The sequence below is a fragment of the Coffea eugenioides genome, chromosome 8, assembly GCF_003713205.1.
Source record: "Coffea eugenioides isolate CCC68of chromosome 8, Ceug_1.0, whole genome shotgun sequence".
In the NCBI taxonomy this organism is placed as follows: Eukaryota; Viridiplantae; Streptophyta; class Magnoliopsida; order Gentianales; family Rubiaceae; genus Coffea; species Coffea eugenioides.
This window is the reverse complement of record NC_040042.1, coordinates 5,772,368-5,839,767: the sequence shown is the minus strand read 5'-3', so window position 1 is coordinate 5,839,767 and position 67,400 is coordinate 5,772,368. Positions and strand designations below refer to the sequence as shown.

General features: G+C 37.4%; 4 protein-coding genes across 4 annotated transcripts; 2 read left to right on the top strand and 2 right to left on the bottom strand.

Annotated features, from left to right (window-relative positions):
• Window positions 1-27,665: 27,665 nt before the first annotated feature.
• Window positions 27,666-28,723, top strand: LOC113780058. Its single transcript, XM_027325879.1, has 2 exons — window positions 27,666-28,049; window positions 28,157-28,723. The coding sequence occupies exons 1-2, from the start codon at window positions 27,666-27,668 to the stop codon at window positions 28,721-28,723; spliced, it is 951 nt and encodes a 316-aa protein (XP_027181680.1).
• Window positions 28,724-30,676: 1,953 nt separating this feature from the next.
• Window positions 30,677-33,334, top strand: LOC113780057 (putative late blight resistance protein homolog R1B-17). The gene has a single exon (XM_027325878.1). The coding sequence runs from the start codon at window positions 30,677-30,679 to the stop codon at window positions 33,332-33,334; it is 2,658 nt and encodes an 885-aa protein (XP_027181679.1).
• A 7,465-nt stretch (window positions 33,335-40,799) lies between these two features.
• Window positions 40,800-43,082, bottom strand: LOC113780056. Its single transcript, XM_027325877.1, has 4 exons — window positions 42,867-43,082; window positions 41,438-42,752; window positions 41,235-41,323; window positions 40,800-41,021 (listed from the first exon to the last, which is right to left on the bottom strand). Exons 1-4 carry the CDS (start codon window positions 43,080-43,082, stop codon window positions 40,800-40,802), a joined length of 1,842 nt encoding a protein of 613 aa, XP_027181678.1.
• Window positions 43,083-61,450: 18,368 nt separating this feature from the next.
• LOC113780055 (disease resistance protein RPM1-like) lies at window positions 61,451-63,985 on the bottom strand. The gene has a single exon (XM_027325875.1). The coding sequence runs from the start codon at window positions 63,983-63,985 to the stop codon at window positions 61,451-61,453; it is 2,535 nt and encodes an 844-aa protein (XP_027181676.1).
• Between the last annotated feature and the right edge of the window lie 3,415 nt (window positions 63,986-67,400).

Sequence of the window (67,400 nt, the reverse complement as noted above, 5' to 3'; positions counted from 1 at the left end):
AGGGCTCCAATCAACCGATAGGAGTATCATCGACGCTGCAAGTGGGGGGAGCACTGGCAAACAAGATACCAAGGGAAGCGTGGGAGCTCATCGAAGCCATGGCAGAGAACTCCCAGCAATTTGGCTCCCGTGAGAGCAACCCTCCCCGTAGAGTCAACGAGGTAGAGATTTCATCCTTACAGCAGCAAATGTCAGAACTGACGTCAGTTGTTAGGCAATTAGCCATGAGAGACGCGCCGCGAGCGAAGGTGTGTGGAATATGCACTAGCATGGACCATTGCACAGACTCGTGCCCCATTTTGCAAGAGGACGGAGCGGAACAGGTAAACATGGCCGGAGGCGTGCCCGCGCCCCGCAGGCAGTACGACCCATACTCCAATACGTACAATCCGGGCTGGAGGGACCATCCCAATCTCAGTTATGGGAACAGGCAACAAAATGCATTCCCAAATCGTCCACCAGGATTCCACCAGCCATGGCAACCAAAATCGCAACCCTCGTCCTCCAACTCAGGAAGTTCTCTGGAGGACCTAGTGAAAAACCTGGCCACGACTACTACCAACCTGGCTACGACAACCGCCCAGCTCCAGCAAGAGACCAGGTCATTGACCACAAATATGGCTCAACTCCAGCAAGAAACTAGAGCCTTAACCATGAGCACCACTCAGTTCCAGCAGGACACAAAAGCAGGCATGAAGGATATGGAGGCTCGAATAAGCCAAATGGCAACTGCCATCAATCGCTTGGAGTCCCACTCTTATGGAAAGTTGCCATCGCAACCCGAGGTAAATCCCAGGAATGTAAGTGCCATGACGCTGAGGAGTGGCAAGGAATTGGAAGGGCCTAAAGTGGAAAGTTCAAAAAGCAAAAGTGAAGAGGAGATAGAGAAGGAAATTGAAGAGGAAGGGCGTATTCGCAAGGATTCTAAGGTAACCTTCACGTCTCCGCCCACTATTAAATCTAACTTACCTCCTTTTCCTTGCAGGCTGGAGAAGACAAAAAAGGTAGAGAAGGAAAAAGAGCTTTTAGATGTGTTCCGAAAATTGGAGATTAACATCCCTTTACTGGATGCAATCAAGCAGATACCGAAATATGCTAAATTTCTCAAGGATCTGTGCACCCATAAGAGGAAACTGAGAGGGGACGAAAGAATAGCGGTGGGAGAGAATGTGTCAGCAATGCTCCAAAGAAAGCTTCCACCAAAGTGTGGAGATCCAGGTATGTTCACGATCCCCTGTAAGATAGGGAATACACCGATCAGGAAAGCAATGTTAGATTTAGGGGCGTCAATCAATGTGATGCCAAAGACCATTTTTGCTTCTCTAAATCTTGGGTCACTTAAAGAAACAGCCATCATAATCCAACTAGCTGATCGCACAAATGCATATCCAGAGGGGCTAGTTGAGGATGTCTTGGTTCAGGTAAATGAATTGGTCTTTCCTGCAGATTTTTATATCTTGGACATGGGAGATGAAAAATCACTGAATCCTTCACCTATCTTGTTAGGTAGACCATTTCTTAGCACTGCTAGAACTAAGATAGATGTGAATGAGGGTACTTTGTCAATGGAATTTGATGGTGAAACTGTGAATTTTAATATTTTTGATGCGATGAAGTATCCAGAGGAATCTAACTCGGTTTTTGCTGTGAGCGCTATTGAGCCTTTTGTGCAGGAAACTTTTGAATTAGATGGCAAAGACGCATTGGAAGTGGCTCTAATCAAGCATCTGGAGTTGGGTGTAACTCCTGATGTGGACCTAAGGGGAGATTTGCTCCATGCTGTTGAAGCCTTACACTCACTTCCACCCGTATCCCCAAGGTATGAACTTGCCTCTCTTTTTGTGCCAGAGGCTCAGACAAAGCTACTCTCTTCAGTTGTGCAGGCACCGGAGTTGGAATTAAAGCCTCTCCCGAAGCATCTAAAGTACGCATTCCTAGGAGATCGGGATACACTCCCGGTGATCATCTCTGCACACCTATCTCCAAGTCAAGAGGACAAACTAGTGCGAATCCTTAGGGAGCATAAGGAAGCAATTGGATGGAGTATAGCCGATATAAAAGGGATCAGCCCGTCCTTGTGCATGCACCGGATAAGACTCGAGGGTGATGCAAAGCCAGTGAGGCAAGCACAGCGAAGATTGAACCCTCTGATGATGGAAGTTGTGAAAAAGGAGATCTCAAGCTTCTGGAGGTAGGGATCATTTTCGCTATTTCGGATAGTCCGTGGGTGAGTCCTGTCCAAGTGGTCCCGAAGAAGGCGGGGGTGACCGTGGAGGAGAACCAGGAGGGTGATATGGTCCCGGTCAGAAAAGCTACTGGCTGGCGTCAGTGCATTGACTACCGGAGGCTGAATTCCGTGACTAAAAAGGACCACTTCCCCCTCCCTTTTATTGATCAAATGGTAGAACGATTGGCAGGTCGTGTTTACTATTGTTTCTTGGACGGCTTTTCAGGTTACTTTCAGATCGCGATCGCACCAGAAGACCAGGAAAAGACCACCTTCACATGCCCATTTGGCACGTTTGCCTACCGCCGGATGCCTTTCGGCCTCTGCAATGCTCCAGCGACCTTTCAACGGTGTATGGTGAGTATTTTCTCTGAGTATGTGGAAAAAATAATCGAGGTGTTCATGGATGATTTTAGTGTATACGGGGACAGTTTTGATGAGTGCCTTGAGAATTTGGCATTAATTCTGAAAAGATGTATAGAGACGAATTTGGTACTTAATTGGAAAAAATGTCACTTTATGGTAGATCATGGCATTGTCTTAGGGCACGTCGTGTCAGCTAAGGGAATTGAGGTAGATAAAGCTAAAATAGACCTTATTTCTGCTCTACCTTACCCCGTATGTGTACGGGAAGTGCGTTCGTTTTTGGGCCATGCAGGTTTTTACAGGAGGTTTATCAAAGACTTTTCAAAGATAGGAGCACCCCTGTTCAAGTTACTGCAGAAGGACGTGCTATTTGATTTCACAAATGAATGTGAGGTGGCTTTTGATAAACTGAAGGAATCATTGACATCGCCGCCTGTCATTCAACCCCCAGATTGGAACCTTCCGTTTGAAATCATGTGCGACGCGAGTGACTATGCCGTGGGGGCCGTGTTGGGACAAAGAATTGGAAGAGCACCACACGCGATCTATTACGCGTCGAGAGCCTTAAGTGGAGCCCAACTTAATTACTCCACGACGGAGAAAGAATTATTAGCTGTTATTTTTGCACTAGAAAAATTTAGGTCATATTTATTGGGTGCAAAAGTAATAGTTTTCTCTGATCATGCAGCTTTGAGGTACTTGCTGGCGAAGAAGGATGCTAAACCAAGGTTGATCAGGTGGATTTTGCTCCTGCAGGAGTTCGACCTAGAAATCAGGGATAAGAGCGGAGCTGAGAATCTGGTGGCTGATCATTTGAGCCGGTTGCTCACAAATCAAGAGGATCTACCGTTAAGAGAATCATTTCCTGAGGAACAATTATTAGCCATTGAGTCGTCAATACCTTGGTATGCTGACATTGTAAATTTTTTGGTAACGAATCAATTACCTGCAGGGTGGTCAAAAGCTAAAAGAGATAAGCTAAAGAGTGATGTCAAACATTACCTTTGGGATGACCCCTACCTGTGGAGGCAATGCTCAGACCAAGTAATAAGAAGGTGTGTAAGTGCAGGTGAGTTTCACTCTATTTTGACTTTTTGTCATTCGTTTGCATGTGGAGGGCATTTTGGTCCTAAGCGGACAACTCGTAAGGTGTTGGAAAGTGGTTTTTATTGGCCTACTCTCTTCAAGGATGCATACTTGTTCTGCAAATCTTGTGATAAGTGTCAAAGGGTGGGGAATATCTCTCGTAGAGACCAAATGAGTCAAACCCCCATATTATTTGTTGAGATTTTTGATGTCTGGGGTATAGATTTCATGGGTCCCTTCCCCTCATCTTTTGGTTTCCTGTACATTTTATTTGCTGTTGACTATGTTTCCAAGTGGGTGGAGGCAAAAGCCACCCGGACTAATGATTCTCGAGTGGTTGCAGATTTTATAAGATCTAACATCTTCGTCCGTTTTGGAATGCCGAGAGCCATAGTGAGTGACAGGGGCACCCATTTCTGTAATAAGACGATCACTGCTTTGTTTCGTAAGTATGGTGTGCTCCACAAAGTGTCCACTCCCTACCATCCCCAAACGAATGGTCAGGCCGAAGTATCGAATAGAGAGGTTAAGTCGATTCTGGAAAAGATGGTGAGACCTGATAGAAAGGATTGGAGTGTGAAACTGGAGGATGCTCTCTGGGCTTACCGCACTGCGTATAAAACGCCAATTGGAATGTCCCCTTACAGGTTAGTTTTTGGGAAGCCGTGCCACTTACCGGTAGAATTTGAACATAAGGCGTTTTGGGCGCTCAAGCGGTGTAATATGGACCTTATGGAGGCCGGAGGAAATAGAAAGCTCCAATTACAAGAGTTGGAGGAGCTAATGAATGAAGCCTATGAGAATGCAGCAATTTATAAGGAGAAAAACAAAGTCTTTCATGACCAACAAGTCTCGAGGAAGTCGTTTGTCGTTGGGCAAAAAGTCCTACTTTATCACTCGAGGCTTAAGCTTTTTCCTGGTAAGTTGCGTTCCCGTTGGATTGGTCCATTTGTTGTTACTAATATTTCTCATTATGGCGCAGTGGAAATCCAAAGTCTCAAGACGGAGAAAAAGTTCGTAGTCAACGGTCATAGTTTAAAGCCTTATTATGAAGGGTTTAATAGCGAGCAAGTGGAGGTTCTATTCCTTGATAATCCAAGTGGTGAAGTCTGAACAGTTGAAATCCATGTCTAGCCAAAGACGTTAAAGAAAGGCGCTGCTTGGGAGGCAACCCAAGGATTACAATATTAGTTGTGATCATTTTTCCTTACTCTGCGATTTTTCAATTTTATTTTAATGTTTTGATGTTTTTTGTGGTGTTGGACAGAAGATAGAGGTTCCAAGGCATGCCCACGCCTTGGAAAGGGTGCGACAGGTGCCCTGGGCGAATTGGAGACTAGCGGTTCCAAGGCGTGCCCACGCCTTGACGGAAATTCGTTTGGACATCATTTAGATGTTGTGGACAGAAGACCATGCCCTGCAAGGCGTGCCCACGCCTTCCAACCCCTCCGATATCGAAAGAAAAAAAAAAAAAAATTTCAAAGAAAATTTTTTTTGACCCAGACCCTACTTATTCCACTTCGTCTTCTTCTTTGCTTGGTCTTGTCAAGTCCTCCAAGCTCCTTCGTTGACCTTTCCTTTGTCCTAGTCTTAGTCTCTATTTCACTCTCTTCTTTCCCGTTTCACTAGCCGCCGCCGCCTACCATCGCTGTCCGCCGCCGCCGCTCAAATCAACCTCGCGCGACCCACCAGATCTGGTCGCCCACGGCCTAGCAGCACCGCGCGCGACCCCTTCTGCTGCTCGCGCAACCTCGCGGCACCAGCAGCTCACGCGACCAGCACCGCGCGCTCCAGCGCGCCTCGCCAACACCACTCAGCGCGCGCGACTACCAGCTCTGCGCGCAGCCTTTCTCCTCAGGCGCGACATCAGTGCACGCGACGCCCAGCAGGCCTACCAGCTGCCCACCGCGTGCGAACCTTGGCGTGCGCGCGCAACATCCAGCAGCAGAACCCAGCGCGCGACTCCGCCCGCCCCCCACCGCTTGCCCCATCTCGCATCCGCGCGCGCAACAGGCGCGCCCAGGTCTTGCAAGTAGCCCGCGCACCTGCTCCTCCTGGCAGCCTGCGCGCGACCCAGCAGCATATCTGCCAGCATCCTGCAGTGCGCAAGCTCGCACATCGCATCTCCAGTCAAGCACCAGCAGCCCGCGCGCCTCTTGCCTGCTGCCTACCCGCATGCCCAGCCACCCTCCCGTCGTGCGTCCCTCTCCTTTGTTGAGAGCAGAAATTGGTACCTCTGTCCTATTTTATTGCTGCCACTAGTCTTTGAATTTGGGGTCCGACACTATATTTGACCAGGATCTGGAATTTTATTGCTGAATTCTCACTCAGTGTTGGGTTGACATAATTGCTTGTTTTTGGGGGACCATTTAATTGTTGTCTGCAAGTGCGAGTCCACGAATCTGCTTGGGATTGATTATATACTTGAGACATCTGTGGGCTCTGGTGAATTTATTATTTGTTACACGTGGTCGGTAGCTCGCTGTTTATTGCCTTTTATTGACTGATATCTTGATTTGAGGGGAGTTGGTTCGGTCTTCTTTATTGTTGTCGGCTATTTAACAGCAGTGGGACATTGGTTGGTGTTTGTTGACCGGTTGTTGTTTGGTGGGGACATTGTGTTCCCTCTTTGCTATTGGACTGTTGATTGTTGCATATTATTTGTTACCTGTGGTCCCGTGTCCTCTTTTGGGTAATTGATTGGCTGTCTCCGGGCTGATTTACATTTCATTTCTGGGCATCCGAATGCCTCCAAAGAAGGCGACAACTGCTGGGCCGTCTGGGTCCCAACCTCGCAAGAGGCGAGCCCCGGTTCAACCCACCATTCGGTCTCGTCTGGGCCTGAATAAGAGCACTATGTCTCCTAGAGGAGGGGGGAAACGGTCACTAATCTCACACAGGCACAAGTGAAGCGGTTTAATAACTTGGCAAACCGTCCTTTTACTCCTTGTAAGTGCTTTCATGCCCCGACCTTGGACCATTTGCGAATTGCACGGGAAGTTGAACAGTTATTCTCAGCCATAGGTTGGCAAAAATATCTAACCATTAATTACCCTACGTTTGAGGAGCTGTGTTGTGAATTCTTCTCCACATTCGAGTTCAACAGAAATGAATTCATCACTTTGGATGAGCCGGAGGTCATTAATTTCAGATTGGGAGGTACTCAGTTTGGTATGTCCATTAATGAGTTTAACCTGACTTTGGGGTTTGCTAGTGAGGCCACCGTTGCCTCTGGGGCATATATAAACAGTGTGTGTGACTACACCCGACCGTTCTCTACTGACTACATTGACATTTGGAGGGAGTGGTCCACGGATCGTCAAGTTTACAATCCGAGTCAGTCGAAGGCTTCCCATCTGAAGGATCCGGTCTTGAAGGTTGTCCACAGGTTCTTAGCTCACAATTTCTCGGGGCGAAAGGATACCTCCGGCACGCTTACCAAAGTGGAATTCTATTTTCTTTGGTGCATGCTCAACAAGGTTCAGGTTAACTTTGGATGTTGGGTGGCCACCCAGATGGAAACGGTCATGCAAAAGCGTAATAAGCCGGTGATACTGGGATCACTCATTACTCACTTGGGGATTCGAGTGGGAGTGCTTGATCTGGGCAAGGAGCACAACTACACTCTAGCTCGAGAAAATGAACCCCTGGATTTGCGTAGCTTGGAGCGAATGGGGGTTATTTTCAAAGTGGGCGATGTTTATCAGTTTACGCCTCCTGGTGAGGGCGGGCCACGGCCTCGGGTGCCTACAACTGCACCCTCCACTAACTCGCCACCCCATCCGGATCAGGCGGGTCCGTCCTCCTCTCATCCTCCTCCTGCTGGGGACCCCCGCTACCCGGATCTCCAAGAGGCTGTCCATGAGCTTAACACCCAACTGTCGAGGATAGATGGTTGTCTTATGGCGCTCCAGGTTTTCGCCCACATTCAGGCAGAGAATCAAGCGGCTTTCTATGCTCATATTGGCTTCCAGCCGCCGTATCCGCGGCCTCCTTAGGCTCCAGTCGCACCTTTTCAGTAGTCAGGGAAGTTTTCGCTCCCTCTGCCCTAGCGAATTATTTTTCCAGGTTACATTGCGGACAATGTAGGTCTTAGGTGTGGGGGGAGTGGCTTCCATTAGTTCTTTTCCATTAGTTCTTTTTGGTGAGTTCTTTTTGCTTTGTTACTTTTAAAAGAAAGGAAAAAAAATGAAAAATGAAAAGAGAAAAAAAACATTGTAGTAGTCGTCTTTTTGGGGCATGTTGCTGTGATGAATGACATAATCAAAGTGAGTTGGTATGTGGTCGTATATGCTGGCTGTGCGTTTTGTTTCCCTTGGCAATGTCATTGAATGTTGAGTATGCTGGAATTCACCCATTTTTGTAACTTTTGGGGAGCTTTTGAGCCTTACTTGAGCGTATTATTCTTGTTTGCTCTATTTTGTTTGATTGAGTGGGTATCGCACATGGTATGAACATTCTAGAACTTGCTATTTTGTACATGTCAAGACCGCATTTTGATGAACTGGATGCATTTGAAATGATAAGGGCATTTAGGATTTAACCCTCTTCAGCTATCTAAAAAAATCAAGCCCTCATTTTATATCCCAATAGTGAACCAACTTGAGCTTTTGTCCTTCGTTTCTGGTTGATATCCGTGTTTGTTAACCCAAGACCTCTTTAAACTTTCTTGTTTATCCCTGTGTTGTCAAGGGATGTCTGAAATCCATCATTTGCGCAAAGCAAACGAATTTGGGGTTGAAAGTGCTGATAGATTAGGAGCTATATGATGCTATCTTTGTGTAAAGGAGGGGAAATTGGAAAAAAGGCCACTGACCAGAGGACTTTGGCTTACAGGGCGTGCCCACGCCTTACAGGACTGTCTCTTGAAAAAAAAAAATTCATGAAGAGACCTCGTGACCAGAGAACTATGGGCTACAAGGCGTGCCCACGCCTTGCGAGCAGTATAAAAAAAAATAAAAAAATAAAATTTGGGGCACTTGTACAGGGTGTACAGCAAATGGAAACTGCCTTGTTAGTGAAACTCCTCCGGTAAAGCACTGTGGTTATTGGTGAGTTTCGGACATTCTCTTGACACTTTACCCCTTATCTATACCCTCTTAACCCGCCTTTCACCTGAGCCCCGTTACAACCCTATTAAAGTCCCTTTGATTTATGTGTTTAGTTCACTTTTAAGGGGTGGAGATGTGATAAATGTGCAAGACTATGGTAATGGCATTCCGTGATGTTGAATTGAGCGTTCCTAGTATTCGTATATACTCTTTGAATTACAACATGTCCGGTGTGTTCTACTTTTGGTGATATTGTCAGGGACCCTAGATGCTTGTGTTAGTATAGACTATTACATGACCTCTGCTCTCTTGGTTGTACTTCTGAGCTCCGAAATGCTTGAGGGCAAGCATTGTCTAGATGTGGGGGGATTTGATAGAACGGTTATTTGGCGTATTTTGCACTACTATTTTGTCCTAATTTTGGCTACTCACGGCACTAAGAATTGGAATTTCACTCATATTCGATATTTGTGTGAATTGTAGGTGGTAGGCATGAAAAATGATCTCGCGGGGTGAATTTCTAGAAGACTTTCCGTTCCAAGGCGTGGCCACGCCTTAGAAGGTGGATGAAACCGAAAGCCGGACTGCGGTCCACGTGAACCGCGAGGAGCACGGGATTAAAACTCCAAAAGTCCCTTTGTTTCAATGAATTGGGCCAGACGTTCTTTTTGGTTGCCTGACCTCCTGCGGCGGCTATTAAAAGATAGGAAAAAAGCCAGATTCAGGATCATCTATTTTTTAGGCTTAGTTTTCTTTTCCTACGTTTGTCAGCGGTCAGACGCTTTTTCTCTTCTTTCGCTTTCCGTCAGCCGCAATTGGATTTGAGCTTTAAGTTTCCTTTTGTTCTCTTTCGGAAAGAACGTAATTTTCTCTCCTTTAGCTTTTGTCTTGTACGGATTTGACTGCTGGGTGGTAACCCTTGTTTTGAGGCAATTCGCGTTGGCTTTTTGCTTTGCGATTGCGACCCCAATTCTTCGGCGAATAATTGAATGAATTCAATTAAATCACGCGGGATTGACACGATGAGGAGCGGCTAATTTCCTCCTCTACCCAAAGGTTGACGCGAAGGCGCGGTCCATAATATCTGTGAGATCTAACCGAATCTTCATTATTTCCTCCAATTAATTGCTATTCGTGCGTTTCCTGAATTAATTGTTCATGGGTATTTTATTAATTGAATATCAACGGCCGGGTATTTGATTTAATTTAATAGCCTACTGCCACGTTAATTAAATAGAATCCGTAATTGTTCATTTAATTAACACCTCGTGGCAACCACCATAATTGGTTTTATGATGGGGAAACGCAAGATCTACCTTAAATAAACCCTCTTAGCGTGTCTATTGGTTAGGGTTGGGTTCTTCTAGCTTTAATACAATTGGGTAATTAAATTCCTACGGTCGTACCTAGGGTTGTTATCTGGTTAGAGAAGCAGTCAATGGTCGTACCTTGACTGTCGAAAAAGTAAGGAAGAGCTGGTTGTCAGAGCTTATTGATGGTTATAACCAACCTAGTGATAAATGGATGAAATATCTTTGCATCGATGAGCATTTATTTGGACCGTGCCTGAGCAGTTGATCCTTTGGGTAGAACTTTTATTAATTGCTATTTTTAGTGAATTGTGCTTTGTGAGTTAGTTTTGAATTTTGTTTGTTTTATTTTATTTTATTTTTGTTTGCCTCCCATTGAAAATCCCCCAATTTCGTTCTACTAATTTGGAAAGAAATAATTTCCTACCTGCTCCCTGTGGAATCGACCCTACTTGCCATTGTACGCAAAATTAGTATTTTTATAGACAAATCCGGTATATCGGATCAAGCAAACTCTTCGGGAACAGGGTGAATCAAGTAACCCATTGCACACCTAGGGTCCCTGCTCCAGTACTTGGATTTGTTCTATAATTATTTAATTGAGGTGGTAATTAGGACTTTTTAGTAATTATTATTGCACAGGTTCGGCACCTGTCAATCTGCAGCCTCAAAGTCCGTTCATTTTGATTCATTTCTGACTGATACATCCAGGCAGATGTTCTTAAACTTTCGTCCCTCTATTGTCTCGTTGGATTGTGGTTTTGAGGGAGTTCCTTGCCATGTTAGGTTCATTTAGGGGTCAAAAGTAATAGAAACTTGTTTAACTGATTAAATATTGCAACTTTTCCTTGATGTTCCAACCCTTGGGCATGGGAAGAACCCGTGGATTTTTATACGTTTGGATAGAGATTCATGAAAATTTTGGTTTGACATTTTATGCGGATATATTGCGAAACTTGCAGCCTTGTTCTTGGACTTCAAATTTGATTTTGATTGATCTTTATGTTGATTATGGAATCTTATCTGAAACTTTAAACATGCTCTTGATGTTGCAAAAATCGTTTTTATGTAAAAACTATGTCAAAATTCACCGAAAAGGCTTACCCAATGATTTCTGATTGTGTTTGCCGAAGAGGAATTTTTCGCAGAAACTTGATGCCTGCGTCTTTTTATTGCTTCCGGTTGAGATTTTTTTACAATTTACCCCCTGACTTTTCCATAATTACACTAAGGCCCAAAACTTGTGAAAAATGAATCAAATCTGCGCCTTTCAAGTTTTGATCCTCTTTGGCATATTTTATGTATGTTTTGAGTGATTTATTTCTGAATTTTAGGATATAATTAGGGTCTAAGCATTTTGTTTGCTTGTATTTTCTTCGGATTATAACATGGACTTAGTAGCTAAAGCCCAACATTTTGATTGGATTTGCTTAGCCAAATAAACAGACTAACCCGTTCTTTTTCTGGATTGTTTCTTTGGGCTAAGGGAATTTAGGCCCAGGAAATAAATAAAAAGGGCTCGATGGCCTTTTCCTTAAGAAATTAGAGACGGATTTTGCAGTTTAGTCTCCTAATCTTTCGAGTAATTTCATTGTAACCCTAATAACTTCGATTCTTTCAATTAGGTCCTTAATTTAATTATAATTTGATCCCTAAATTTTTATCTTTTGTTCAATTTGGACCCCTGACTTTTTTGAAAATTATAATTTAACTCTAAAAAAAATTTAATCTTTATAATTGGATCCCTGACAGCTTTGATTTCTTAAGTATAATTTGTTTACTTTCCTTAATTATTAATAATGCCTCATTTAAATGCATTTAATTAGTAAATTTTAGGAATTTTATGATTATTTATATTTCTTTATAATAATAAAGTGAATTTGTCATATGTTTACACTTTTTTTTAGTTGTTAATTAAATTGGTACTTTAACTATTTTGTTGGTTTTGAAGTATAAATAGGGCAATTCTACTTCATTTAACCACTATTTCAAGGGAGATACTTTTTATTATTATTTTAAATCTTTTTTATGTGCTCCTATGTATTTTTTATGTGTGCTTGCATGTTTTGAGTGCTTTTTCTTATATTTACTCATTTTATTCATTTTAAATTTTTATTTATTAAGATTTTATTTTTGCCAAAAATGTAATTAGTTAGATGAATGTAATAGTTAGGTTATTATTTTTCAAATTTCCCCCTTAGATTGTAGTTGGGGTCCCGAATATAATAGTTGGATCTTTACGTGCGTTCATTTGCTTGTGTGCTTGCATGTTTGTGTGCTTATGTGTTAATTCATTTTTTTAGGGTTTTTACATCTAAATATTATGCTTATGTGTTACGTGCTCTATGTGTTTTATGTGTTTATTTGCTTTAATTATGTTTTGTGTGATATATTTATTTATAATAAATGCATGACGTCATCACGCTAGTCCAACGCTAGTTGTGATTTTTCTCCTCGTTTTCTCACTAGTCCAACATTAGTGAGAACTTATAGACATGGGTTAGTTTAATATTAGACCCTTAGGCCCGCCTACGCGCTAGAATCACATGTTTGCATGACATTTTTTTCATCTCATGCATTTTAGGATCTTTTGTCTTATCTTGCATGATACTTCCTCTTTATATCATCTCTCTTATCCCTTTGTGTGCGAAAAATGGTATTTAGACTTGCATCTCATTTAAGAAATTAGAAGTAGACTAGTCCATTTGTTTGACTAGGTTAGAGAGTCACCCTTCAAATATGAGAAATGAACGAGTATAGCTTTTTAACCTTAGCACGCTCTTATCTTCTCTATAAAAAAGGAAAATTGAGTCACGAACTTTAGTTTCCCGTACCCAATATATTGTATTCCCCTTTTATAGGCCACACATATTTATCCATATAGTATATTTTCCTTTTTCGAGTCTCATCATTTGCATTTTTCATGACCTCTTCAATGAATCAATTTTGGATTTCATAATTAATGTGATTGATATCAATTAAACTCTAAAGATACATTTCAACCCTCCCAATATTCCTTAGGTTTAGACTTAGATCCATATAGAAACATCCACATATGATAAGTTTTATAGGTTAGATTAAGAAAATTTTTGACTAAATCTCGCAATTAGTTTTGATTAGGTTAAAAGGGTGTCTTAGATCAAATCTTTGTCTTCCTTTTTTTCAACCGTAACTCCTGAATTCTTTTCCCTTGCTTTCAAAGATCCGGTGTCATCTAAAAAGGATTTTTATCTATTTTATTTAAAATATAATTTAGATGATTTGATACACCTAAACTCAATATCAAGTGGCGACTCTACTTCTCACTACAAATCCTTTTTAGACTATTATTTGGGCCCAAACCGTTGCATTTTCTAAGTCCCATTTTAGCCATTTTTTCTTTATTTTCTAAAATCAAAAACCAATTTTTAAATACGTCAAATCCTCTCTTTTATTTATTTTCTCAAAAAATAGGGGCGCGACCGGGACAAATTTAAAACTTTGTATATGAGGAAGACAGTTAAGAATCGACTCTATTTAAAGCAAAGTCTGTATATGCTTAGTATAACTGAAAGTAAATCTATACTCTCATATCTTGACAAATTTGATTCAATTATTATGGATTTGGAGAATATAGATTCAAAAATCGATGATGAAGATCAGACCCTATTACTTTTGTGTTTCCTTTCCCAATCCTTTAAATATTTTCACGATACTAAAATTTATGGAAAAGAAATAATTTTTTACTGAAATTAATTTTGCATTAAAATTTAAGGAGCAGATAGGCAGAGATATTATCAAAAAAAATCAATGGAGATTAAGCGAAAGGTCTGGTTGTTAGGGGCAGAATCGAAAAAAGAGAATTTGACAGTAGTAGATCTAAATCCAAATAAGAAATTTGGAGTGCAATTATTGTCATAAAATGTGCCGCATTAAGGCAAATTGCTTTAAATTAAAAAAATTAAAGCAAAAGGGAAAATCTGGTGAAAAAAAATATTGAGACTGCCAAAACTCGTGTTGCAACTGATGAGAATAAAGAAAATATTTTCTTTGTGATTGATGACAAGATAAGGTCTAATCATGAATGGATTTTAGATTCGGAGTGCTCTTATCACATGTGTCTTAATAGCGATTTGTTTTCCATTTACGAACCTTGTAATGGTAGAATTATTTTAATGGGCAATAATGTCATTTGTGATGTTATTGGCAAGGGTACAGTTCAAATTAAAATATATGATGGTATTATGAGGACGCTCACTAATGTTAGATATGTCTCTAATTTGAAACAAAATCTCATCTCTTTGGACACTCTGGAGACTCTTGGGTGCATATACACAATTGAAAATGGTGTTATGAAGCATGAAGGTTTTCAAAGGTGTTCTTGTTGTTATGAAAACTTGCAGGTTTGGTAGTTTATATGTTTTGCAGAGATCTAAGGATCTACTGTCACAAGTTCAGTTGTAGTTTCGCCATTATCTTTATCTGATTCTGATATCATCAAATTATGGCATATGCATTTGAGACATATGAGCGAGAAAGGTTTAGGCATACAAAACAAAAGGAGACTTCTTTGCGGTCAGAGTACTAGGTCATTGAAATTCTGTGAACACTGTGTCTTTGAGAAGCAAAAAAAGAGTTAGTTTTAATTCCCCAGTAATTCATAAGATGAAAGGTACTCTTGATTATATTCATTCAGATTTATGGGGTCCATCTTGTATTTCGTCAAGGGTAGTGCCAGGTATATACTGACTTTCATTGATGATTATTTAAGAAAAGTTTGGATTTATTTTCTTAAACATAAGAATGATATTTACTTCACTTTCAAATAATAAAATTTTTTTATTGAGAAACAAACAAGTAGACAGAACAAGCAGTTTAGAACAGATAATAACATGAAATTTTGTAATGGTAAATTTGATGAATTTTGCAAGAATGAAAAAATTGTTCAGTATCGCATTCTCAGGATGATGTCTCAACAAAATGGCATAGCCGAACGTATGAACAGAATACTTTTAGAGAGAGATAAGGTGTATGATCTTTAATGTTGGGTTGACGAAGAACTTTTAGGTAGAGGCAATCTCTATGGCTTGTTATATTGTCAACCGTACTCCTTTTGTAACCCTTAATTTCAAAACTCTTGAAAAAGTCTGATCAGGTATTTTTGCTGATTATTCTGATTTAAAAATTTTTGGATGTTCAACATGTGTATGTGAATGTTGAAAAATTATAGTCTCGAGCAAAAAGTGCATTTTCTTTGGATATGTTTCTGGGGTCAAAAGAGTATAGATTGTGGTGTCCTAATTCCAAATTTTTAAAATTTATAATCAGTAGAGGTGTTACTTTTGATGAACTTTTTATGTTATCTTTCAAGAAGTCTTCTAGTTCTTGTCATGTATAAGATAATATGCAGAAGCAGATAGAGTTTGAGATTGATAGTTCTGGTCCTATTCAACAATTATCAATAGATGCATCTAAATCTACTTATGAGAATAATCCTAAAGAGGAGCAATATTTCATAGCTAAAAATAGATCAAGAAGAGATATTCGACTACCACAAAGATATGTAGATTTGATTGCATATGTTTTGTCTATTGTAGAAGAAACTGATGGAGTTGGTGAGCCTACTACCTATTTAGAGGCAGTTTCTTATGATGATTCTGCTAAATAGTTGATTGTAATGAATGAAAAAATTGAGTCGCTTTATCAAAATAGAATTTGGATTCTTGTGAAACTGTTTTCAAATAAGAAAATTATTAGATACAAATAGGTTTTCAAAAATAAAGAAGGTATTTCAGGATTTGAAGATGTAAGGTACAAAGTACGGTTGATTGCAAAGAGTTATAGTCAGGTACACGGCTTTGATTTTAAAGATGTATTTTCACCTGCTATTAAGCATAGCTATATTCGTATTTTACTTGCTTTGATTGCCATATATGATTTCGAGTTGGAGCAGTTTGACGTTAAGACAACTTTTTTATATGGTGAATTTAAAGAAAAATTTTATATGAAATAATCTCAAGGATTTGAAATTGAAGGAAAGGAAGACTATATTTGTTTGTCGAAGAAATCCTTATATGGAATGAAACAGTCTTCAAGACAGTGGTTTAAGAAGTTCAATACTTTCATGTTGGGTCATAATTATTCAAGGAGTATGTATAATAGTTGTATTTACTTCTGAAAGTTAGATGATGGTTCTTTCATGTATCAAGAATTTGTTAGAAATTCATACTTTCAAGTTGCAGTTAAGTAGTGAATTTGAAATAAAACATTTGGGAGTAATTAAGAAAATTCTTGGCATAAAGATTAAGAGAGATCGAGGAGTTAAAAAATTATTCTTAACTCAAGAAATTTTTTTGAGAAAGTATTGGAGAAATTAGGCATGAAAGATGCTAAACTTGTGACTACCTCTTGCTAGTCATTTTTTATTATCTACTATTTAGCTATCACAGTCAGTTGAAGAGGAAAAGTATATGGCACGGGTTTCCTATTCCAATGTAGTCGACAGTATTATGTATGTAATGATTTGTACTCATTCAGATATCACACAAGCAATCAGTGTTATTAGCATATATATGTCTTATCTTGAAAAAGTACATTGGCAGGCTGTGAAGTGAATTCTCAGATACTTGCGAGGGATTTCAAACAATTTTTTGGAGTTTGGAAGAAATAATGATACTTTGGTTGATTTTATAGATTTTGACTATGTCAGGGATCTTGATAGGAGAATATCACTTTCAAGTTATGTACTCTACATTAGTGGTTGTACAATTAGTTGAAAAACTAATTTACAACCTGTTGTAACTTTATCTACTATGAAGGCAGAATATATGATTGTAATCGAGGCAATCAAAGAAGTAGTGTAATTGAAAGATTCGTTTGGCGAGTTCAGTTTACATCAAGGTGTTACTACAATTTACTATGATAATCAAAGTATCATTTACTTGACTAAAGACCAGAGGTATCATGAAAGGACAAATCAGTTGATATGAATTTTCACTTCATTCGAAATACTATTGTTGTGAGAAAAGTTTTTGTTTAGAAAATTAAGGAAAAATCGTTCAAAACGTCCCTTACATTTTGTAAAATGACTTTTTTCGTCCATCACTTTTAAAAGTATAATTTTATGTCCCTTATAAATTTACATTGATCAAATTTAATCCTTACCTAGGTTTCTGACTAATTTTTTGCCGGAATTCATCGCGTGCAAGTTTTTAAGGACAAAATTGTCAAATTAAATTTTACATAATCCAATTCATAGTCCCAAATGAATTTTTTCGGCCCTAACATTTTTTCAAAATGAATTGTTTCGTCCATCATATTTCACAAAATGAATTTTTTTCATTCCTCACATTTTTCAAAATGAATTTTTTCATCCCTCATTGATCATGTGTATGAATAACTTACTTTTTTTAAATTCAAGTATATATCTATTTGATTTTACTTGAACAGTATAAATATCATGTAATATATATGTATTTGATTTCACCTAAACAGGCTAATCGTAGTTGTACACATACTATGCAATAGATATATATAGGGGTTTAAAACTAATAATTTTGTTTTAAATCCATGTATATATCTATATATTTTTTTTTTGGTTGCCTACCACGGTATCCAGGGCTTTGCCCTGACTAATCCGTTGGTCGACCCGGGTCGCACACCTGGCTGTGGTGGGTGAGTCTCCCAACAAGGGTAGCTGCATACGCCAGGTTTCGAACCCGAGACCTGCTTAAGCGGAACCAAGCTGCTTACCACTTGGCCCAACCCCAGTTGGTATGTATATATCTATATGATTTCACCATGTGAGCATATTCAACATTTGTGACATTTCCTTTTTGATAATAATTTATTTATTGAGTTGTATAATAAAACTATCTAATTAATGGATCGTAACTCGAATTTTGTAGTCATGCTAACAATTCGCATTAAATCTAAAATTTCTATTCACCACTTTTAAAATCAACAGTTGAATTACTTGTCTTGTGATTGTTTTAAAATTTGAAAATGCCAATCACTTAATTCTTTTTGTAATACTTTTCCTTTATTTATTTTTTCTATTCAAATTTAATTTGATATAAATACTCCATCATATTTAGGATTAAATGTCTTCTTTATTTTTAATTTTCGAGTAAAAAGAAATGAGTATGAGTGAAAAAATAATAATTTTTTTAACCCATGTATATATCTATTTGATTTCACTTGAGTAGTACGAATAGTATGTAATATATTACATGGTATTCGCACTGCTCAAATAAAATTAAATAGATATATATATAGGTTTGAAAAAAAAACTATTCATATACATGATCAATGAGGGATGAAAAAATTCATTTTGAAAAATGTGAAGGATGCAAAAATTCATTTTATGAAATGTGAGGGACGAAAAAATTCATTTTGTGAAATATTAGGGACTATGAATTGAATTATGTAAAATTTGATTTGACAATTTTGCTCTTAAAAAATGATTACGTGCAAAACAAGTGATGGATTCTGACAAAAAATTAATCAAAAATCTAGATAGGGACCAAATTTGATCAATATAAATTTATAACGGATGTAAAATTATACTTTTAAAAGTAAAGGATGAAAAAGTTTTTTTTTTATAAAATGTGAGGAGCGTTTCGAACGATTTTTCTGAAAATTAATACAAACAAAATCCTATTGACATGTTCACGAAGTCTCTTCCAGTTCACAAGTTCAAGCAGTGTTGGGACTTAGTTGGTATTTGTTCTTGGTGATTTAGGCCCATTAGGACTTATGTGTAAAAAGCGGAGTAGATTTACTATTGTCGATGTTAGGGACACGTTAAGGTGAAGATTTGTTATATGTGGCTTTGTCTCACATCATTTTTTGTAAGGGATTCTTTTTCCTTAGTTGGCTATAAATAGAGTAGGCCTGTGATGGGATTAAGTGCACCAAATCAAGAGAGTTTTAGTTGACTAATTGGATCTTTGGGTCATTAAACCTTTTATTAAGTAAATTATTTTGGCCTCCCTTTGTGTTTTAAGTATTAGGTGTTTTAGATTTAGAAATACTTTCTTAAGACATTTTTGCACTCTTTTCTTCATAGCAAAATTTTGCTCCTTGTCCACCTGTGGACGTATATCAGTTTAACCAAACCACATAAATTTCTGTGTTCCTGTTTTATTTATTTCTATTTTGTTATTTGTCTTTTAGGATTGTCAAAAACTCTTTTGTCAATTTCCTAGCATCAGACCTAACAACTGTGACTTGGTGTAGGTGAAATTTTTCCAGGCACCAAATTTTCTTAATGAAAGGTTCATAGCTTCTAGAGAAGCAAACTTCTTCAAGGCCTAGCAAATCACTTCAACATTCAACTACTGTGCATAGTGCATACTAGTCGTTTCCCCTCACACCACCACAAAATAATGATGCCTTTAGTTCTTCCATGGCAACCAAAGTCGTCGGATCCATTTGTAAATTGACCATTAACTCAACCTAGCAATCAATATGACTAAGTGAATGGAAACACTACACAAGCAGAAATTGTAGCAGACAAGTGGTAGGACAATGGCAATTCTAGATTGGAAAAAAAAAAAGAACCGTATGCTTGTGAAAATTGTGGGAGAGCAACAATTTAGAGCTCCTGTTGGCTGTTTCAATACTGAAATATCATAATTTTAACTAGCAGGCAGCAGCAAAAAGTTTTTGATGATCATAAAAAGCTTTCAGTAAATGGGACTAAATATATCAAGCGAAATTCTATAATTCCTTTCTAGGAAGTACAAGTGAAAAGATCAACAAGAAAATGGAATTTCCAATCTAGTGAATGATAAGGACCTTCAGATCATCAGTTCCAAATCGAAGTTTCTCCTCCTCCTTAATTTTCATTACTGATTTTCAACTAAGTCACTCTAGCGCTGCACTCCAATTGTTTGCAAGGTAGATATTTCCACAAAATCAATGGGAGCATCATTGAGCTTCTCACATTTTTGTAACACCAGCTGCTGAAGCTTAGGCATGTGATCTTCACTGGCAATCCATTCAACAATGTTTAGATTGTCTAATTTCAAGAATTTGAGTTATGGGAACTCGTCATCACTCATTTCCCATGTAGTGTCCTCAAAAACTATTGAAACTAATTTGAGAACCTCAAGATTTTCCAATCTGCCAATTGTTGGAATATGATCCCACTGCAAAGAGAGATGTGACAGTGACAGCCTTTTAAGACTTGAAGGAAAGCTAAATTCACCAGCATTAAGTGCCCTGCCACGGTATAGTGTTTTAAGTGAATCCAACTGAGTTAGATCTTGCGATCTCAAAAATTAGAGCTATTATGTGAATAATCCCCCAATTTTGTAAAGACAACTCAATCTTTTAACATTAGACATCCTCTTGATGATTTCCTCCATATGATTCCCACAAGAAAGATAGGGAGCTCAAAAAGACACCAAGTTGGACGACGTTGGGTTTGTGGTCCAGCCCATTTGGTAGGCCAAACCACAATTTAAACTTATTAGGTTTCCAAGTCAATTTATGACTTGAGATTATGGCATGTAACTAGTCAATTTGACTCAGTATTGTTAGATTGGGAATGGACCGGTCTGTTCGACCGTGAACCGGCTTTCTTTTCAAACTGGTTTATAGCACAAAGCCCTTTTGGTAAAAAACTAGTCAAAACTGACAAAAATTGGCTAAACCAATGACTTGATTCGACTGGTTGTCCCAGTTCTTAAGCTTTCTTTCTTTTTTTTCCCAAACATAATTGTAACACTTTCATTTATTAATAGAAATGAGTAAACCTACTTACTTAGTGTAAATATCAAAATCACTCGCTTTTTTGAATGATTTCTAAATCAAGATATTTTTATCCCGATGATCTTATCAATTTAGAATCAGTGATTCCCAGCTGCATTAATTTGTTTTAACTTAATATTTCAAGTAATTTTGGAGAATGGACATATTTTAACCATGAATTTACATTTTTATATATAATTATTCGATGTATATAGAAAATTTACATTTTCTATGGTTGGCCAAATATAACGAAGAACTTAATTTCAATATTTCTGAAACTTATAAAAATATAAAATAATTATGACATCATGTCGACATCAGCGAGTTTTTGAGAACGGTCCAGCCGATCCGACTAATTGACCCCTGACCTATTATTTTAGCCGAGTCTCTATTCGGTCCGAATTTAATAACATTGATTTGACTAGTACTTGGAGACGCACAAAAGAAAAGAAACATCAATCCACACAACAATTGTTCCAGCCGCCATTTTCTTTCTTGGTGAGAAATGAAGAGAGAGAAAAGAGTGACTCGAGAGAAAAGAAGATAGAGAGAAAAACTTCAAAATCTTGATTGAACGGTGATTTGAAACCTGATTGAGATGAAATTTTAGCCACACGATCCTTTTGTCAAACTCTACCCATCTATTAGTTCGAATTTTTGATTTCGTTTTTGCTTAGTAGCACCCTTCCAAACCCACTTCTTTGATAGTTGTAATTTTTGGGAGACAAATTTGTAACAATTTTACATGATTGACGTTGGTGATGTTGTTGTCATATGGATACTTCGAGTAGATCTGTGTATTCCCATTATTGTGATAATGAAGATTTTTTCAATTTGCATTTTTCATGTTAAAAATCTTGGTGTCATGTGCCTTTTATTTTTCTGCATTTTACTATTACTGTTGATATAGTGGATTAGTGATTTTATTTGTTCCTATTTTAATTGATATTTGGGGAAAATAATAATTTGTCTTGTGTTAATTCTGATATTGTATACCTGCACCTGTATCCCTTTCATAACAAAGTGGTATCAAAACAACCAAGATGGCCTACTCATTTGTATTGGTTAAAATAGATGATTTAGATAGTGGTTGTATGTTAAAATTAAATGCAACTAATTATTCGATTTGAAAGTCTAGAATGAGAGACTATTTGTGATATGAACCTCGTCAGAGACGAAACCCGTATATCACAAGCCCAAGATCTAGATGATTAATACCTATGGTTTGGCAACGGAAAAACATAACCCTAATTAATTTTAGAAGTCACGAATATATTGATGTAATTTCAACCCATAACTAATTGAATTAAAGAACCAAATTTATGAGATAGAAGACACCATAATTCAACGTGGTCTTGAATCGATAAACCAAAATTTGAACACTCAAGAAACTCTAAAGCAGGTTGGTTCTAAAAAGCCAAGAGAGAACTCTTTTTTCACACCAATAGTCGGTTGGAAAACATCACTTTTATTCATATATTAAATAACGTTAGATATGGCTTTATTTATAACCTTTACAAGACACAAATATCCTAATCAAATATGGAAACAAATTACTACTTTCCTAAAACTCTAACTCAGCTCCAATATAGGTCAACATGACCTGCCCCTTATTTCCTAATTAAACAACTTAATTTAACTCTTAAACCAACTCTTAACTAATGACTAACAATGCTGAAAATTTAACTAAACAAACGACTAAAGCATTAAACTTGGAACAGTTTCGGGTTGCAATTTCTTCACTTGTACCAGTATCAATGACTTGATGATAGCCTTTATTCCATCAACTATTATGGCTGGAAGCTAAAGGAAACAAATGATTTCAAGAGTTTAAACTTGAAACTGGTTCGGCTCAAACTTGGAACAAGTTGGAAATAACATGTTCTTGAATCTTCACTGGAAACATGATGCTTGAGAAGTCGGGTTTGCATCATTCCCCTTCTCTTGAAAGAGATTAGTCCCCGAATCAACGGCTCGTTTGGATAGCATCAACATTGGAAACAACTTTATGATGACTAGCCATTCCACATGTCATTTGTGCAACCGTAGGATGTATGTGAGCTCGAAAGGAACATGGAACCAAACACACAAAGGGGCATGATTCAACAAGTTAGGAACATCTTTCGGACTGTACTTGACACAAACATTCACGTCACCTAACATATGAGGTAGCAAAGGATCGAAATCCACTTCATATTACTCATACGAACTAGCAAAATGTGAAGTAGACTAAAGGAACAATTGGAAACCAGATTTTGGAGGCTGGAATAAGCTTAAAAAGCAACAAGGGGAAAGCATCAAACAACATGTGATAAGGGGCAAGGCTGGAATAAGAATCAATTTGTATTGTAGAGATATGTTTGAACCTGTTTTAGGGGATAAGGGTAGACCAAGTGATATGAGTCAAAAGTGGGCTGTTATGCATAAAAAAATTGTTGGTAATATTAGAAAGTGGATTGATCAGAGTATTTTCCAACATTTTGCTAATGAAATTAGAGTTGATGTACTGTGAAAAAAGTTCAAAAGTATGTACAAAAGAAAGAACGCTTTAAATAAAGTCTCTAGTCTGAAGCAGATTACTTGGATGAGATACAAACATGGTGCACACATGGCTGAGCATTTGAGTAATTTTCCGGGCTTGATAAATCAAGCATCTACGTTGAACTTGAACTTGGATGATGAGGTACAGACTTTGCTGTTGTTCAATTCACTGTCGGATAACTGGAAGACAATGGTGATTTCTGTCAATAATTTAGCTTTGAATGGTGTATTGACCATGGATATAGCAAAAGAGGTCATGATGAATGAAGAACTCAAGAAGAAGCAACAGGGAATTGTGAATGAATCTCAAACCCTGGTGAGAGAAAAGAATGACGAAATGGAGAGAAACAAAAGTAGAGGATCCAACAACAGGAATAACAAATCCAAATGCGGGTTTGAGTCGCGAAAAAATAATGCATACTTTTATTGTAAAAAGAATGGGTATTATATGAAGGAGTGCAGAATTTTAAAATGGAAACAAGTTGAGAAAAAAGGCAAAGGCAAGCCGAATGAAAAACATTGTGAAGAGACTACAGCAATTGTGACAGCTCATGATGATTTGTTTGTGTTCTGTGATGATGGTCATGTGAATATTACCTGCCATGACAGTGATTGAGTAGTTGACGTGGGTGCATCCTATTATGTTACCCCTCCAGGCATTCTTCTCAACCTACACTGAAAGAAACTTTGGTTATGTTGGGATGGGAAATGAGGTCTCCTGCAAAATTGTTGGTATGGGAGACATGTATTTGGACATAGATATCAGGTGCTAGTTTCAAAAATTACTCTATCTGTAAAGTTGATCAGGCAAATTGAAAATAATCATTAAGCTAAATGTAATATGGTTTTGAAGTCAATGAAGATCTTATTAAGCATATGATTATTTCCCCCCAGTTCACTGGGAGATAGAATTTTTTTAACTAATTGTTAGTGTAGTATGTTCTGGTGACATGCTTTGTGCTTAGCCTAAAAAGTGGAAACCTTGTTAAAAATCATCTAATTTTAATGTTTAATGATTTTGGGGTCTATGGAGAAGCAATTTGAGCTACCATTTTATCTGCCAGCATGTTTTTTCTAGGAAGCAGGCTTTAAATGCCCTCAGAATTTTGAAAGAGTGAAACTATCAGTTCGCCATGTTGCTGGCAGGTATTCCGGTCTTGTACATGGAATCGCGACCTTTCAATAGTGCAGAAGAACCAAGCAATTCAGCTTCCATTCATAAATTGAACAGATCTCCTATTGTCAAGTTTATCTTGGGTAAAGCATCTTTTAGTCTCTACTCCATATGCACTCATGCTAGTGATGATAGAATATGTTGATAAAATTTTATTTCCCTAAATTCATCTTTTGAGAGTTGAAGCAGAGCCTTGTCTAGCATACGTTCCTAGTTACAAGAACGTCTTATTCCTTTGAGTAAACTTGTTTCTTTCTCATGCCTGAACAATGTAAGCATTTTGCTTTCAAGTGCTTTTCAGTTTGGCCTGCATGCTCTCTTCAATTTCCTTCTATTTAACGTATCTTTTTATTCATCAGTATCTCATAGAAAATGTATAAACAAGGAATTGCAAGTCTAGAAATTCATTTCGGCCAGTTGAACGAACTCGAACTGTTTCTTTTTGTTAGGGTATCAGGCCAATTATTTGAAAAGGAAAAGACCAACAATTTAATAGAAAACAATATCTAGCATGAATGATGAACAACACACAAGAATTAACGTGGTTCGTCTTAATCACCAAGCCTACATCCACAAAATGAAAAACTTGTTCTTACTATGAGAAAAATACCACAAGATTACAACTTGATTCCCAAGCCCCAACTCTTGTATAACCCTCTCACCCACTAAGAACTCTCTCACTCCTTTCTTATGTGTATTTGTAGTATGCCAATCTACCTATTTATAGAGAACATTACTGCCAAAAAACCAAATAACAATTGGAAACCAATACTATTTCCTAAACTCATATAGAGTAGAAAATAGTATCTAGTTAAATAGGAATTTACTTGACTACTACTTCAAGTAACTAAATCCAATTAGGAAACTAGTTACTTCCACACAAAATAAGAAATTCACCTAAAAGAAATTAAGCCAATTTCCTAACAAATCTCCACCTTGGCGAAAATTTCTTTTAGTAACATAGCAAACCATCCAAAAAACTCCATTTGCCTTTTTTTTTCCACCAAGTATCTTGGTGCCTAGCTACACACCCGAATCAATACAGTCTTGTTTTCACTTGATTCAGTCGGCAAATGAACGTGTATAGCTAATCGAGTCCAACATCTAGTTTACTCGCGAGAGGGGCCTCAATTCACCCTCTCCCATAGCAGGACTTTTCCTCTCACTATCATTTACAATTTGAGAGCATTCCTGGATCCCCTTCCGCTCCCAATCCATTGAGATACTCAAATAATACAGATTACCATACTTCTTCCCTATCAACAAGACCGTCTCGCCATGTGTGATTTTCAAGACTCCACCTGCTGCGGAAAAATGGTAACCCTCGGAGTCTAATTGGCTCAAAGAAATTAGATTCCTTCGTAACTTTGGGACATAAGCCACACCACCCAAAGAACGAATCTCTCCATTCAACATTTTGATTTTCACCACTCCAACACCTTTGACTTGACAAGTAGATCCATCACCCAAGGACATAAAACCTGCCTTCTTTCTTTGGAGAGTATCAAAAAACCTGGAGCAAACATGTGAAACACATCCAAAATCTAAAATCCAACCATCACAAGAAGAAGTATTATTACCTTTGGAGGTTGTGAGAATATCTCCACCCGATGCATATCCAGCAACATTATCATAGTCATTCTCATCATTTTTCTTTTGATGAGGGCAATATTTTTTGATATGGTCAAACTCATGACAACCAAAGCACTGGATTCCACCCTTTCTCTTGGCCTTTGAACCACCTGCCTTAGATTCACCGCCAAATTATTTTCCTCTTTTATTCTCATCTCGAGCAATTAAAGCAGCTTCTTGTGTCACATCCTGGTTTGCCTTCTTTTATTTTTCATGATCCAACAAAGAAGACTGCACATTCTCGAACTTTAAAGTGTCATTCCCATACAACAAGGTTGTCACGACACTTTCGTAAGAATCAGAAACTGAGGTAAGAAGTAAAAGGGCCTTATCTTCTTCCTCAATATCTACGCCAACCTTTTGGAGTTGATCCAAAATTCCGTTGAACGTATTCATGTGATCCATGAGGCTACCACCCTCCACCATCTTTAGTGCATAAAGTTGCCGCTTTAGATGCAACTTATTGGATAAGCTTTTAGCCAGATAAAGCTTTTCCAATTTTTTCCAGAGGTCTGCTGCAGAATCTTCCTCATCTATCACATTATTTATGATGTTGTCCGCCACATAGAGCCGAATCGTGCTCGCACACCTTGCGTCCAACTCTTCAAACTCATCATCATTCATGCTCTCTGGCTTCTTGTTCTTTCCATTCAACGCTTTTGCCAAACCTTGTTGAACTAGAACATCCTTCACTCTTCTTTGCCAAAGAGTGAAACTTGTAGTTCCATTAAACGGTTGAATTGGAAACTGTATAGTTCCAAACCCCATGGTATACCACCACCCACTCAATTTCAAATAATTAACCAAAACCCCAACGGAGCTCTGATACCACTTGTTAGGGTATCAGGCCAATTATTTGAAAAGGAAAAGACCAACAATTTAATAGAAAATAATATTAGCATGAACGATGAACAACACACAAGAATTAACGTGGTTCGGCTTAATCACCAAGCCTACATCCACGGAGAGAAAAACTTGTTCTTACTATGAGAAAAATACCACAAGATTACAACTTGATTCTCAAGCCCCAACTCTTGTATAACCCTCTCACCCATTAAGAACTCTCTCACTCCTTTCTTATATGTCTTTGTAGTATGCCAATCTACCTATTTATAGAGAACGGTACTGCCAAAAAACCAAATAACAATTGGAAACCAATACTATTTCCTAAACTCATATAGAGTAGAAAATAGTATCTAGCTAAATAGGAATTTACTTGACTTGTACTTCAAGTAACTAAATCCAATTAGGAAACTAGTTACTTACACACAAAATAAGAAATCACCTAAAAGAAATTAAGCCAATTTCCTAACACTTTTTAAGAACCAAGAAGATTTGTGCCAAAATAACAGATGCCAAGAAGAACAAAAGGCCTTGGACACGGAATGGATCTTGAAGTACTATTTTTGCATCCCTCTGATCAAATCTGCCCATATTGGAGTTACTCGTTAATGGTTGATCCAATTTGATGTATTCATCCACTAGGTAATCCTTGGCTTAAAGAAATTGATGATGCAAAGCAAAGGCTTACAGTTCCAGTGATGCTTGCAGAAAGATTAATCAGAAAAGAAGATTGGAGCCGCTATGTACATACAGAAGACAGAGATCTTGAAGGCATCAAGTTTGGAATACCATCAGAAAAGAAAAATAGGATGCCAGATCCATTAATACAAGCAACGAGAATGGGCAACAGTGAGGTAGCTCTGGAAATCCTGAGAGTCTACCCTGAAGCTGCGTATACTTTCGATGAAAAAGGAAGGAATATACTGCAAATTGCAGTGGAGGAGAAAAAAAGGTTCTTGTATGACTACTTGATGACTAGTGGTATTGACAAGGATAGGATGCTAAGTGATACTGATCACGAAGGAAATAGCATTATACATCTCGCAGCAAGTCTGGGATCCCCTCCCAGCACTCCCCCTGGTGTTAGGATGTCCTCTGGTTTAAGGTACCAAATTAAATTCATGTTGTATATTGTTTAATTTTCTCTTCAGGACTATTTGCAACTTGTAATTGAAATTTGGCTCCACAGCGAGTGCAGTATGACTCTTATCCATATCTCTGGCAACTACAAAAGTCTGAGGGGAAGACAACAGCACAAGTATTTGAGACGAACCATGCGAGTGTACACGAAAAGGCTGAGAAAACTATGAAGGAAATGGCCAACAGTGTGTTGATTGTGTTTGTCCTCATTGGTACCATTAACTTTGCTGCAGTTTTTACTGTCCCTGGAGGTTTCAATCAAGACAGTGGAGACCCCGTTTATCTCAAGAACCGGCACTCGAATTCGGCTTGTTGTTGTTCTACTTTGCTGGAGGGCTGTTCTCCTCTGTTCACCATGGGGACTCTGCTTGCGATTATCTTTTTGCGATTTGCAACTGAAGGTTTTTATGCTGCCCTGTCCTTCAAGTACGTAGTCACCACAATTGCCATGTTCTACTCCCGCGGGCTTCACAATCGTAGCATGTTGCCAAGCATATATAGTGGAGAATGTTGTGCTCTTGCTTTCTTATGTTTTGATGGCCCTTGTGTTCCTGGATACATCATATCTGATGTTGGACTACATGTATTATGTGATTCGTTATTCACATTCTTATAGAGGGCAAGAATCTTAAGCACAGCCCTTAATTATTCATGTCAATTAGGTGCGCAATGAAAAAGTTTGAGCAAGTTTGTAAACAACTTTTGCTTGTCATCTACTTATTTAGGTGAATATTGATTCGGCCCTCCAAAGTCCAAACTAAAAATTACGTTCCAAACCATCCCTTTGGTCAACTCAAGTTAAACGATTAACGTTTCATTGAATTCTGAGGGATAAAATGATAATAGGTGCAGCTTAAAAAAGTAAAGCAACTAAGATTTTTGAAATTGAGATTTTGAGTTTTTTTTTTTTTTTATGATTAATACATTTTGAAGTTGGTGAATAGAGATTGGAAGAGCAGGGATCGAGAAGTAAAGTAGTGGGAGTATTTAGATCAGGCACCTTTTTTTTCAAATTCTTTTTTCCTTATTCAGCCATGATGTTAATTTTTTCAAAGTCCCTAATAGTTTGATAAATTTTCATTTTATCTCTCAAGCACATTAAAATTTTAATCACTTAGTTGACCAAAGGACCGGTTTGGAACATAATTCTCAGTTTGGAGGATTTAACTGAGACGTAATCACTTTCAAGGGCTCAATCGAACACTTTGATGCACTTTAGAGGGCCATATCCAAATTATCCACTTCTTTATTCCTCTATGCTATTATTGACTGCTTTTTACTTTATTAATTGCAAAAAATTCTCTCTCATTCTTTTTTCTCATTTTTTAAATTCCCTTTAACTAACTATTTGCCTAGAACTTTTATTATTGTAATTGGATATTGGTCTGTCTAAAGTTTTTAATTCTCGAGCTTACATTTTTGGTTGAACTATTGCTCTTATGACAAATAACAAAATTGGCGTCCCCAGTTCAGCAGTACTGCTGCTGCCCGTCTGCATTGGCTTACTATTGCTAGTAATTTCAAATGCTAGGTAGTTTCAAATATTGCTATTGCTATTGCTTGGTAGTTTGAAGTGAGGTCAATATTCAATTCAATAGTGCTTGGCATTCATGGTATTGCTTTTTTTTTTTTTTTGGTGATTATGTTATAGTTTTTTGGTACATGAATTGAAAATTTTTTAAAAAGGGTGCTATTATTCATGGTGTTCCCATGTCATTGATATTGTTAAAAAGGATTTTACTTTTTGCAAATAATAAGAATTTTATTTAATGTCATTGACATTGTTGAGAATTTATATGGAAACTATGCTACAAAGATAATGGCTACAAAAAATAAAATTTTATCAAACTAAAAATTAAATTACAAGATAAAATTATATCAAAGTTGATTTTAAATTGCAAATCAAATTACTTGATACAACAACTTATCAGATAAGATGTTTAAAATAAAATTCCAAAAACTAACTAATCTTCAATATGAATTGATCTTAATTTAACTCTACAATATATTTCAAGAGCATGGGAATTTCTTAAGTAATTGGATTCTATCTTTAAGGACGTCCTCCCGAGAACAAAAATGGGATTTTCTTCTGAAGTATTTTTTATACTAATTATTACTTTGAGGTCACTAATATCTTTTTTGCTAAACCGTTAGTCAGTGGGGGAATGTGCAACAAAAATAATATTTGGGGGCAAAGTGAAAATTACACCAAAACTTAGGAGGGTTTAGTGCTTTTGGCACCTATCTTTTTTTTTTTTTTGGTGAATCAAAATACTAAGTCAACTTAAATACAAAACGTTACAGTCAACATAATTAAATTAACAATGACTATTTAGTATTAATTAGCAATGTGGGAATTTTCCATCAAACCACGGTTGGTCAACCAAAACTTCATAGCTTCTAGAAGTAGATTTCTTCAAAGTCTAGCTTATCACTTGAATATTCAACTGCTAAGCAGACCATTCATCCTCTGGATACAATTCAGTACAAGAATGCTCAATTGAGAACTCAATTTACCATCCTATCTCCATAAGGTTTCAGGAAAAGATCTTCCATTACTAGAAACAAGATGGATGAAGTAGATATTGTTGTAGAATTTCTTCTTGAGGACATTGAATTACTGCTGAGCAAGACCTCATATTCTATCCTTTCTGAAGTGAGTCCAGTTGTGATTTCTCTGTATGAGGACCTCAAGATCATAAAATCCTGTCTAAAAAGGATGAAAGACTCCCCCAGTAACTTCAACATACTCCAGTCTTTCTTCCTTAGACAGATTAGAGACGTGGTCTTGAAGATATTAGATGCCACTGACTCTTATATCAACAATGCTCTGGCAAACAGCAATGGAATTTCTGGGGCAGATATTGCTATTTCTTTCCAGCATTCTTCAGAGCTTTCGTTTCGGGCAACACAGGTTAGTTTATACAGGAGATTGATCCCTGAAGTTCATAATGGTATTAGTGCTTCTATGTCAAACAGGGAGGTTTCATCAAGACTGAAGAGTAGTAGCCCTGTTTTGGGAGAAGAAGTGGTAGGTTTCGATGATGAAGCAACAGCAGTGCTGGATAGGCTTACCGGGGAACAGAAGCAACTGGAACTGGAAGTGATTTCCCTTGTTGGCGTGGCAGGTATTGGCAAGACTACTTTTGCAAAAAGATTGTATAACGATTCACGAGTTCTTCATCACTTCCATGTTCGTGCATGGACTCGTGGGCCTCAACTAAATGAGGAAATGAACGCGTTGCATGACTTGTTGACTTGTGTCACAAATGATAACTACTCTCTGCATAAAATGTATCCTCACGAAATGGGAGAGAAGCTACACAAGTTACTCAAGGGGAAGAGGTATTTGATTGTCATTGATGGTATTTGGGATTCATTGTCTTGGAAGTTGTTCTTCATGAAGTATTTTCCAGATGATAGCAACGGAAGTAAAGTACTGATTACAAGTAGGACGAAGGATGTTGTTCTGAAAATAAGCCCAAACAGCTCCCCTCAGGTTTTGCAATTTCTAAGCCAGGACGAAAGTTGGGAATTATTTGAAAGTAAAGTTTTTATTGATGAAAGTTGCCCCCAAGAGTTGATGGAATTGGGGAAGGAAATGGTTGCAAAATGCAGAGGACTACCTCTTGCGATTGTTGTTTTAGCTGGAGTTGCAAAGCAAGAAAAATCACCGGAGTGGTGGATGCATATAGTTACAGACATAGCTTCACCTACTCGTGGTAAAGAGCAGTTCATGGACATCTTAGCATTCGGCTATGATCACCTGCCTAATTGGTTGAAACCGTGCTTTCTTTATCTTGGATCATTTCCTCAAGGCTATGAAATTCTTGTGAAGAAAATAGTGTGGTCATGGATTGCAGAGGGGTTTGTAAAACAGAATGGGGAAAAATGGTTGGAAGAGCTGGCAGAGGAATATCTAACAGATCTTGTTGACAGAAATCTGATTGCAGTTTCCAAGAGAAAGTCCAATGGTGGGATAAAGACTTGTCAAGTCCATGACCTGTTGAGAGATTTGTGTGTCAAGAAAGCCAAGGATAACTTATTCCTGCAACCAATTTGTGGACATAAACAAATTTCTCTATTCTCACCTTCTCGTCCTACCTTGTATGACCACTGCTATAAAGGTGTCCGGGAAATTGAAGCAAAACTACCTTATGTAAGCTCACGCCCACAAAATATTAAATGCTTTCATTCTTATGATTTCCACTACATACCTCCAAATGATGTCAAATTCACACACATAGATATCTCCCTTCAGCAGAAAAACTCGCTTGTCTATAAACTTCTCAGAGTATTGGATTTAGGATACATCATCCTGGACCACTTTCCTGTTAACATACTGGAGCTTGTTCATTTGAACTACTTGGCTCTTAGGATTTATAACCTTCGAAAGCTACCACCCTTGTCTAAACTTTGGAACCTAGAAACCCTCATTCTTGTCACAGAAAAGGGACAAATTGTCACTTTACCAGAAGATATTTGGCAAATGGTAAAGTTGAGGCATTTGCATTATTCAGGGGAACTGGAATTTGAAAGTGCAAGTTTGAGTTCTTCAACTCCCTTTGTGCTGTACAATCTACAAACTATCTCTCAGGTACGTCCTTCAAGTTCTATACAGGAGGTATTGGCAAGAATGCCCAATCTTGTAAACTTAGGATGCCATTTAACATTATCAGATGCTATGAAACATGCTCAGTTCCCTGATCTTTCCAGATTAAGAATGCTAGAAACGTTAACATTTGATTATCAGACTTTAAAAATGGCAAAATTCTTTTTACCTCAACCAAGTAAGTTTCCTCCAAACTTGAAGAAGCTGACTCTGGTAGGTAGTTACGTAGACTGGAAAGAAATGTCAATCATTGGGATGCTACCAAACTTAGAGGTTCTCAAAATAAAGGATAATTTCTTCAATGCACCACGTTGGGAAGTGATGGATGAGGCTTTTTCTCATCTCAAGTTCTTGAAACTTTCAAACACTGATCTTCAACAATGGAGTGCCTCAAGTAGCAGCTTCCCTTGCCTCCAGCAGTTGGTGCTAGATGGATGTCCAAATTTGCAGGAAATGCCCTCTAGCTTTCGAAGCATCGATACATTGGAGGCAATTGAGTTGTATTATTCATCACAGTCAGTTGCAGATTCTGCTAGGCAAATTCAAGATTCACAGAGGTACATGGGAAATGATGGATTGAAAGTCTTGATTCACCCCCAGTTTGAAGAGCAATAAAGGAGCTTTCCTGTACATCATTTGAAAATAATGTATCTTGTTTAAATTGAATTGAGTGTCTATTTGATTTCCATCATTTGGTCGTCCTACTATAGTGTTTGAAAAAGATGTGATATTGTATATGCCGTTCAGCTTTCCAATTATTAGTTCAGTTATGATCCTATCTAAACTTTAGCCTGTGGAGTTGTCATACAGAAATTGCTTTAACTCAAATACTTGCCCTTGTATCTATCCTGGTTATATCTTTTTTTCTGAAGTACAACTTAATTCTTATGTCTTCATATCCTCATGATTCTATCAGCAACTTATAATCCTGTAAACCACTCCTTCTACTACCCCCAAAAATATTGTAATAATAATGACAAAATTTCACTGCATTGCTGATTATTTTATATTATTCAGTCTTCACATTTTGTACTTTTCCAACTAGAATATTGTCTTGAGCCAATATCACTCCTAAGATGTCAACTGATCAGATAGTACCACTTTGATGACAGAGCCAAACAATGATGTTTTAACCAAATAACATTGAAAAAAATGTAAAGAATGCTAGCTACATGTTATTGAAGTCCACTAATGTACAAAGAAGGCAAATTGTACACTTGCGAGATATCACTATCCTCTCCTCTAGTTTACCTAAAATTTAGGAAGAGATTATGATTTTGATTATCTGAACGATAACTATAGTAGTTAAAGAAATGCAAGAGATGGAAGTATATTTGTGTAATTTTTGTTGTTGGAACTTTGGCTGGACATTTGAAGCAAAATACAGAACGCATGATGAAGAAATTAGGAAAGGCAAAAGGTTCTTGATAAACTTCCCAGATGTTGTGTAGTTAAACTTTACCATGCTCAGGTGCCAGTTAGAATCTAAGCCTTCAAGGAAAGAGGAGAAATAGGTGGACTCAAAAGTTGAACAAAGATCTCAAAATTACTTGGCTAATATCCCTATCCGTTCAAGTGGATTTTGTTGTCAAAATTTTCAGTCGATAAAGAACTTGAATTTCCATCTCAATTGATATGAGCGGGCAGATCTAATTAATTTGTTTAGAATTCCTTAAGTAACTTCTACGGTAGATGTTGTCTCTTAACAACTCCTCTTTTAATGAAAGCCACCAAAACTGAAGTTGATATGAAACAGGATTTTGAAATTAATTTGGGTGGAAATATATGGGAAAACTGAAATTGTCTCTTAACATCTTCTGTCGTGCTTGACTTGGTACTGATGAGAGACCTTGAAATCGAATTAGACCCATAAAATATTTGTTAAGATTGGGTTTGAGGTACGGATGGTCAAAGTTCCAAAATATTTAAAGCCTAGGGTGTAAAAATCGAGTCAAGGGAAAAAAAAAACAAGTCAAGAGTGTAACAATAAACATGTTCATGAATAAAAGCTGAAAATCCAGCGAGAAATACCACCATAAAGAATTTGATATTCATTTTCAAAACCAATTCGCAATAAATTAACTAACTCAGGATCTTCTTTGAAAAAACATTGAAAAAAACCTCAAGATCTTATTAATTCGACTAAAAATTTTTCCAAAGCCAATGCCTTAACATCTGCCTTTACACAAGATGTTTTAAAGTTTACTGTTATGTTATTCTATATTTGAAAATCAATTTGTGAAGAAGTTTTCAAAGCCCTTGAAGGACAATTTTCCCAGTTAAAATATTTAACAAGCATGATCAAGCAATGGCAGAGCCAAAACCTAAAACTAGTGGGGACAACTATCTATTATTGGTCAATATAATAGTTGGATTGAGAATCAACTATATTGGTGGTAGCTGGAGTTGTTAAGGTTCAAAACAATTATCTTGGTGGTATGAGCAACTACAAAATGCAAAAATGTCTAATTTCTTATATATTATGTAATTTATTGTATTAATAATTGATAGTTAGCATAAAATGACTAATCTTAAGAAATCTAGTATGGCCAATAAATTTGTCAAACTATCCAAAGTTATCTAGTGAAATTCTCTTTTATATGTTCCTTGAAAAGTAAAAATTAGAATTAGGATTTTCACTCATTTATTAGTTAGTTGAATAAACTATTAGTGTATTACAAAATTATATGCATAATTAATGAGTATTAAATTGCAATGCATTCAAATCCAAAAAAAGTTACACAATCACATATCATCCAAGAGTGAGTTGATAAATCAATCAATGATAGGTGTCGAGCCTGTGCAATAATAAATACAAATAAAATACAAATTTTTATATATAGCAGTGAGTAGGGTTGAATCTACAAGAATTGGAAAAAATTCATTTTTTATAGAGTTTAGAGTATGGGGGATTTTTTTATATAAAAATAAGAATACTTAAATAACTCACATAAAATAAATAAACAAAAACTAAATGACAATTTATTAAAATTGAAATAATAATAGATAAGCTCTAACCAAAAAATAACTTAGGAAATGGTTCATTCAATTGACCATTTGAGCTTTTGGACAAAAGAAAAAAATGTGCTCAATGGTTTCAGTATCCTCCCCACAGCAATTACATAGGTTGCTTCCCTTTCCTATTCTCTTATAGAGTGCTTCATTAGTTGGCAATCCATTTTGCAGGCACCTCCATAAGAAGTGTCTCAGCTTCATCTTAATGTTTAAACTTCACAGTCTTTTCAACACCATATGTTTCCTAATTTTCCAGCTAGTTTTTGAGCCAGGTGCTGACCTTCGATTCTTGGTGTCTCCTTCCCCTTTTGCAGCAACATATCTTGTTGACAGGTGCCGAACCTGTGCAATAATAATAAATAAATCCTAACTACCACTTGAAACAGTTAGTAATCAATTCGAGTACTGGAGCAGGGACTCTAGGTGTGCAATGGGTTACTTGATTCACCCTGTTCCCGAAGAGTTTGCTTAATCCGATATACCTGAATTAATTGTTTAACTGAACTCCCTAACTAGTAGACAGTGGTAAGCAGGGTCGTCTCCTCAGGGACTGGAGAGATATTTGTTTCTTTTCAAATCAAGATTAATGGGGGGGGTTCTGATATCAAAAGCCAACTGAACAAATTAAATGCAGAAAGTAATTAATTAAAAGAAATAACTAAGAGAAAACTCTAGCCAAGGGTATACTTCAGAAATGGTTCATGCACTGATCATTGATGCAAAAATAATTCCAACACTTATTAATAGATTGGTTATAGTTGTCTCGCACGCGCTAAACAACAAACCCTTCCTTAATTTATCGATAGCTAAGGTACGACCGTTAGCTATTTCTCTAACCCAAAAACAACCCTAGGTACGACCGTAGGATTTAATTTCTAGATTGCATTAGCAATTAGAAAGGCCCAATCCTGACTAACAAACACGCTACGAGGGTTCATTCAAGCCATATCAAATATTCCCCTGACACAAATCCAATTGTGCCAGTTGCTACTGGAATAGAAGTAACGAACAATTACGGATTCAATCACCCCTATATAGCAAAATAGCCTATATGAACAATTAATTATTGCGCACTAATCAATCACACATAAGGCTATAACACTTAGAAACAGGAAATATATAAATATTAATAAATGGAGGAAATAGTTAAAATAAATTCGATCTCACAGTAATTTCTGAACCAAATCGTCAGTGATCCCCTTGACTAGAATTAGAGAATTAGCTCCTCATAATTAGAGTACAGGCCATGCGGCAAAGCTGGAGGAAGCCGTCAATTCTTTAATCTAGGCAAACGGAAGACTTGACCTTCGTTCACTTCGGTCAACCGAAGAGAGAAAAGAACGACAATGGATTACGATTGCTTCAATTTCCTTCGGTCAAAGCCAGAATGAAAAGCAATGACCAAAGTCCACGATTGCGGCTCTCTTTAACTTCTCTCTTCTCTCACGCAAGAAAACACACGAGAGATTGGAAGATTGTAATTGTTTTTCACTTCTCAATTTGGTCAAAGAACAATGAATAGTTCATAGAATCCCCAAAGTCAACAAAAGGTGCTAATGTCTCCTGCTCCCTCTACAAAGCTGCGGCTGTCTAGTCTCCTTCCAGAGCCCAGGAAAAAACCAAAACAAAAGAAAAAGAACTCTCCCTCTAACCTAAGCCGCGCGAGAGATAAATAGTATCCCCAATAGCCGGGAATTGTTACTTGTCCAAAATTGCAGCCAGACTCCCTAGAAATATATTAAAATAAAATCTATTACAATTAGGTTTCTTCAGCTTCTCAAGCGGACCCCACAGCGACAAATCTTCTAAGTTTTGATTTTAAGTACTTTTCAGCGTCCTTTCCTGCAATTAGCATCAAAACAAAATATCAGTAGAATCCACCCAATTAATGAAAGTATTTAGTCAATTAGTTGTGCAATAATGCCCAAAATACCCACTAAAATGCACCCTATCAATCTCCCCCACACCTGAACTATGCTTGCCCTCAAGCATAATTAACTCAGAAGTACAATCAAGATGCTAAGCAAATCACAGCAGTTCATACCAAGAATGGCATTCCAAGATCCCCAATAACCTTATCGAAATCAGAATATACCAAATCAACAATTCTCGCAGTTTAAAGTGCACTCATTCACTCCAAAGTGTATATGAAATGTATATTAGATGGCTCTCAAAACAACACAATAGAATGACACTACCATAAGCTTGCTCATATATCATATCTCCACCACTTATGCATGAATTTAAATGCAGCAATCAAGGGACTTTGCAAGGTTGTAATGGGGCTAGGGTGAGATGGTAGGATAAAAAGGAGTCAAAAGGGTGTAAAAGTATAAAAAGTGCTCAGAAATTCATTACACAGATGCTTTGCACATTGGGAACTTCAAGGCATCTCAACCATCACACGAGTAGAGTAAATTGGCACTTGCCACGACCTTCGACTTTTCCTTTCTCCTCTTTTTTTCTATATTTTTTTTTTCCTCTTTTTTTCTTTTCTTTTTTTTCAACAACTCCCAACCAGCACCATAAGAATCAACTTTACTCGTTGCTTTCTTGCATTTTGCCTTCTTTCCACCTCTTTTTTTTTCTTTTTGTGGGTTTTTTTTTTTTTTTGTTTTAATTGACATGTGTAATGCCTCTCAGATACTATTCCAAAATTCTGTATAACAAAATCAAAGCACTTCTTCACACGAGGTTCAGAAAGAAAGTCTAAAAAGAGGTTTCACGGCTAAAAGTTGGGGTCTCAAGCGAAGAATAAGGGTTAAGGCTCAACTTAGCTCCTAGTGGTAAATAATCCAAGGGTTGGTTCTAAGAAAGTCCAAAAATGGCTCATTCCTAAGTGCCCTATCATTTCAATGCATTAAACTCATTTAAATGCAGTCTTGACATGCATAACCGAGCAAGTTCTAGAATGACAAACCATGTGCGCTAATCACTCAACAAACGAAAAATTAGGCCCAAAAATCGCACAAATGGTCAAATTTATGTCAATTTCAGCATATTCATCAATCAATTCATTATCGAGGAAAATAGAGCACCCCATGGCATGAACTTCCTACTTATACTCATATCTCAATTGCATTCATCACCGTTTAAAGAAGAAAACTACTCAGACAATTAAAAACACCTCTAAAGCATAGTTAACTCTCCCCCACACCTAAATCTTACATTGCCCTCAATGTAAGTAAAGGAAGATCAAAATAGAGGTATTAGGGCAACTACACTTCCCTTAAAATGGAGGGGGCAGAAATGAACTACGGCTGTGGAGGGAAAGGCGGGCGTGTTCTTGCCCTTATTTTTTTTATTTTTTTTTTTTTTTTTGGTTTAGTCATTTGAAATCAGAGGGCAGGGTGGAGGCAAGGGAATGGTATTCCAAAGAGGTCAACAAACAGCCAACAAAGTAAATGACAACTAAATACAGCTCCCAATCACAGACAAGTGCAGAAACGGCCTATGAACACACCCCAAAAATTAATTAAGCCTGCGAGCAGCAAAATTTTCTCCAAATACTACCAATTCAACCCAAAAATCAATTAATTAGATAAACACAGTAAAATTTCCCCAAAAACTAATGAAACAGGCAACCAGGGTAAAAACTCCCCCCAAATATCACTGATTGAGCACAACATTTGACAATTGGTCAGCAACCACCCACGGATATATCACAACACCCAAAATCAAGCAAGAAATTGACAATCTGGCATCAGCTAAGAAAGTAAAAATCTGTCCTCTGCTAAACAAAAATTAAGAATCTGGCCTCAGCTAAGTGACAGGGATTTGAAAAAGAAATCACCGGAGTTTTTGACTGGCAGTGGGTCACGGCTGGCGCTAGGGCAGAGGTGGCGGCTAGAGTGTGCGGGCCTGGCCTGGTCTGCTGCTGGGATGACAGGCGCCTGCGTTGCTGGTCGCGCGCCCGCTGGAGGCTGGAGGCTGCTGGTCTGCGCGCGCGGACAGTGGTCCACAGCTGAGCTGCTTGAGAGCTGGAGCTGGGCTTGGGCCCGGAGGAGGGATGGACGCTGTACGCGTGAGCTGTTGGGCGGCGCGCGCACGGTCTGCGCGCCTGGCTGCTGCAGCTCTGCTGGTGGTGAGGCGCGGCTGGGCAGAGGGGTTGCGCGAGGCTGCTGGAGCTCGCGTGGACTGGCTGCCTGCGACGTGAGCGCGCGAGTGAGGCTGCTGCCCGCTGTTGCTGTGCGCGATGGCAGAGAGAACGCGCGAGGCTGACGGCGGAGCTCGCGCGCGGCGTGCTGTGCGCGCAGGAAGAGACGCAGCGGCGGACTGGCGGCGACCTGGTGCGCCTGGCTGGTCAGCGGTGTGCGGCAATGGTAGTGGCGGCAGGCGGCAGGCGGCGGGCTGATCTCAGAGGGGGAGAAAGGAAGTGACGAACAGCGAGGCGAGGTGCGGTGGCGGCGGGCGGCGAGGAGCGGCGGCGGGCCAAGCAAAAGAAAGAAAAGAAGAAAAAAAAGAAAAGGAAGAAGAAAGAAGAAAGAAAGAAAAAGGAAGAAAAGAAGAAGTAGGGTTACGGTTTTTTCTTCTTTTTCAATAAGGGCAATTTCGTATTTTCGCCTTTTTTTTTTTTTTTTATTAGCGTGACCACCTAGCGTGGGCACGCTCAACTGCTATAGAGTCCGCAGATTCTGAACAAAAGTTTCTTTCTCTCTGGCGTGACCATTTGGCGTGGGCACGCCTAACTGCCATAGAGCCCGCAGAACCTGATCGAAAATTTCCTCTGTCAGGCGTGACCACCTGGCGTGGGCACGTCTAACTGCCATAGAGTTCGCAGAACCTGATCGAAAATTTCTTCCATCAGGCGTGACCACTTGGCGTGGGCACGTCTAACTGCTATGGAGTCCGCAGAACCTGAACGAAAATTCCTTCCCCTCAAGCGTGACCACCTGACGTGGGCACGCTTAACTACTAATTTCATGCCACCAAACATCAAACTATTAATTGACACTAACACTTAACTAAAACTTCAAAAATGCATGAAAACTGAAACAAATAGTCTTGGGTTGCCTCCCAAGTAGCGCCTTTCTTTAATGTCTTTGGCTAGACATAGCACCACTCTTTAGTCTGGATGTAATTGAATTTTTCTTGTAATTGGTGGCCTTCCTCCAGGATCCACGTGGCCATTGAGTGCAACCTTTTCCCTAAATTTTCTCTCCATTTTCACCTCGTGAATTGCTTTCATCCTATAGGACTTGTTCGCAGCAACCTTGAATTTACCCCTACAAGCAAACTTAGAAAATTCTTGCACAGAGGGATTAGTGGCATAGATAGCAAACACAGACTGAGAGTTAACAGGATGTTTCATTGTATCAAAGATATTAAAGTGGACTATTTCTCCATCAAATTCCATCGTGAGAGTACCCTTACTAACATCAATTTTAGTCTGGGCAGTACTCAAAAATGGTCTTCCTAATATAATGGGTGATGGATTTGGGGCACTTCTATCATCCATGTAAAGCACATAAAAATCAGCAGGAAAAATTAATCCATCTACTTGCACTAAAACATTCTCAATTATCCCATCCGGATAAGCACATGTACGATCAGCCAATTGAATTATTATCCCCGTTTCTTTTAATGGTCCTAAATTTAGAGAATCATAGATTGACTTAGGCATCACATTAATAGAAGCTCCTAAATCTATCATGGCATTTTTGATACTAGAATGTCCAATTTTACAGGGAATAGTAAACATACCTGGATCCCCGCATTTGGGTGGAAGTTTCCTTTGAAGTACAGCTGATACATTCTCTCCTACCATCACTCTCTCATCACCCCTTAGCTTTCTTTTGTTAATGCACAAGTCTTTTAAGAACTTTGCGTATTTGGGTACCTGCTTGATCACGTCCAATAGGGGGATGTTTACTTGAACTTTGCGGAACACATCCAGGATTTCTTTTTCCCTTTCTACCTTTATTGTCTTCTCCAGCCTGCAAGGAAAAGGAGGTAAGTTAGATTTAATAGTGGGCGGAGAAGTGAAGGTTACCTTAGGATCCTTGCGAATACGCCCTTCCTCTTCGATTTCCTTTTCTATCTCCTCCTCACTTTTGCTTTTTGAACTTTCCACTTTAGGCCCTTCCAGTTCCTTGCCACTCCTCAGTGTCATGGCACTTACATTCCTGGGATTTATCTCGGGTTGAGATGGCAATTTTCCATGAACGTGGGACTCCAGGCGATTGATGGCAGTTGCCAATTGGTTTATTCGAGCATCCATATCTTTCATGCCTGATCTGGTCTCCTGCTGGAACTGTCTAGTCTCTTGCTGGATCTGGGAGGTAGTAGTAGCCAGACTTTTGACGATATCCTCCAAAGAACTCCCTGTGTTGGAGGATGAAAGTTGGGGTTTCGGTTGCCATGGTTGCTGAAACCCTGGTGGACGATTTGAGAGTGAATTTTGCGGTCGATTCCCATAGCTGAAATTGGGATGGTCTCTCCAACCGGTGTTGTATGTGTTGGAATACGGGTCATACTGCCTGCGGGGCGCGGGCACGCCTCCGGCCATATTTACCTGTTCCGCCCCGTCCTCTTGCAGAATGGGGCACGAATCCGTGCAGTGGTCCATGCTAGTACAGATTCCACACACCTTCGCTCGCGGTGTGTCTCTCATGGCCAATTGCCTGACAGCAGACGTCAACTCTGACAGTTGCTGCTGGATGGATGACGTCTCTGCCTCATTGACTCTACGGGTAGGATTGCTCTCACGGGAGCCGAACTGCTGAGAGTTTTCTGCCATGGCTTCAATAAGGTCCCATGCTTCCCTCGGTGTCTTGTTCGCCAGGGCTCCTCCACTTGCAGCATCAATAATACTCCTGTCAGTTGACTGGAGTCCCTCATAGAAGTATTGGATCAACAGTTGTTCACTAATCTGATGCTGTGGGCATCTAGCGCACAACTTGTTGAACCTTTCCCAAAAATCGTACAATGACTCCCCGGAGTACTGCTTGATGCTGCAAATCTCCTTCCTCAAACTTGCAGCCCGGGATGCGGGGAAAAATTTCTCCAGGAATTTCTTCTTCAATTGTGCCCACGTGGTGATACTACCTGCAGGTAGGTAGTATAGCCAATCCTTCGCTGCATCCTTGAGAGAGAAGGGGAAGGCTCTCAGTCTTATTTGCTCCTCAGTGACCCCAGGAGGTTTCATGCTAGAGCACACTACTTCGAATTCCTTGACATGTTTGTGGGGTTCTTCACCAGAAAGACCATGGAACGAAGGCAAGAGCTGAATCAACCCCGATTTCAGCTCGAAAGAAGTATTTTCAGCCAGAGTTGGGAACGTGATGCACAAGGGCTGATGAGTCAGGTCTGGGGTAGCCAGCTCCCTTAATGTCTGGGTGTTGGCCATGCTAAATTCGTTTTCTACTGGCTCGTTTGCAGAAAGTAAATGCCCTTCTTTTTGTCTCTTGGTCTCTTGCCTTCGCCTACGCGCTGCCTTCTCGACCTCAGGATCGTATACCAAGTCACCTGTGCGAGAAGAACGGGGCATAAACTAGCAAAGATACCAAGAAAAAGGAAAAATAAAATAAAACAAAATAAAACTGAATTTAAAAAGAAGCAAATAATTCAAACGCCAGTCCCCGGCAACGGCGCCAAAAATTGACAGGTGCCGAACCTGTGCAATAATAATAAATAAATCCTAACTACCACTTGAAACAGTTAGTAATCAATTCGAGTACTGGAGCAGGGACTCTAGGTGTGCAATGGGTTACTTGATTCACCCTGTTCCCGAAGAGTTTGCTTAATCCGATATACCTGAATTAATTGTTTAACTGAACTCCCTAACTAGTAGACAGTGGTAAGCAGGGTCGTCTCCTCAGGGACTGGAGAGATATTTGTTTCTTTTCAAATCAAGATTAATGGGGGGGGTTCTGATATCAAAAGCCAACTGAACAAATTAAATGCAGAAAGTAATTAATTAAAAGAAATAACTGAGAGAAAACTCTAGCCAAGGGTATACTTCAGAAATGGTTCATGCACTGATCATTGATGCAAAAATAATTCCAACACTTATTAATAGATTGGTTATAGTTGTCTCGCACGCGCTAAACAACCAACCCTTCCTTAATTTATCGATAGCTAAGGTACGACCGTTAGCTATTTCTCTAACCCAAAAACAACCCTAGGTACGACCGTAGGATTTAATTTCTAGATTGCATTAGCAATTAGAAAGGCCCAATCCTGACTAACAAACACGCTACGAGGGTTCATTCAAGCCATATCAAATATTCCCCTGACACAAATCCAATTGTGCCAGTTGCTACTGGAATAGAAGTAACGAACAATTACGGATTCAATCACCCCTATATAGCAAAATAGCCTATATGAACAATTAATTATTGCGCACTAATCAATCACACATAAGGCTATAACACTTAGAAACAGGAAATATATAAATATTAATAAATGGAGGAAATAGTTAAAATAAATTCGATCTCACAGTAATTTCTGAACCAAATCGTCAGTGATCCCCTTGACTAGAATTAGAGAATTAGCTCCTCATAATTAGAGTACAGGCCATGCGGCAAAGCTGGAGGAAGCCGTCAATTCTTTAATCTAGGCAAACGGAAGACTTGACCTTCGTTCACTTCGGTCAACCGAAGAGAGAAAAGAACGACAATGGATTACGATTGCTTCAATTTCCTTCGGTCAAAGCCAGAATGAAAAGCAATGACCAAAGTCCACGATTGCGGCTCTCTTTAACTTCTCTCTTCTCTCACGCAAGAAAACACACGAGAGATTGGAAGATTGTAATTGTTTTTCACTTCTCAATTTGGTCAAAGAACAATGAATAGTTCATAGAATCCCCAAAGTCAACAAAAGGTGCTAATGTCTCCTGCTCCCTCTACAAAGCTGCGGCTGTCTAGTCTCCTTCCAGAGCCCAGGAAAAAACCAAAACAAAGAGAAAAAGAACTCTCCCTCTAACCTAAGCCGCGCGAGAGATAAATAGTATCCCCAATAGCCGGGAATTGTTACTTGTCCAAAATTGCAGCCAGACTCCCTAGAAATATATTAAAATAAAATCTATTACAATTAGGTTTCTTCAGCTTCTCAAGCGGACCCCACAGCGACAAATCTTCTAAGTTTTGATTTTAAGTACTTTTCAGCGTCCTTTCCTGCAATTAGCATCAAAACAAAATATCAGTAGAATCCACCCAATTAATGAAAGTATTTAGTCAATTAGTTGTGCAATAATGCCCAAAATACCCACTAAAATGCACCCTATCACAGAGTCGCGGATCTTGTACATAGCTGAAGCAAGAATCCAAAAACTTCATTGAACTCCAATAGCAACTTGTGACTAAACGTGTGTGATGCACAGTTGGTTGAGACTTCTAAAATAAAAGACAATCATGGAAAAATAATTGCAAACATATGTTTCAAAAAGAAACTAAAACAGACTTCAATTTCGATGAAAAAAAACCTCTTGATCCTTGACCATTTGGTTTTTCCACAGTTCTATACATGTTTAAGGCTCTTAATTGGTCAGGGGCTTTAGTGGAATAATTGAGTGATGTTTGTGAAAGCATTTTTGTACACGGCATTTGTAGGCAAAAGTCAATTGTCTATAGAGATTTATGAGTGACAACGTATGTTGAAGAAGATTTCCTTTCAAATGGAATAAAACAACTATGGATTTGTTTAAATAATTGTATTAAATAGGACTTGATAATAATTCTTTGAATCTCCGATTAGATTGAAACATACAGCTGATAAACTACTTTGTACTTTGCAATTATACAGACATCATTGGTAGGTAATAACTTTTACTTTTGATTCGAAAATAATAATTTCATTAATCTTCAACGAAATCACACATTAATAATGGCCTTATAAAAGCTGGTTGATCTGTCCACCAATAAGCATTATTAAAAATAGTCTTGACATTAGCCACTAAAACATGCGCCACAAAAATACTCTTTCAATTCTTCAAATGGTTGACAATATTTACCTCACCTTTAATATGCCAGAATGGGAATATCTTTTCAGTCAGAATACCTTTCCACTTCAAATGATCTGATGAAGAAAATCTTTAGCATTCCAGTATCTTGTTCACAAATCAGAATAGGACAGTCTACTTCTAATATTTGGCATAATCAAATTTCAATGCCAAAGCACGTGGTTTATGAAGTAGAAATGTTTCTATTTCCTTACAGAAACAAAACTGGACTATTGTTCTATTTTTATTAAAAATACAAATGTAAATACACAAAGGTTAACAAACAGCCCCTTAATTTCAACTGGAAACGATAATATTTAGTGAAATAATCCTTCATTTGCCAGTTCCCTTTTTTTATTTATTTTCATTTCATATTTTTATGCTTTTATTTCTTTTTATATTTATTCGTTCTTAACGTGTGGATATTGCAATACTCGGACACTAATTTAGTAGTCAAACTGATATTGCTCTGAAGAATTTTTACTATGCATTCTCTCCCCTTTGCTTGGAACTAACATAAAAAGTGCACATATTCAACCTTTACTCCTCACACGGATCGGACAACAAATTCCTAATTGCAATTCTTGATTTTCTGAAAGTATTTACAAATATTCCCTTGCCAACAGCTTTCTACAAATTGGTGTCCTTATTGATCTATCAATTTGAGGAGTAAAGAGAATAAGAAAAATCAAGGTAGATAACTCTCTTTAAAGCATAATTGGTTATGAACAGTGGACAATGATTGTTGTGACTTTGAGAGGCATTTTGGTTTAACTTTGTAAGATACATTCAATCAAATTGAGTACAACTTCAAAGCATTTAAAGAGTGGAATGTACAAGATTTATCTACAACTAAGCACTATAATTCACATTGCTCCATCTCATGTCATTTGGCTCTCATTTATAACCTGAATAAACTCATTCCTGATTGCTTGTAGTCCACTGAGGACATCTGAATTTCTGCAGAGCATGAAATACCAATCGGAAACATCGATAGGTAGCATTCCTCCTAACTGATGCTGCTGCCTTTGCTTGTTTTGGTGATTATGCCTGGTATGGATTCTGCTTCCATTGAGATCTTTGGATCAACAATTTCCATTACCTGATGGGAAAGAGCCGTCTTAACATAACTATGGAGACTAAAATCTTCTGTGAACATGCTGTCAGTAGGCATTTTCCCTGTAAACAATTCAAGCAATAGAATTCCATATTCTGCAATTTCAAGTTCCAGAGGACGGACAAGAATTATTAGCTGAAATGCCGAAGGGATTCAAATGTCGAATAATTGTGTACATCTTGGACATTCTAATTGGAAAATTGAACTTGCAATTGTTGTAACACAGGAAATCAGATAATGCTTAGATACTACTGTTCTCCATATCGGTTTAACAACAATCCAGGGTCATTCTCCTTTGAAAATTTTTTTTGGGTCCTTGTTAGGTATGAAGTCGTCATTCTTTAGTATTTATTTGCCTACTGCTTTTGTTCGGTAGGAAGTCGTTGTTCTTTGTGTGTGTATATACCTTTTCCCTATCTCATGTGACGGAGATACAATGGCGGCAATTGCCCTCACTGACTCCATCAAAATATATGACTTACATATACAAATTCATATCTTTGTCCCCATAATTACGTAATATTGCCCCCACTATCCTTCAATAAGATATTTAGTTGTATTTCTTAAAGGTATTGAATTAACATTATTCTTTATTTATCACTTTATCCATATGAAGTAGATTCATTAAAAATCATAGACACCCATTTCACTTCTCGTAGTTAAATAAAAACCCATCAACAAAGACTCAACTTTACATTTATTCTTCTTTCCTTCTTTTCCAATTTGGAACTCTACACACAAATCCATTAGAAAAGTTGCCATCATTTTTTATTTCTCCACACAATGAAATTCACAAAAATTGCCAGTTCTCTAATTATTTCACCTTTACAAATAGAAAAAATTTATTACAAAATTGATTAAAAAAATGGGTATATATATATATATATATGGTGTGTAATAGAGATGTGCACTTGCGTGTAATTTTGTGCTTTTTATGTTTAATTTTTATGTGATTGAAACTAATGACAATTTCTAATAGCTTTGGAGTGGGGATTATCCTTTTCAATTTCCTTAGCTGATTAATTCTATTTGTATCTCTTGTATATAATATAGGTTTTTCTCATGTACTTGAGAGCTTTTTCTCATGTAAAAAATGTTATTACTCAAATTAATATAAAATTTTACATTTTTGCGTAAACAACTGTCTCCAAATCTAACTTTTTATAGAACATAGAGATTTTGAATTCTAATTTCCCTACCCCTTTCTTACTTTTTAAAATCCCAGTCTGTTGATTTTCTTAGCATATTCTGATGGCCGGCAACTGCCGGAGCAACTGCCGAAGCGATTATTTGTTCTGCCAGCGCGATTTTTCTCAAAATGCCCAAGTTGCCCTTCATTAATCAATCCCTTTGCCTTTAACGTTTCGTCTAACTTTTCGTTCTGCCGGAGTAACTTGCATGACTGTGTTCTGCTGACCATAGTAAGACAATGGATCGGTCACATTGAAATTCAGAATGTTAAATTTTAATGAACCAGAATATCTGTGGGTCTTTTTAGATGTAAAGTTTGAAACAAACGATACAAAAGGATGTTTCAGTGATTAATCCGTTCCGAATTTTGCAGCTCCAACTGTAATCCACTGGTAGATTATACGAAAGCAATCTTCATGTTACAAGCAATATAAAAGACAACACCAACCCAATTGAAAACCTTGATAAATCAAACCCGAACTGAAAGTTTCTTTTCTTTTTTTAATTGGACCAATTTATAAATTTTGTAGATAAATTTTTGCTCTGCTTTGTGTTCTGTGATCACCAGCACTATCAAATAAACCACAAACAAAGTAACTATTGACAAAAAATAAATCAAGCATATTTAGAAATTTAGTAGTTTTAGAAATGTTTTTATTTAGTAACTAGATTAGAATTAATGCCAAAATTGGTTTAGAAAATTGAGTTATGTTGTGTTTTAATTAAACTAAGTTTATTGAAGTAAAGTCTAATAAGGATTTGTTAGCTTCTTTCCTTTATATAGGCCTTATGGCTGAAGGTTCAATTGAGCAATCCCAAATTATGCCAAATTATTGATTGTGATTGTTACTGCAAGTGGGCCAAGAAATTCAAGTAGGGGAAAAAAAGGTTATTTGTGAAGGTACACAAATTATTTTCAAGTTGCCATGGAAAGAGAATTTATCAATAGTACAAAAATTAAAATTTTACACACACTAAGTATGTATGATGAAAAATTAGAATGGGAGCCAGTAGTGGAGAAATATCTCAAAGGATGTGATTTGGATAATATTCTTAAAATAAATCCTTTCTGTGGTTTGTTAAAAGAAAATAAGAAAAAAGAAGGCAAAGTTATTTTTCAAAATTATGCAGAAATCCATGATTATGCAGAATATTATATGAGAGTCCTTGTTGACTCTCAATCACTTGAATGGTTTTGGTTAGATCTCTATGGAACTTGATTATGAGTCCAATCCTAAGTTTGACATAGGAAGTTGGTTTGACAGAAGATATGTTTATTGGTATGTGAGAGATTTTTGAAAATTTTGATATAGTTAAAAATTATGATTTGCATACATTATTTTAGGTAACTGAGGAAGATGAATTTGTCAGTGAATGTTTTGATTTGAATGAAAACGTGCATGAAAATATCTACGGAGTGGATGACTCTATTGAAAAATTTTGTGGCAAAGAGAAAGGCATGAACTATTGTTTGGAAATTGTATGGAAGGTTATCATGGATATGGAGGCTCTAATGATGAATGGCCAATTTGAATGAATTTTTCGGTTAAGCAAGCTTAGCTACCGAATTGTGTGCAAAGTACAAGCATGTCCTACTTTGGCTCGTAAAAAATAAATTGAAATTGCATGTGAGTATTATTGCTATAGAGGCTACAAAGGCAATTCAAACTCATCATGGCATGAAGGCAATGTTGAAAAGTTTGATTTAAGAGAGCCACTGTTGAGAAAAAATTAACCAAACATATTTAGAAATTTAGCTTTTTTACGAGTATATTTTTTATTTGGTAATTATATTAGAATTGATGTCACTGTTAGTTTAGGAAATTGAGTTAAGTTCTGTTTTAATTAAAATAAGTTTATGATAGTAAAGTCTAATAAGGATTTGTTAGTTTCCTTCCTCTATATATGACCTTATAGCCGAAGGTTCAATTGAACGATCCCATGTCACAATGGTCACAGCAAAGATACATTTCCGTTGAAATATGATACAAATTTTCAGAAATGTACTTATATAAAGGACCAATAGGGTGCCAGTAGTCATACCAGAAATATGTATCAGCACCACTTCCAATCAAATGTCTAATGAAAGGCTGAGCTTCTTCCCTTAACAAATTTTTCTCCATACCCAAGAACCATTAACAGGAATCTTTGCTGCCCAAAAGGAACACCCTTTCAAGCTGTTGGTTTGAACCCCTTTAACCCAAAGAGTATCCTTTTTACAGCAAACATGCCATATTTGCTTCATGATTAGACATTTGTTCCATAGTTCTAAATCAAACAGGCCCAATCCTCCCTCCTTCTTAGGCATCCATGTATCAGTCCACTTATTTTGCACACTGATGAGTTCTAATCTCACCAGCCCATAAAAAGGAAGTTAGCATACTACAAAGTACAAACCTTCTTGATGACATATTTGGGAAGAATAAAAGCCCTAGACCAAAAAACCTGAATCGCATTTAAGATAGATTTTATCAATTGTAATCCACCTCCATAAGAAAATTTTTTACTAGCCCAACTATGAATTCCTTGTTCTATCTTATTTAAAATAGGTTGACGAATATATAAATCTGGGTCTAGTAGATATCAATAGCAAGCCCAAATACCTAACAGGGAGTGAGCCTAAAGGCATCTGCAGTGGATTGCAAAGCTGAATCTATATGCTCATTCACACCAGCGACATATATCTGACTAAGGCTGCAAACGAATCGAGCCGCTCGCGAGCTCGAGCTCAGAATATTAAGCTCGTTAGCTCGCGAGCCGGCTCGCGAGCTTGGGTATATATATATATATTTTTTATTTTTATTTTTATTTAATAATAAAATTACGTATATTATATATATATATTTTTTATTTTTATAGTAAAATTACTTATATATCCTTAATATTTTATTATTTATTAAGAAAAAAATTATTTTATTTATTTTTTAAAAAATAAAATAATTATTTTTTATTTTTTTTCGAGCTCGAGCTCGGCTCGACTTGATTCGAGTCGAGCTCGAGCTCGAAATTTGCCGGCTCGTCGAGCTCGAGCACGAGCTCGAGCTTGGTAAAATTTAGTCGAGACTCGACTCGATTAGCTCAAAACTCGATTCGATTGGGCTCGTTTGCAGCCCTATATCTGACACTTATGTGGGTTTGGTTTGAGGCTGGACATTTGACCAAATTCATGCAAGGTTTTCTGAATCAACTGAAATGATCTCCTTGTAGCAGCAGTAAGTATAAAAAGTTCATCAGTAAAAGATAAATGGGATGGGATATTTTCAGTTCTTGACACTTGGGTGATAGTTGAATCCATTCTTATTGATAGGTTACAATTTTATCATTTATTTTATTATTAATTTTTCCTATTTCCTGATATGGATTAATTGTTAGATTCTACTCATTTTTGATATTTTGCATTTGTTTCAGGGAGTAGAACGAAAATATCATAACAAATGCCAATTTGACAGTCATTAGGAAGGAGTTCAAGTAGCAAGCGTCCAAAGGCATTTTTGGAATATCAAGACGCGACCCTTTTTGGTAATTTGTAGAAGAGGGCAGCGGACTCAGAGCCTTGGATTCATGGGGAGCTGCCGCACAGAGCAAGAAAGTTTAGTTAGTAATTAGATAGGAAATAGAAATAGTAGAGAACTAGCACTACCTTTAATCTTTGCGCTTTTGACTTTTGCTTCTTTGGCTTTTTGGTAGTAGTTCTCTTCCGTGTGTCAGGAGCCATAGGAAGACTAGTAATTACTTTTCTGTAGCTTGCTTTTTCTCAGTGAGTCGGACGAATTGAATTTTCCCAATTCTTGGAAACGATGGCCGCAATTGTTGCTGCAATTTTGTGTGGGTCTTTCTTATTCGAGATGAACTAAATCTCCTTTTTTAGTCAAGAAATAACGGAGGCTTTGATTCACTTAAAAATTGTGAGATCGATTTAATTTTATCTTTTCCTTTTCTTTATTCGTATTCGCATATTCTCTGATTACAGTGCTTATGATTATTCAATTAATTGATTGTTTTGGATCCAGATAATTAGTTGATTGGGTAATTTATTGTCAATTGGGGCATTAAATCCGTAATTGTTTAATTACCCTGAAATAATGACAGCTGGCATGATTGGGTTTGTGTCAGGGAAATACGCGGGCTAATCTAAAATAACCTTGGTAGTGCGTTATTTGGTTAGAATAGGGCTCCTCTAATACATAAAACAGTTGGGGAATTAAATCTTACGGGTGTACCTAAGATTATTTCTCAATTAGAGCAGTGATTAACGGGCGTACCTTAATCACCGACACAGTAAGGGGGGGTTGACTGTCATCGCTTGTTTGACAGTTATAACCTATTTATTGATAAATAATTGGAATTGCCTTTGTATCGATGATCAATTAAGTGAACCATTGTTGAAGTTATTTCTTGGCTAGACCTTTAGTTACCATTAATTTGATTTTAGTGAATTGTTATTTAATTTTTAGTTAGTTAATTGATTTTAGTGAATTTTTTTTAAAAATATTTTATTTTATTGATTGGAAACAGAGAAGTACATGCTACAAGGAAACGATAAAGTACATAATTTCAGCAAACTGCTCAGTCAAGGCACCTATCCAGGTTGCCACCGCAGGGAAGGGAGTTCTCGGCTGTCTAAGTATACCGTAGCTTGCACTAAATGAATTGATTTTAGTGAATTGCTTTAATTGTCATCTGTTATATAAAAATACCCCCTTGTTACTGTGAATTTCAAAAGAGATAAATATCCTCAATCCCTGTGGATTTGACCCTACTTATCACTATCTACAGAAATTACCTTTAATTGGAGCAGGTTTTTATTATTTCACAGGCTTGACAACTTGTCAATTTTTGGCGCCATTGCCGGGGACTGGTGCCTGATTAATTTGTTTCTTTTTTAGTTCATCTTGTTTTCTTTCTCTTTTTTTTTCTCTTATTTTTTTTATATATAATTTATGGCTGCTAACATTCCGCATTTTGGTGATAGACTGGATTTTATTTCTAGAAGGAATTATGAGACTCATGCTTTTTCTAATGATCAATTGACTATTGCAAATTGTGAAAGTTATTTTGCCTCATATCATTCAACCGACATATATCCCACATTTCAAGATGGCCTAAGTGCTCCAATCGATATTTTCGGAGATTTTTCATCTCAATATCAAACGTGGTATGATCCTTTTTCAAACGGGTATGATCAAGGATGGTGGGATGATTCCAATTTTAATTATGCGACCAGACCAATGGATTTTCAACAGCAAGAGTCTCAACAACCATCATCCATGTCAAGTATGTCTCTTCAAAAAATGATTGAATTATTCGCTACTAATACATATCGATTTCATCAGGAGACACAAGCGAGAATTAGTAACCTGGCGGATCAAGTGCATCTATTGGCATCCAGGGTAACGCAATTAGCTTTTGAGATTTGTGAAGAATTACCCTCACATACCAACATTGACCTTAAAGAAGATGAGAGTGTAATTATTCGGACAAATGACATGGAACTGCAAGAGTTTCAAGAAAACGGATCTAAAGATGCAGTTGAAAAGGAAGTTGATGTGCAAGAAATGAGACCTCAATATCAACTCGTTCAAGTAAATGAATTCAGTGAACAATCTCTAAATGCGGTGATATTTTCTCCATTTCTTAATCAATATTTTCCTGACTCCTATTCTTCAACTCCTGTTATTGAGATTGATTTTATTATACCAGAAAATTTTAAATTTTATGATAGGAATAAGTTAAGAGTGACGATGGCAAAATATCTTGAACCGATAAATGCGTGTGATAGAGGAGTGAGTGGAGAATTCAGATCATTGTTGACTTGTTTGGCGCCATCTACTAGTTCATGGAAGACCGTAACCCGTGTGCTCAATGATGACTCTATTTACGAGGATTATCAGGATTACATAGAGGATGAAACACTGAAACGAGTCACAAGATTTTATCCTTCCTGAACAAACATGACAATGTTTAGTCAAAGACATTAAAGAAAGGCGCTCATTGGGAGGTAACCCAATTTCTTTTAGTTGTTTGTTCGATTTTGTTCGATAGTCTAATTATGTTTTCCTTGAGTTTGACTGATTTCTGGTTTCAATTTTCATTTTTGATGTTTCATAGGTATCTCTCTGACATGACGCGCTCGCGGCCAGTCGTATGGAGAGCCCATGGTCAGAAGGGTTCCTGCCCTCATGACGTGCCCACGTTAAGTCATCTGGAGACGTGCCCGCGTCATGTTCGAGGGAAAGGTAAGTATTCAAAACTCGAAAACAGTTTTCGATTTCCTGTTACTCTCTAATTTTAAATTTCGAAAATAAGTTTTGTTCATAATAAGAAATTTCAAAAAAAAAAAGGAAAAAAATTTTAAAATAAAAAAAATAATGATTTTTTTAACAAAATTTTTTTTAAATTAAAAAAAAGAAGTCTTTCCGTTTAGCTATAACTCTTTTTTTTTTTTTCCAAAATTAGAATTTAAAAAAAATCTAAAAAATGATAAAAAATGATGAAAAAAAAAACACAAAAATAAAAAAAAACTATTTTGTTTTTCTTTTTCTCTTTTCTTTTTCTTTCTTTTCCTTCTTTCTTTCTTTCTTTCTTTTTCTTTCTTTCTTTCCTTTTCTTTCTTTCTTCTCCCCTATTTCTTCTTCTCTGTCGACTGAAGACCCATTGCCCGCCGCCATCTCCTCCCCTCCTTGCCATCGCGCGCCACCTCGCACGCGGCTCTCCATCACGTGGCCGCCCACTTCTCCCGCGGTCGACGCGGCCTTTTCCTCACCCCTCTTCTCTCTCGCTCGCCGCCAGCACCAACCGCCCGACCACCACCACCCAAGATTTGTAAAATCGGGATCCTACATAGGATCGATTTTAGTTTCACAGGATCGGATCGTAGGATCGGATCGTAGAATCGTAAGATCCTACCAAAAGCTCTTAATTGCAATTAAAGGTTGCAATTCTTTGATAAATTACAAATATACCACAAATATTTTCATTTACTTGCAAAATGGAGCTTCGTATTTCACAAATTTACAAAAAAATTGTAGAATCGTACGATCTTACGATCCTACGATCCTATACGATCCTACCGATCCTGCTACGATTCTATGCGATCCTACAAAGATTAATATGATTTGCGACGCTGCATACGATCCGGATCGATTTTGGTTATCCGGATCGTAGGATCGTACGATCCTACGATCCGGATCGCGATTTTGACAACTATGCCACCACCTCGCGCGACACAGCCCAACCGACGCCGCCACCATTCCCACTTCTTCCCTCGGAGACCAATGAAGAATTTGGTAGCGTTTATGCACCATGCGGCCTTACACCTCAGTTTGATTTTTACCCATCACTTTGACCCGACTTCAGGGAAGTTTTGTTGCCCTTTCTCCTACTTTTGATGTTTATTTGCTACATTGAGAGCAATGTATCGTTTAGGTGTGGGGGGGGGGATTAGTTGTGTTTCTTGTTTTTAGTTTTTAGTAGTTTTTAGTTTTTAGGTGTTTTTCCTTTATTTTTAGTTTGGCATTTGTCTAGTTTTCGTTATTTTTTTGTCATTCATCTGTCTAGCTCTCCTATGACTGCCAAAGTTTGATATTGGTTTGTTGCCTCTAATTTCATTGTTGCCAAGTTTTAGTAATAAAATGTATCAAGTTATTGTGGTTTAATCCAAGAACATCTCTTTGATGAATATCGGTGATTGCTTAATTCTTTTGATTTCTTTGTTAACTTTTCTAGACATAGGGAATGATTGTTGGCATTTTCATGTGAATTGGTCCAGTATTAACTGTAGTTCTCCATATTCGAAAAAATGAGGCTAGCGGCTGCTATTTTTGTTTTCTTCTGCTGTGTTATTTCGAGTTATTGTGTTGTTGGGATATAAATAAGAGTTGACTATACTTCTCTAACTATTACTACTGAATAACCGGGGATCTTTACCAAAAGTGTCGATTCTCGCGTCAAAAGGTAGTAATTTCTATGAGTACGTGGTCGTACAACAATAGGAGTTAAGTAATCGGGATCTTTCATCCGACAAATATTGGAACTCGCGTCAAAAAGCTCCAATGGCTGGAGACTAAGTCTTTTGTGCTATTTTAAACCAAAAAAAAATGAAAAAAATAAAAAAATAAAAAATGAAAAAAATAGAGTATAGGTTGTGTTAGTGTGTGATAGAAGTCAGTTTGCCAATTTATGGATTTAATGTTGAGATTTTGGTTAATTTTTGGACCATTTGCTAATAAATGTTGTGCGCCATTCCTTTCTCTTAGATTAGTTAACTTGGAATTGAAGGAGTTTGTGATTTAGAAGCTAACTGAGGTGATGTTTCCCTGATTTTCATCACTGATGCTTGATATATGATTTTCTTGGTATCTTGGCAATATGGTAGATAGGGCAATAGCCATTGTCAAATATTGGTGTTTGTTTGATGCCATGGTTTAGGTGTGGAGGGAATTGATAGGTTGCAATTTTATCATTTATTTTATTATTAATTTTCCCTATTTCCTGACCTGATGTGGATTAATTGTTAGATTCTACTCACTTTTGATATTTTGCATTTATTTCAGGGAGTAGAACGAAAATATCATAACAAGTGCCAATTTGACAGTCATTAGGAAGAAGTTCAAGTAGCAGGTGTCCAGAGGTATTTTTGGAATATCAAGACGCGACCCTTTTTGATAATTTGTAGAAGAGGGCAGCGGACTCAGAGCCTTGGATTCATGGGGAGCTGCCGCACAGAGCAAGAAAGTTTAGTTAGTAATTAGATAGGAAATAGAAATAGTAGAAAACTAGCACTACCTTTAATCTTTGCGCTTTTGACTTTTCCTTATTTGGCTTTTTGGTTGTAGTTCTCTTCCGTGTGTCAGGAGCCATAGGAAGACTAGTAATTACTTTGCTGTAGCTTGCTTTTTCTTAGTGAGTCGGACGAATTGAATTTTCCCAATTCTTGGGACGATGGCCGCAATTGTTGCTGCAATTTTGTGTGGGTCTTTCGTATCCGAGATGAACTAAATCTCTTTTTTTAGTTAAGAAACAACGGAGGTTTTGATTCGCCTAAAAATTGTGAGATCGATTTAATTTAATTTTTTTCTTTTATTTATTCGTATTCGCATATTCTCTAATTAGAGTGCTTATGATTGTTCAATTAATTGATTGTCTTGGATCCAGATAATTAGTTGATTAGGTAATTTATTGTCAATTGGGGCGTTAAATTCGTAATTGTTTAATTGCCCTGAAATAGTGACAGCTGGCATGATTGGGTTTGTTTCAGGGGAATACGCGGGTTAATCTAAAATAACCCTGATAGTGCGTTATTTGGTTAGAATAGGACTCCTCTAATACGTAAAGCAGTTGGGGAATTAAATCTTACGGGCGTACCTAAGATTATTTCTCAATTAGAGCAGTGATTAACGGGCGCACCTTAATTACCGACATAGTAAGGAGGGGTTGACTGTCATCGCTTGTTTGACAGTTATAACCTATTTATTGATAAATAATTGGAATTGCCTTTGTATCGATGATCAATTAGGTGAACCATTGCTGAAGTTATTTCTTGGTTAGACCTTTAGTTACCATTAATTTGATTTTAGTGAATTATCGTTTAATTTTTAGTTAGCTAATTGATTTTAGTGAATTGCTTCAATTGTCATCTGTTGTACAAAAACACCCCCTTGTTACTGTGAATTTCAAAAGAGACAAATATCTCCAATCCCTGTGGATTCGACTCTGCTTATCACTATCTACAGAAATTACCTTTAGTTTGAGTAGGTTTTTATTATTGCACAGGCTTAACAACCTATCACTTATCAATGTTCCAATTCAGCAATTTTGTGAATATCTCTATAACGATTTGAAACAGATACGGGGATATAGGATCCCCTGTCTCACTCCCCTTTCGTTTCTGAAGTATCCTACCATTGATCCATTTAGGTTAAGCGAAAAGGAGGCCATGGTCACGCATTTATCCACTAAAGCAATGAATTTAGCAGGAAAGCCCAATACCTTCATAGCAGCAAATAGGAAATCCCAATACCTTCATAGCAGCAAATAGGAAATCCCAATTCAAGGTGTCGTATGCTTTCATAATATCAATCTTTATGACAGCTCTTGGTGATCCATCTTTCCTGTGATAACCCTTCACCACCTCATGCATCAAGAGAACTCTGTGTCTGCCTTTAACAGGGGCACTCTGTTACTGATAATTTCAGGAATAACCTTCTTTAGCTTATTGGTCAGGATGGCAGAATAGCACTTGTGCAGTGTATTGCAGCACGCTATGGGCCTAAAGTTCTTCATGTGCATAGCATTTTCTACTTTCGGCAGCACCAACGTGAGGACAGTATTATTTTTTTATGTGTTACTATTTAGATATTCAAGAACCTAAAGAAATCTATGAATACACGAACACCAGAGATGACGTATAAGAACTTGGGACACGGATGATGGAGTCAAACTGGCAGAGTACTGATAAGTGGATTCATCGTCAATATTTTAAACACTAGCCAACATGTATTCTTTATGGGTATAATTGAGGGGTTAACATTTGTGTTAAGAGGAATTTAGCTTCTATATTGATGAGATTAAATTCATTATTGAATAAAAGTTATGAAAAGCTAAATTATTTCAATGGTTGAATTATTAGATGATGTAGCAAAAATCATGGATACAATATTCAAAATAACTATAGCATTTTTGGCATTTTCAAGTCAATAGGTTTTTTTTTTTTTATTTTTTTATAATCCTATAGTGGTACGAATTCTTACTTAGGTTTCAAGGAGACATGGTAAGTTTTCTTTGGTTTCTGCCTTTTTAATCTTGTTCCTCTAAATTCCTTCTGTTGTCTACGTGTTATTAACCTTCTAAATAATCGTCTGCACTTTATCTTAGTGAAAATATGCTTTGCAATTACATTATATGTTGGTAGTTTCTATCCAAGTGTTAGAACAAGGCATTGATACGTTATTAAAGAATATTCTCGAGTTGAAAAAAGGTTTATTCAACTCCATTGAATCCTTGCGGCCACAACTAAAATTGCAAATCACTGGACCTTGGTTCAGTGGCAACTAGGAGGAACTTAAATTTCTCATTGGGTGCAGGTGAGTGATCGAATCTCTTGACTGTGTTTTTTTTTTTTTTTTTGAATTTCTTAGAATTCGGTCAAAGGTTGCGGGTCAGTGATCGAATCTCTTGACTGTGTTTTTTTTTTTTTTTTTGAATTTCTTAGAATTCGGTCAAAGGTTATTTAACTCCCTTCGTGACCTTCAATAGATTAGATAAGTCCATCTCCTCCCATTTTTTTTTTTTTGAATTTCTTAGAATTCGGTCAAAGGTTATTTAACTCCCTTCGTGACCTTCAATAGATTAGATAAGTCCATCTCCTCCCATTTTCCAGGTATAAGACCATTTGTAACAATGTTGTACTTGAATTTGTATTGAAAAAAGACTAAAATTGCAGAGTCACGGATCCGTATATAGCTGAAGCAAGAATCGAACACTTCATTTAACTCCAATAACAACTCTTGACTAAACATGTGTGACGCACAGTTGGTTGAGATTTCGAAAATAGCATGGAAAATAAAAGACTATCCAAGAACATTAGAACATGGAAAATAAGAAACTATTTTCTCAAGAAAATAATTGCAAACATATGTTTCAAAAACAAACTAAAGCATACTTCATTTTCGATGAAAAAAATCTCTTGATCCTTGACCATTTGGGTTTTCCACAGATTTGTACATGTTTAAGGAATAATCGATGTTTGTGAAGGCATTTCTGTACGCGGAATTTGTAACCTGACAACTATGTTGAAGTAGATGTCCTTTTAAATGGAATTAGACAGCCATGGATTTGTTTAAATAATTGTTGTATTAAATAGGATATGATTACACTATACAGACATCATTGATTGGTAATAACTTTTTTTAATAGAAAATAATAATTTCATTAACCTTCAACATAGTTTTGAAACATACAGCTGATAGTTTTTTTTTTTATATAGAAAAAACATAATATTTGTTATAAGTTTTTTTTTATAGAAAAAACAATAATATTTGTTATATTTGGTATAATCAAATTTTAGATGTCAGAATAGAATAAATTCTGTTCGGATTTGACTTAATTTTCATGAAATATGTCATAGGACGAAATATGTTTTTAATCTTGTTTTATTTGTTTCTACTGTGCTATTTGTTTCCTGTTCATGCGTAAGCCGTAAAATGACCTTTCCCATGGTATTATGCATCGAAGTTAGCGAAGAACAATGTGCAAGTGGAATTTTAGTAGTTCGTTTTTTAAGATTAGTTATCCATTGCTGTCTTCAATTGAACCTTTGCACTTAGCATGCAATCCTTTAAGTCATGTAATCCTCAATGCATTAGTTATCTTTTTGAACTACTAATTCATGTAATCCTTTAAGTCAGATTTTCCATTCACATAATTCGGAATTTGGGTTGGCATTTACGCTGCATTTGATGGAATGCTAATTAGCTTTCTTTATTCTGCCCTATGATACAATAACATCGATTATCATCACAGAATTTGGACTTAGCAAGGGAATAGGATCATTGAAGCAATTTGAAAATCTCAGCATTCTCCACTCTCGTTTTGGACTTTAACATCCTTAATAATCTATTACTAGTGAAATGATAAATATAGTTCCTCACGTTTCCCAAAAATTACTTATTTTTCCGTTTAATCCATCAAGTATAAATGTGGGTTCCTAATCCAAAGAATGACGCTAGGACACTATTTCAAAATAAAAGAAAGCCACAAGAAAAAAAAATGGATTTGGTAATAAATCAAAAGGAAAACCTCACCACAAATTCTGTAGAAGTTTAGGAAATAATGTATATACCCTTTATGAATTAGCGAGGTTTCCCTACTCCTAATGAAAATTTATCCATATTACTAATTTATTCCCCATGTAGGGAAAATCGAACTTGCAATTGTTGTAACAGGCAATCCCACAATGTTTAGATGCTACTTGTCTCTATATCTTTTTACTAAATCAAAACATTCTTAATCAAGAGTCAAGATAATTATATATCAAATCTTCATACATGTAGAAACACATATATCTAACTATCTAAGGAACTAATTGTGGTTGAATAGCAATATAGAGTCATGATTTTATTACAAGGATAAGAAGTAGGAAAAAGCAATTGACAACAAACACCATGATTTAAATGTTGATGACTGCAACATATTGTCCTTTACCTATCTTTTCTTAGAGGAACTCTTCTTTCCATTCACCATTTATCCAGTGTCCAGTGCAAACTGCAGGAACATGAGAAATTGTCTGATAATCTTCACTTTGTTTGTCCAAATTCTGTACACTGTGGATTAGCTCATCAGACATATCATAAAATCCAAAAACTTTAAGCTCTGTCAAGTTATGGAGGCCCAAAGGCAGACCCTCCATAAGCTTGCAACCAACAATAAGAAACTGTTGGAGACTGGATAATGATTCCTCTTCCACTCTTACCTATTTCAGTCTTTTTAATTGCCCAAGCTGTAATCTCTGGAGTTTTGGGAACTTTCCAGCCTTGAAGCACAATGTCTCCCCTTCATAAGCACGATGGAGAATAAGGTCTACCAGATTGGGCAAGCGTCCAAGGCAGTCTATTGCATTCTCATCTTCACTCAACTCACTATTGTACAAGGATAAAGTGCTCAAGGATTGAAGTGATATTATCCATTCTGGTACTCCCTCTAAACGCCCATCCAATAAAATCCTTACAAGAAATCCAAGTCTTGGAGAGATGGAATGTTGGAGATCAAGGGTCTCCTCTTCTTTAATAGAGCTGATGTATAACTCTTGAAGGTTGGTTAGCCTCGAGAGGGAGGAGACCAACTCCTTTCCATCTTCTCTCCTCAGCTTTGTGATCCATAATTGCCGCAACTGAATGAGCTTCCCAATCTCCATTACTATTTTACCACTGTTTGCTTCTATAAATGCCAAACTCTCCAAGGAAATAAGCTTTCCAATTCCATCCGGAGATTTAAAGCCCCAAATTGCATAGTTATTTGAATAATCACCCTTTCTGCCTACAGCAAGGGAACGGAGTCTTCTTAGCTTTAGAATTTCCACGGGCAACTCCGTTATAGTGGTTCCAGTCAGAATTAAAGCTTCTAGGTTTTGAAGCTGCCCAATAGATTTTGGAATTATTTTAACTCTGGTGTCACTTAGATCCAGATACTCGAGATGAAATAGTTTGAAAACTTCCTTTGGGATGTTGTCCAATTCAGCTTCCCTTAAATTTAAAACCTTTAGGAACTTGGGACCACCACATAAAAACTTGGACAAAAATGAAGTTGTGAGAGGATCTTCATACTCGAATGTTCTCAAGGATCGAAGACTCTTCAAGCTGTTGAAGCCTTGTGGAGGATTATCAGTGAAGTTATGAATTGCTAGGTGTCGAACTTTGTCAGGCCATCTTGTGCAATATCCAGTGGATACGGTTGTGAAGCTCTGCTCTTTAGATTTTGAAACAATCATTTCACGCAGAAAATCATGAATACCACATTCCTTCAATATGCCATTATGCCTTGTGCCCTTAACTTGAATTAAACTTCTGTTGATGAGTTCTTTTAGATTCCTCTTAGCAATATCAGTGGCTGTCATTCCTTCTTTCTCTTCTATAAATCCTAGTGCTATCCATGTATCAAGTATATTATATATATCTATTCTCTTAATTGGATAATCTTCAGGATAGATGCTTAAGTATAATAGGCAGCTTTTGAGATGGTGAGGCAAATCATTGTAGCTAAGTAAGAGTATCCTTCTAATTCTTTCAAGCTTACCGCTACCATCTACCTCAATGTCAAAGCCACAAAGAATCATCTCCCATTCATCTATCTTATCCTTGTCCTTCAAAGCCAAAACACCACCCATTGTTACAATTCCAAGTGGTAGGCCCTCACATTTTTTCAGTATTTTTCTAGAAACTTCTTCTAGATTTGGAGGACAGCTATTACTCTGAAATGTTCTATTGCAAAAAAGAGTCCAAGAATCTTCATAAGAGAGAGGCTTCATCTCATGGACCAAGTCATGGGATGCCAAACAAGACGAAGAAGCTACATCGGCTATTCGTGTCGTCAATACAACACGACTAGCAGTATTACAGTCAGGCAATACATATTTGATAGTTTCCCAAGCATTTAGACTCCACACATCATCAAGCACAAGGATGTACCTTCTTTCTTTGAGGAAGTCTCTGACAAATTCACTCAGCCTAATACCATTCATGGATTCCACTTGCGGAGGCAGCGGCTGTCTGATTTCCTCGCACAATTGTTGAATCAAGTCCTTGATGATGACATTGAACTGAAAATTTTGAGAAACAGTTATCCAGGCATGGCTCTGAAATTGTTTCTTCACTGCAGCATCATCGTAGACCTTTTTCGCCAGGGTGGTTTTACCGAGTCCCCCCATTCCCACCACTGAAACTAGTTTCAAGTGGGAATGGTCATCAAGAATTTTGGAGATGAGCTCTTTTTTGGGCTGATCGATGCCAACAAGTTTAGCTTCTTCAATCAGCAGTGCTTGGTCACGAATATCACAATCTGTGTTTGCCACGTGCGAAGAGCTGGAGCCTATTTCTTGAGTACCATACAGAGACTGGTACCTCTGATGCCTTGCAGAAATCTCTACAACTCTGGCCTTGATATCTTTTATCTCCAAAGAAATCCGATGCCGGGCTTTCAGATTTTTAATCGAGTTGTAGATCTTGCCAACACGGCCAAAGAATCCATCTGCATCACCACGAGCAAAGCGGAAGGCAAAATCATCGAGAACGTCCTCTGTATCATAAGCAACTTCTCGAACCTGCTTTACCCATTCTTGGAGTTGGGAGTCATCGTCCTCCTTTGCTTCAGCTTGTCTGAGGAAAGCTTTCATGCTGCCGAGTTCATCTTTGATGAACTGAACATCTGGTCGAAGTCCACCCAAAAGCGTGCTCTCTTGGGAAAGTAAGGTGGAGAGCTGCTTAATTAGAAAGCCTACAACACTCTCGGCCATATTCCTCAGTTAAATTTCACAGGAGTTGGTTCTCTTGCGGAAACAATCACAAGCAACCAAAATGTGGCAAACTTGGGAAAGTATGCAGTTTTCACTTCTGTGAAAGGGAGGGTTAACTGGCTCGTTGGAAATATCAAGCTCAGTTCAGGAAGGCCGTCCTTTCCTTTCTGTAATTTGTGGGGCCTGAATTCAGTAATAATGATAGACCTGTACAATTCAACGCGTTTTTCGTTACTGGGCTCCATGGATGGGAAGTGGAGCTGAATGCCTGCAATCTGGACTTGACTTACCCAGTCGTTGTTTCCTTTATATTATATCCCGGACCCGGCTAATTTCTTAGATTATACGTAAAAAAAAAAATAATCCGTCAAATGTGCTTCTGACAGCAGGTGTTTCTCATTCTATAGCGGCCGTGCTGACTGGACACGTTCGCATAATTAAAAATTCCACTAGCAACCTGTCTGTAAAAAATTCTGCAAAAAATTCTGGAGAGCAGCAGGTGTCAGAGCGGACGTGCTGACTGGGCACGTCCGCGGCTGACTTCGGACAGAGCATGTGTCAGACGCGGACGTGCTAACTGCGCATGTCCGCGGCTGACCAAAATACATCCGGCTGACATAGACACAAATATGTGTCAGTCTCAAATATGCGTTATATCTTGGCTTAACACAGCTTCACGCCAAAAAGAAAAGGCAAAAGTTTATGCAGAAGCCATTCAATCCAAGAATTTAAACTTTTTTAGTACAGGAGACTTTGATCCACATTTAAAAAAAAAAAAAAAAAACTTGTTTCCCGTATCTGGGCAGAAAGCAACCTGGTGTAGTTTTAAAAGAAAAAATTAAATTGAAGAATCACTAGCCAAAAATTTGGGGGGGACGAAGAATTTTATTAGAGGAATTTAACTTTATTAAGAGCAAGACCTTTAAAGAAATTGTCATGTAACGCTTATAATACAGGGCTTCTTGTGGGCAGAAGCTAATTTTTGCTTAGCTTTAGGATCAATGAAGAACTACATGCAAAATAAACAAATAAGAAAAGAACTCATTTATACAAAAGAAGAAATAATCCCAAAGACCAAGGGTCCGTTTGGATTCCTTGTTTTTGGGTCTGTTGTTGAAAAACTGTTTTTCACATTCCAAATGCTACAGTAAATGTGTATTTCAAAAACAACTCCAAAAATACCATATTCAAACAATATATCAAAAACAACTCCAAATATATATTTAATATGTTTATTTCAATTTGTATATTTCAACTATGTATAGGATATATATATTATATTAATTTAAATATATTTATTTATACATATTATAAATATTTTATTTTAAATAAAATACATTTTTATATATTTATATGAATATTATATATTATATAAATCATATATAATATAAATATGTAATTATACATTTATATAAATATTATATATTATATATTTAATATATACATAATATATATTATACATTTATATAAATGTACATTTATACATAATATATATTTATGTATATTTATAATATACATTTATATTATGTATTATATATAATATAATACATTTATATATTATATTAATATACATAATATTAATTATACATTTATACATAATATTAATACATTTGTCGCGCCCCACTTTTTGAATGAAAAATAAATGGTTTGAGAAAGATGTTTTTGATTCAATTTGATTGGAAAATGATTTTTGTGAGTTGAAAAAGATATGGGTCTAATATGGGACTTGAAAAAGCGACGATTCGACCCAAAAAATAGTTTTTAAAAGGGTTTTGAATGAGAAATTGGAGTCGCCACTTGGTAATGATTAAGGTGTACCAAATCACCTAAAAAAATAAATTTTTAAAGACAAAGTAGTAAAACCCTTTTAAAAACGACTCCTAGTCCACGTAAGCCAAAGAAAAAGGTTCGGGAGTCACGTTTGACAAAGGGGAAGGCAAGGATAGAATCCAAGGCACCCCTTTGACCTAGCCAAGGCTAGTTGCGCGACTTAACCTTACCTTTCCTAGTTTTCTACCCAATGTATGTTCGCACGTTGGATATGACTATATGAATGCAAAACGGAAAGAAAAATGCAATCCTAGATTCTACGATGTCTCTTGTGAGGCTTTTGGTCCCAAACCACATGAATTGTGGCGGCCAACAAAGGAAAACCTCATAGAGGTCGATTAATGCAAATGAGATTCAAGTGTGCAAGTGTGAAGGTGTATGAAAGATGCAAGAAATGTAAGTGCAAGTGTGTGAAATTGTATAAAGGTGCTTGTGTGAAATTGTATAAAGTTCAAGTGTTTTTCGTGTGCAAGTGTATGAAAATAGAATAATAGATATATAATGTAAAGTGGAATGTCATTTTGTGATGGGTAAAATGTAGTAAAATGAAGTATGGTTTGAGAAATGTGAAAAAATGTGGTTTAAGAGAGTATGTAGGTGATAAATGAAAGTATGACCCTAGAGGAATGCAACAAGTCGGGTACGGGGGTGGACTCCTAACTTTTCGACTTTGATTTCCCTTTGATTAGAAGGCAAAACTAGCGTGCTAAGGCCTATCGAGTAGCCACACTCGCTCGTTTCCCTTATCAGAAGGGGACACTCAAGCAAAATGAACCCTATAGCTAGTATGGGATGCAAAACCTAAAATGAGGGGAAAGGGGTCGAGGATCATGCCAAATGATAAAACTAAGGAAATGCGTGATATGTGGTGAACAAGCAAATAATGCATTAATGAAAAACAAAGGAAAAATCCTATTGGGTCTAGCGTTGGACTAGCCCTTTCTATGAATTCCTAATGAAATAATGAGCCACAACTAGCGTTGGACTAGTGTGGTGACGTACATTCATCCATTCCATTCATTCATGGTTATGAAAGCAAGTAGACATGCCAAAACGCTCGTAAACACGTAGCACGTAGCACTTAGCATGCTCGACTAGATGCAAGAGCCTACTAAAGCAATTTAACATGTAACAACAAAAACAAGCAACCAAGGGGAAGGGGAAATGGACCAGATGCTCTACGAGCCCTATCTATTACAAGCCAAGAGGTGTACACATACCCCATAAAAACATAAAGGGAAAGGGGAAATGGACCAGATGCTCTCCGAGCCCTATCTATTACAAGCCAAGAGGTGTACACATACCCCATAAAACTTAAATAAAAGCAAAAGCAAGTAAATGCACGCAAGGAGGTAAGGAAAGCGGAGTAGGCATGCATATTCACATAACACGTAGGAGCACGTAGGGTCAAATGAAGTGCAAATGAAGGATAGAGTGTACCTCCCTTGAAATTGGGCCCCAATGAAGTAAAATCACTTATTTATCCTCCAAAATAAAAGAAATGGTCAAGGTACCAATTTATTTGCCAAAATTAAAGAAAACATGCAAACACGGACTCGCATGGTCATAAAGCTCTTAAATTCAT

Excerpts from the sequence above, each read along its gene's own strand:
- LOC113780058 (XM_027325879.1), top strand. The coding sequence starts at position 27,666 with ATGCTTGCAGAAAGATTAATCAGAAAAGAAGATTGGAGCCGCTATGTA. Across the intron at positions 28,050-28,156 it reads CTCCCAGCACTCCCCCTGGT|CGAGTGCAGTATGACTCTTA; the intron begins GTTAGGATGTCC and ends TTGGCTCCACAG.
- LOC113780056 (XM_027325877.1), bottom strand. The coding sequence starts at position 43,082 with ATGGCCAACACCCAGACATTAAGGGAGCTGGCTACCCCAGACCTGACT. Across the intron at positions 42,753-42,866 it reads CTAGCATGAAACCTCCTGGG|AAGAAATTCCTGGAGAAATT; the intron begins GTCACTGAGGAG and ends GCACAATTGAAG. Across the intron at positions 41,022-41,234 it reads TTGAGAATGTTTTAGTGCAA|TCTGTGTTTGCTATCTATGC; the intron begins GTAGATGGATTA and ends GTTAACTCTCAG.
- LOC113780057 (XM_027325878.1), top strand. The coding sequence starts at position 30,677 with ATGGATGAAGTAGATATTGTTGTAGAATTTCTTCTTGAGGACATTGAA.
- LOC113780055 (XM_027325875.1), bottom strand. The coding sequence starts at position 63,985 with ATGGCCGAGAGTGTTGTAGGCTTTCTAATTAAGCAGCTCTCCACCTTA.